This window comes from Humulus lupulus, chromosome 5, assembly GCF_963169125.1.
Source record: "Humulus lupulus chromosome 5, drHumLupu1.1, whole genome shotgun sequence".
Taxonomy (NCBI): domain Eukaryota; kingdom Viridiplantae; phylum Streptophyta; class Magnoliopsida; order Rosales; family Cannabaceae; genus Humulus; species Humulus lupulus.
Genome location: NC_084797.1, coordinates 221,187,386 through 221,259,474, shown reverse-complemented (window position 1 = coordinate 221,259,474; position 72,089 = coordinate 221,187,386). Strand labels below are relative to the sequence as shown.

Genomic DNA, 72,089 nt, shown 5'->3' with positions numbered 1-72,089 from the left:
GCCTAAATTTTCTCAGGGTTGGCCTTCACTCCGCGGGAGCTGACAATGAAACCGAGGAACTTCCCCGACGAGACCCCGAAAGTACATTTCTTCGGATTCAGTTTCATTCCGTACTTTCGGATCACGGCGAAAGCTTCCTCAAGGTCGTCGCTGTGGTCCCCGGAGGTCTTGGATTTTACCAACATGTCGTCTACATACACCTCCATATTCCTCCCCAGCTGGTCCTTGAACATCCTGTTTACTAGGCGCTGGTATGTTGCCCCAGCATTCTTCAACCCGAAAGGCATGACCACGTAACAGTAGACACCCTTGTCCGTGAGGAAGCTGGTGTGTTCCCGGTCCGCGACATGCATCTTGATCTGGTTGTACCCGAAGTATGCATCCATGAAGGATAAGAGTTCATACCCGGAAGTAGCGTCTACCATTTGATCGATTCGCGGAAGAGGGAAACAGTCTTTTGGGCAGGCTTTTTTTAGGTCCGTGAAGTCAATACACATTCTCCAGGACCCATTGGGTTTCGGGACCAGAGCCGGGTTGGCCAACCACACGGGATAGTGTGACTCCTGGAGAAAGCCTATGGACATCAGCTTGTCCACTTCGGCTTTGACTGCTTCGGCCCTCACTGGGTCTAACGGCCTCCTCTTTTGGCGAACGGGAGTTGCAGATGGGTCGATGTTGAGTGCGTGGCATGCAACATTAGGATTAATCCCCGTCATATCAGCGTGGCACCATGCCAGGATATCCTGATTTTTCTTCACAGTGGCCACGATCTTTTCTCGAATGGCCGATGGAAGGTTTTTCCCCACCTGAATGACTTTGGTGGGATCTCCCGGGTTGAGGATCACCTCCTCGACTTCCTCCATCAGCTCTATCACCCTCTCGACCCCCAATCTAGGGTCGAGTTCGTCAACATATGCCCCTTGGGCACCCCCATTTTCTGGCAGATTCTCCGCCAAAGGAGCGGCAACAGTCGCCTCCTGGACCGTGTAGACGGATCGGACGGAGACGTTATAACAGCTTCGTGCACTTCGTTGGTCCCCTCTGAGGGTGCCGATACGCCCGTTGTCACATGGAAACTTCAAACATAAGTGGCGTATCGAGGTTACTGCCCCAAAATCATTAGGACCGGTCGGCCTAGGATGGCATTATACGCCGTGGGGCAGTCGACCACCACGAATGTGCAGTGCCTGAAGGCACAAGCGTCGCTGTCTCCTCTGAGGGTGACTGGAAGTTCAATTTTGCCTAAGGGCATGAGTGCATCCCCATTGAACCCCTGAAGCTGGATGGGGCATGGGGTCAGATCAGTCTCGGTTAATCCGATCGCGTGGAAGGCAGCTTTGAAGAGGATGTTTACGGAGCTTCCATTATCGACGAGGATCCGTGACACCTTCTTATTGGCAATCTGGGCTTCCACGACGAGGGGATCGTTGTGGGGGAACTGCACATGTCGGGCGTCATCTTCCGTGAAGGTGATGGGAAGATCCATCATTCGGGGACACTGAGCAGGTGACTGAACCAAGGCGCACATCTCCCCGGTGTGTTCTAACTCCCTCAAGTACCTTTTATGGGAGTTGCGGGTGCTTCCGGCAAGGTGTGGTCCTCCGGAAATGGTGGCTACGTGTCCGTCAATGGATGGCGGAGCAAGGCCAGGCGGATATGGATTTCCGGGTCCGGGAGCCAACATGGCAATGGGTGCCGGAGAGGTCGGAGCAGGGAGCGCTGTGAACTGGGATCCAGGAGCTTGGGGGTGACTAGCTCCAGGAGCGCTAGCGGTCCCCCTCTGTCCCGGAGAGAACACAGCTCCGTGAACTACTCCCTGTCCGGGATAGATTATGGGTATCCTCACCCATTGACCGAGGTGTCCCGCTCTTTCCAGGGACTCGATCTCATCCTTCAGTTGAAGGCACTCGTTTGTGGTGTGCCCCACGTCTCCGTGGAACTCACACCTTTTATTGGAGTCTCGCGGAAACCTTCCTCCGTGAGACACTTTAGGGGGCTTCCTGTAGTTGACCATATTACAGGTCGCTCGATAGACATTCTCTCGTGAGTCTATCAAACTGGTGTACTCCGTGAACTTGGGCTCATAGTCCTTCCGGGGTTTCTTTGAATGGTCCCCCCGGTTGGAGTTTCTTCCTCCTCGTTTATTCCGCGATTGGCTCAGATTTTGTTCTGGGCCTTCCGCTTGCGGTTGCGACCGGCCGGGAGCGATACTACATCCGGTTTGTACAGCTCCGTACCCAGAAAAATGGGTTTGACTCGGCGTCTGAGCTGACGCGGAAGGCCCATACACGCTTGGAGTGAACTGGGCTCCTGGAAACGTGAGGGCTGGTGCGGGAGCTTGCGAAGCAAAGCTCGGCGCAGTCACGGAGGGCGTCGGAGCTGGGGGAACTCCAAAGGCCTGTTGGTAGGCATCTTCAAGGTTGATGATTCCCTGAGCTTTCGACATGAATTCGGACAGAGTTTCTGCCCGTCTCCTTTGCATTTCCCCCCATAGCAGGGAACCGACGGTAAGCCCCGATTGAAGGGCGATCAGCTTCATATCATCGCTGACCTTGGTCTTAGCAGCAGCTTCCATCATTCTTTGAATGAAAGCTTTGAGGCTCTTATTGGGTAGTTGCTTGATGTTGGTTAAGGAACCAACCTCCATGTCGTGGTCCCGGGCAGCAATGAACTGCCTCTTGAACGCGGACTGTAGCTCCTTCCAACTGTGGATGGATCCGGGAGCTAATCTTTTCCACCAGTCCTCTGCGGACTTGGTAAGGGTGAGTGAGAAGCACATGCATTTGGCATCCTCACTGACGCGCGCCACCTGCATCATCTTGTTGTATTTAGCTAGATGGGTGCGCGGGTCTGTCCTCCCCTCATATAATTCTATATGAGGCATTTTGAAGTTCTCCGAGAGGGGCGTTTCCGCGATCCTCCGAATACATGGTTCCGGGTCTTCCTCCTCAGAGTCTGACAGGGCCCCACTTTGCTTCCGGACCAGCTTGGTCAAGGCGGCTATCTGTTCCTCGAGCCTCTTTGTATCACTCTCCGGGAGGTCACATCCCCGGATCTTGTCGTTGAGATGATTTCGCAGGTCATCTCCGCGAGGCCGGGCCTTTTCTCCTTTGGCCTTTTCATACTTGGCCTCCAACCTTCTTCTTAGGTCCACCGTGGACCAGCTATCCTCGGAGTGCGTGTCCGCAGCTCGACCGTCCTGGTTGACGGAATCACTAGGGTGGTTGTTCCTTCCCTTAGGCCTGGGTGCCTTAGCACCGGGCCCTTCAGGCACAGAGTGCCCCCTTGGGGCTGAAGGACGTCTGGGCTTAGGAGCGCCAGAGACCTTCTGCGCGCGCGGGGGGGGGGGGGGGCAGTTGGCCTGGTGATTCGCGCCTTTAGGAGGTGCAGGGGCGTTAGTGCGCACAGGCTCCCCAACTTTTTCTTTGCCCTTGTTAGGGGTGGCTTTGGATGGCCCAGCAACGGCTGGATCCGGCATGGTGGCATCAGCACCACCTAAAACAGAGGCGTCCTCGTCCGAGTCGCCTAGATCTCCAAGCTTGCCTCGGAGGCGCTCCATCATGCGCTGCATTTTTTTGGAGACGCGCTCCTGCTCAGCAAGCTTGGCCTTAGTGGCCACCAGTTCCTCGGCTACTTGGACCAGTTCTGGATCCTTCTCGTAGTAGTAGCCGTCTTTGTAGTAACCATCTCGGACATACTCTTCTTCGCTTTCTAAGTATGTCGTATCTTCAGTACTGACCTGATCCTGGCGGGACGTCGGGTCTTCACCTTGGTAGTCCGAGGGTTCGTTTTGTACCGCATCTTCCATTATAGTATCGGGGTTGACCCTAGCATTTTTGTCAACCACGGATTTTCTCGTAGTCACCATCTTTTCAGTACGGAGCGAATACAAAAAACGTACACAGAAAAAGAGCTGACTAACAACTCCCTACAGCTCTCAATGAAAGCACCAAAATGTTTACCGAGTTTTTCGAAAACGAATACAAGCAAAATAATAAAAAGATAAGAACTGTGGAAGTGCGGAAATATAAATAAACAAACAGGTTTTTTACGTGGTTCAGGCGTTAACGAGCCCTAGTCCACGAGTCGATGTTATTATACTTGTAGTGGATTACAGTGAAATGGCTGGTGTATAAGACCCTCACAAACTCACAATGTTTCTCTCGGGTTCTCTTGAAGAAGATGAAGCTCGAGAGATTTCAGCAGAGTTCTTGCTATGTAATCTTTTTTGACCCTCCTTCTATCGTAAAATGAAGGGGTCTTTATAGCTAGGGTTTTGGATTAGGGTTTCACTCTGCCCCCCTGAGCCTTAATTACACCAGCCATAAATAGGGGATACAATTACCGTAGTCGCCTGGCTACCAGGCTCTATGTGGGTATATTTACATGAAAGTATGGGGAATGCACAAAGGCAGCTGTCTTTTCCAGGCTGTCAGCGGAACAGTAGGCGAAGTGGTACTTTTAGGCGTGCTGGGATGTGTGCGGCCTCGACCTGTCAGGCGTGTCAGGCGGGATCCTGTGTCAGGTGGAGATCATTCCAACTATGCCTCCTCCATGACTCGGCCGCTTGGTCTTCTTTCGTGCGAGGCACGGGACTGTATCCGCGAAGGTAGCCTGAAGAGCTTCTCCTAGAAAAACCTTCCCCGAAGGATATCCCTTCGGGAGTCCGGGAGAATTGACGAGCCTCCGTGACCTTCGGTTGCTTGAAAGAGTAGGCTTGACACTAAACGGGAGAGGCGAAGCCTTTCTGTCCATCCGCGAGCTCTGGTCACCTTTCGTGAAAGACTTTGATAATTCTGCTTCCCCGAGGCTATCCATCTAAACGCTATCCGGAAATCTGGATAACACCAATAAACGTCAAAAGACCGATAACAATAATTTGACATATTTATGGCACTTGAGACTAGGTCACATTAGCTATGATAGGATTCAAAGACTTACAAAGGACGGGCCTTTGAGGGAACTCAGCTTAGGTGAATTACCTGTCTGTGAATCTTGTCTAGAAGGCAAACTGACCAAGCGTCCATTCTCTGCAAATGGTGATAGGGCCAAAGAACCACTTGGAATTGTGCATTCAGATGTTTGTGGACCTTTGAATGTATAAGCCAAGGGTGGTTTTGATTATTTCGTCACTTTCATTGATGATTACTCTAGATACTCGTGTCTTTACCTAATGCATAGGAAATCATAAACATTTTCAAAGTTTCAGGAATTCCTAGCGATGGCTCAGAAAAAATTATGTAAAACGTTAAAGATCTTGCGATCTGATAAGGGTGGAGAATATTTGGATATGCAGTTCCAAGATCATTTAACTGAACTTGGGATTTTATCATAGCTTACTGCCCCAGGTACTCCACAACAAAATGGTGTAGCAGAACGCCGGAACAGAACTTTATTGGAAATGGTTAGATGCATGCTTAGTTACTCAACTCTACCAACTTCGTTCTGGGGAGATGCAATTGAAACTGCGAACAACATTCTCAATGTCGTGCCGTCTAAATCAATCCCCAAAACACTTTTAGAACGCTGGAATGGTCGTGAACCTAGTTTACGCCATTATAGAATCTGGGGGGTGGCCCGCCCACGTCATGAGGAAAAAGGAAGGAAAGCTAGAACCGCAAATTGAAGTTTGCATGTTTGTTGGCTATCCTAAAGGTACTCAGGGTGGACTTTTCTATATTCATTTAGAAAAGAAAGTGTTTACTTCTACGAATGCTACTTTTCTGGAAAATGACTATGTCCAAAACTTCAAACCACGTAGCAAATTAGTTTTAGAGGAGATGGTTAAAGAATTGACTCCAACCAATGTTCCATCGTCATCAATGTGAGTTAATGATGAAATTCCTACTCTTCATGTCCAACCAACGCAAGTCGATTTAGATGAAGATAGTGTCACTGTTCCTGAGCAAACAGTCACAGAGCCTCGTCGTAGTGGGAGGGTTTCTAAGAACCCAGTTTGCTATGGTATGGATGGTGAAACCAATATGGTTGTTGGTGACACTAATGATGATGATCCGTTGTCTTTCAAACAGACAATGGATAGCCCTGAAAAGGAACTATGACTCGAAGCAATGAAACAAGAAATGGAGTCTATGTACTCAAATTCCGTCTGGGATCTTGTGGAAGCACCTAATGACTTTATGGCCATTGGGTGCAAGTGGATCTATAAGAAGAAACGAGGTATTGATGGAAATATCGAGACTTATAAAGCTCAATGAGGAAGCTTTTAGTCTGGTAGCCATGCTCAAATCCATACGCACCCTCCTATCCATAGCAGTCGCTCTCGACTATGAGATCTAGCAAATGGACGTCAAGATAGATTTTCTTAATGGGAAGCTTGATGAAGTCATTAATATGGATTAGCCAGAAGGTTTTAAAGTAGATGGACAAGAAGGAAAAGCTTGCAAGTTGAATAGGTCCATCTATGGACTTAAGCAAGCTTCTCGTTCCTGGAATCTTAGATTTGATGAAATAATCAAAACCTATGGCTTTGAAGAAAATATTGATGAGCCTTGTGTTTACTAACTGAAGGCCAATCAAATAGTGGTATTCCTGGTTCTTTATGTAGATGATATCTTACACATTGGAAACAATGTTAAGAAATTGTCAGATGTGAAGAATTAGCTGAGCACTCAACTCCAGATGAAGGATTTGGGTGAAGCAAGTTATGTTCTAGGTGAGCACTCAACTCCAGATGAAGGATTTGGGTGAAGCAAGTTATGTTCTAGGTTTCCAGATCGTTAGGGATAGAAAGAACAAACTCTTAGCTCTATCTCAAGCAGCTTACACAAATAAAGTGCTTGAACGTTTCTCAATGACAAACTCCAAGAAAGAACGTTTACCGTCCCGCCATGGAATTCATCTTTCAAAGAAGCAGTCTCCCCAAACTCCTGAAAAGGAAGATGCAATGAGAAAAGTTCCTTGCACATCTGCAGTTGGAAGTCTGATGTATGATATGTTGTGTACTAGACCAGATATTTGCTATGCAATGGGAGTAGTGAGCAAGTATCAGTCAAACCCAGGACTGGAACATTGAACATTGGATAGCAGTTAAGCATATCCCGGAGTATTTAAGGCGGACTAGGGATTATATGTTAGTCTACAAGGGTGGTGTTCTAAACCCTTTAGGCTACACCGATTCAGATTTTCAGACTGATGTCGATGACAAGAAGTCTACTTCTAGAATGGTGTTTACTCTTGGGGTGGAGCTGTGATATGGAGAAGCATAAAGCAGTCTGCAATCTCATATTCCACCATGGAGGCTGAGTACATAGCCGCGTCAGAAGCAGCTAAGGAAATAGTCTGGCTAAAGAAGTTCTATTTGGATCTTGGTGTTATTCCAGAAATGGATAAACCGCTTGTGTTGTTTTGTGACAATACAAGAGCGATAGCCAACTCGAAAGAACCTCGTAGTCACAAGAGGAGTAAGCATATAGAAAGGAAGTATCACATTATTCGAGAATATGTGGCTAAGGAGATGTAAAGGTTATGAAGATTGCATCTGAAAACAATCTTGCATATCCATTTACAAAGACACTACCAAAAGCTATATTTGATAAGCATATCAAAGAGATGGGATTAGTAGAATTAAGGCATTAGTTTCAATTAGTGCAAGTGGGAGTTTGTTGGGGTTTTATGCCCTAATTAAAACTCAATTTCTTTGTAATCTCATTTATTATCAATAAAAGAATAGAAATCATTTTTTGACTTGGTCAATCACTTTACTCACATATTTTATTTTCATGATTATTTGTTTAATATAAACTTCTATTAAATCCTGAGCATATAGTTAATCATATTTATAGTGGCGTAATCACAGTGGAATATAAATATTATTATATGTTCAAAATAAGTTAGTCCTAAGATTAGTCAGTGCACATGATTTACACTGACTTGCCAATCTACGATATGATTTACTTACACATTGCAGTGTTATGTTTTTTCCAAAACATAAGATCAGATGTATTTGTTACATCGGACAAGACCGATATTGACAGTTGATAAGATAAGTAAACATACTGTTATTCTCTATTCTAGTCATATCATATAGTTGACCATAAGTCAATTCAATCTCAATTCTGAGTGGTTAGTATTCTAACTAATTGTATTATTTGAGTTATTTGACTTGTTCGTTACCAACTTACCTTACGGACTAGCCCATACTTACATCTTGGGAACTCGGTAGTATAATTGAGTGGGAGTGTTAATCATAGATATGAACATCTATAGCCTCTAATGAAGAAGTGAAATGATGGTTTCCTTTTAGTTTGGTTCAAGGTCCTAAATGATAGAGATCTCATTTCAGTAATTAATATTAGTTTACTGAAATATCATTTACAAGGAACTAAGTGTTTTAAGAATAAAATACAATGAGGGGTAAAACAGTATTTTAGTCCCAACTCATTGTAGACCGTCTATAGAGGATTGAGTGACAATTATGGTTATAACAATGGATAATTAATAGCGTATCTATATTTGCTATAGAGTGTTCTATGAACTCAAGAGTGCAATTCCAAGTATTTATTGGAGTCACGAGGAATTAATAAGTTAATAAATTTATTTGTTAAATTTATGATAACTTATTGGAACTTGATTTCATAGGCCCATGGTCCCCACTGTACCTTGGATAAAATCATCTAGATAATCTCAATTAATTGATTTAATTATCAATTAGAATTACCAAAGTTGACCAAGTCAATTTTGGATAGTTTCACAGAGTTATGTAATTTAGAGAAGAAAAGATAAATTAGAGCAGATTTATTAATTAAGATAAATTAGTATCTAAATTAATAAATAAGTTTAAATCAATGCTTAAATTATAAATAATTAATTTTTTAAAGGATTTAAATAATTATTTAATTAATTAAATCAATAGAAAATAATACAGGTCTTGTTTTTAAGTCTAACGGGCTTATAATCAAATGAAAAATTTCACGGGCGTAAGGCCTATGATAATTTCGACCTAGGATTGTTAATTGACTATTATTTTATTGATTTTTTAATTAAATAAATTACCTAAATGAGTCTATAAAATGAATGTTAGGCGAGAGTTGAAATCAGATGACAAACACTGGTTTTCTGATAGGTTTTAGATTCTCTCTAAACATAAGTCTTTTTGTAAGCCTTATTGTTCTTTTCTTTTCTTCTCTCTGTATGTATCTCATGTGTTGAGAATTTCCCACTCTAGTCTAGGTGATTCCAAGGATACTTTGGAAGGTTGTGAAGAAAATTGAAGATCGGTTCAGTTTCTTGGTAATACTCTGCGACAGAAATGATACAAGGGTTAGAGAAACTGAAGGAATGACTCATTCATTCTGTTGCGTATAATGTAAGTATTCTTATCATTATTTCCCTTTGAATTCAATTTTAGAAACATGTTCTATGTTGTCTCATATTAATTTGTTTAATATAAGATCTACATGAAAATAAATAAAGATCATATATAAGTTTCCTAACACAATTACCTTAATGTATTCAATTCTATTCTATTATCATCTTTTTCCATTTCAAAACTATTAATTTCCTAAATGTTCTACATAAATCTATTTTGTTTGCATAAAAATTTGAAATTATTTTTTAACTATTATCTTGAATATAATGATAATAGTGATGATCCTGATGTGATTTCTAAAAACGCAAAGAATTTATAAACTAAAAAATTAAAAAAAAAATTATTTAAACCTACTGATATATGAACATTGGTTGATCAAAAATAGACAAAAAACAAGAACTATGAAAATTTTAGATTCTAATTTATCTTTTCAATAAAAAAATTATTTGATATTGGTGTGAATTCTAACTACCAAAACATTCAGTAACAACAAGGTAACCAGTTACCTTCAATTAAGTGTTTCAGTAAGGTACGTAATTACAAACTAAGGTAACCAGTTACACTCCCCAGTTACAACCAACTAACTCCTTAAAAATTTGCCAAATTTTGCAGGTATGGACAATACTACTTCTTTGGTTCAATTGGAGGCAAGTGGAATGAAAAAAACGAGTACAAAGGGTACACAATGACTGGGATATTGATTCCACCAAATTGTTCTCTTGACAACTTGGTGAATTTGACAAAAGATGAGATAAAGGAAACAAGAGCAACTATTGAAGTTTATTATCAAGTAGCCAAAGGAACACCACCAATGAAGGTTGAACACAGACAATTCAGTGTTGTTCTACATGGAAATAAAGAAAAAAATTGCTGCAAAAATAACAGACTTACCATTGTGTGTCACTATAGTTCAAGAATCAAGCAATGAAAATAACCTTCTTCAACCTAGCAAATCAGAAAGCTACAACAGAAGAAATGGAGGTGGGGACATTATTAATGCAAGCAAACAAAGCTTCCATCAATGAAAAAATGTTACTTGAAGAAGGAATGTCAAGCACAACAAATGAGGGCATCAATGTGGCATACATACCTCACCTTGGTGAAGAAGTAGTTGATTTCATAATTGAAGACAATACAAAAAGAAAAAAGAAGTTGGAGGAAATCCAAATAGTAATATCTGATTACAAAGTCAACACAATAGAGGAAGGACAAATTTACAAGGACAAGAACACAATCAAATCAACTCTTAGTTATTATGCCATGCTACATAACTTCCAGTTCAAAACCAAAAGATCAGAACCAAGAGAGTACTTGGTTACCTACGCAGATGACACATGCAGCTAGTTTGTGAGAGCATCTAAGTACAGAAATCAAGATTTATTCAAGGTACGAAAATGCATTCCAAATCACACTTGCTATATTGAAATTGTTATGGAGGACCATAGGCAAGCAAAAAGCATCGTAATTAGTGAATTAATAAAGAATAAGTACAAGTCAATCAAAAGAAATTATACTCCAAATGCATCATGAATGATGACTTTGGAGTAACCATGGGATACACACAAGCATATCAAAAGTTGAAAATGTATCTTTACATGTTGAAGCAAGCAAATTCAGGACCAATAACACCTACTCACAGACAAGGAAGATAGATTCAAATACCTATACATAACTTTCTCTAACTTAATCAAGGGTTGGAGATACTTGAGGCCTATAATTTTTGTTGATGGAACTTTCTTGAAAAATGCACATGGAGGTACCCTATTTTCAGCATCAATGTTAGATTCAAACAACAAAATTTTGTCTTGGCTTTTGGAATAGCAGACTCTGAAAATGATAACTCGTGGCTTTGGTTCTTCTCCAAACTGGGAGACACGTATGGAGAACCCGAAGGTATGATAGCTTCAATTATATATTATTGTTTACATAAAAAAAGGAACTGGTTACCCAAACCCAATACACACATACATGCTATTTCTTTTAGTATCTTATTAAGTAACTGGTTACCTTCATAGGATTGGCTATTGTTTTCGACAAACACAAGAGCATAGACAATGCAGTACATATGGTGTACCAAAATGCTTTCCATGGAGCTTGCATGTTTCACTTGCTCAATAATTTGAAAAGCAAGTATGGAAGACATGGAGAAGAGCTACAAATGAATTTCATTGCAGCAACAAAAGCATACACAAAAACAGAATGTGAACACTACACGAGAGGCCTTGATAGACCTGACAGACGCATTAAACCCTATTTAGAGAAAGCCAAGTATGAAACTTGAGCAAGATCATACTCACCAACAAAAAGATACACCATGATGACATCCAACATCGCGGAATCGCTCAACGCTACACTAAAATCTGCAAGAAATCTCCCTATTGATATCTTGGTTGAATGCCTTAGAAGTTTGGTTCAAAAGTGGGTTTGGAACAACTTAAATAATGCAAACGGAACATTCACAAATGTCTCTACAACAACAAAAAATGAGTTGAGACATGACATTGTTTCGAAAATGAAGTATGGGGTATGAACTAAACTTATTCTTACTATTCTTTATTTTGTCAGTGGATGGTAACCAGTTACCTTACGTAACAGCAAAAAAAAAACAATAAGCTACACAGAGGGGGAACACGTTACCTTCAATGTTAATTGTACATAAAATGTTTATTATTTTATTCTAATCCATGACAAAAATATTTGCAGGTCTTGCCTTTCAACCCAATCGAATATCAAGTTCGTGATGAAAAGGGACCAATTTTACAGTAAATATACACAATAGAACATGTACTTGTAATAGGTTTTCAAGAAGATGAAATGCCTTGTGGGCATGCAGTAGCTGTAATTGCAAAGAGGAACTTGGGAGTGTATGATTAGTGTGCAAAGTTTTACAAAATAGAAACATTGAAAGCATTGTATCAAGAAAATGTTCATCCTTTGCCCCATAAAGATGAATGGAATCTCCCACGACACTTGGACATAGTGGTGCTCCCTCCAAAGGCAACAATCCCTGTAGGAAGACCAAGAAAGAAAATAATAAGATCAAGAAGGGAACCAAAAGTAATAATCACATGTGGGAAATGTGGCCAACCAGGACATAACAAGAAGACTTGCAGGAATCCTCAAATTGACAAGGCAAACAAGCAGAAAAAAGCAAAATACATAGTTTGATATTTTACAACAAAACAACCCTATCATGGCTTTATTCATTAAATGAGTGACTTTCATATTCATAAATTGTTATCGAGTATTATATAAGTCTGTTACAAATTCAAATACATTAAATGATTACACAAACATATAAAATTCATTTTAGAATAAATTGTTGGTTTTTTTGTTGCCTGTTATATATTTATGCCACCAACACACGAAAAACATGTTTTTTAAAAATTAAACACAACATTCTGGGTAATTGGTTACCAAAGGTAACCATTACCACTTTGTATATAACACGAGGACCCAGCTAGGTACCTGGTTACATTTAATATATCCCAGTTGCTTTAAAAAGTGGAATATATATTATATATAATTATTAAACATGAAATACATAAAATATAAACAAGAAACTAGGTATTTTGTTCTAACAACTGCCACACACAAAAAAAAAAGAATAGCAAAAACATCAAGCACCAAAGATAACAAGTTACCCTTTGTATAAAAAATAAAGACCAAACTAAGTACCTGATTACCATTAAAATATCTCAATTGCTTTAAAAAGTAGAATATTATAATATATAATTATTAAATGTGAAATACAAAAAAATAAACAAGAAACTGGGTACTTTGCTCTAACAATGCCACAAAAAAAAAAAAAAACATCAAGCACCAAAGGTAACCAGCTACCCCTTTTTGTATATAAGATGAAGACCAAACAAAGTACCTGGTTACCATTAAAATATCCTTGAAAACTAAGTAAATATATACAGATAAAGAACACAAGAAAGATCAAAAGACATATAAAATAGTCTTAAGTAACTAAGGTCTTACAATAGTAGCAATTTAACATATACATGTATTCAATTAACTATTGGTCATCATTTCCAAAAGTCAAATATCTTTTCCAAAAGCTAATCTGGTCTAGAGTATAGACAAAATAAAAAAAGTCTAATATACTTTCCTAAAGCTTCATAAATAACCTATGAAGCAGTCTTAAGTAAACCTATGCAGCAGTCTTCCTCCTTTTTTGCCTCCTATCCAAAAGTTTTTTACTAAACTCATCGTTAGTCAAATATTCATTTTCTTGTTTTTTCTTCCCATTAAAATACAAGCTAACAACAATGTCTTGACAAAGCAACTGACCATCAAGTTTTTTTGGCATCTCGTTTTCCTTTCCAAGAATTAATTGCTCAGCAAAATAAGTTGTAAAAACCCCACAGTCGTTGCAATATTGCAAACACAAACAAAAACTAAGAACATAAAAACAAAACTAGAAACAAACAACATAAAGAAACTTTAAAAAAAAAAACTCACCACTCAACTTGTTGAGGAACGCCTCTAGCAATAGTCAATTGCAAAACATCATTCTTAGCGACATCATAAGGACTAAGATCAATATTTATATCAGGACGATCATAAAAACCAATCTTTTCCAATAGAAGAGGAATCATTACAGCAAACGCTTTAATTACAGGTTAACTCAAATTTTCATGACTCGCCCCGACATAGAGACATAAACAGTGAGCAACCTCATCTTTATGTCAAAATACAGCAAAAGCCAGTGGGCAAGATCCTTCACATTAATAGGAATAAGAACATGATTAAGTAGATTCCAGCGAGTGCTGCAAAACAGTGACTTGCCCCTCATAATCTTCAAAGGAACACAACTATCATCAATGTTAAATGTACCACTGCCTGATTTCATAAACTTCTCAAACATGAACACAATATTTTGGCCAAAACAACTATCAGTAGTAGAGACTCTCCACTTCAAAAAACTTTACTTTTCTCCTCAAATAATACATCATGACATCAATATGCTGCATTTTAAAAAATAAATGCATATAAGACATACTATGAAGAAACTTGTTACCACTTACATAATAACATATTTGAAAATCAAAGGGTAATCAGTTACCATTAGCTACACAGCAAATTATAAAGTTTGGGTAACAAGTTACCATCAGCTAAACATCAAAATTATACATTTGGGTAACCAGTTACACAAAGCATTGCAACACAAAAAATGACTGTGGTAACTAGTTACCCCAGCTAAACAACTACATTATACATTTCGGTAATTAGTTACACATATCATTGCAACACAAAAAATGACTTGGAAATTAGTTACTCCATCACAACATAATATAGAATTGAACTACATCAATGTAATTTTTTTTAAATATTGAAAAATGATAAACACAACATAAAAAGAAAGAAAATCACTGACGAATCAACAAACTGCTCAGGATAATACAAACGGTAGTACCAAGTCTTCTCATCAATAAAAATGAAAGTGAAATCGATTGATGGCTCAACCTTGTTATCATCATATTTCTTAAACCTAAAAAACAAATAAATAAAATATTTTTTAGAAAATCAAACAAACAATTTCCACAAAGCAAAAATTAAAAAAGAAAAAATAAATTGTACATACATGTTATTGTGCTTGACTTTAGTTTCAATCCAACTATGAAACTAAGAATCTTGTTCTTCAGTGTGATTATAACCAAGATCATTAGAAAAATGACATATATTATCCAATACAGTCTTCTTTCTTTTTTGTTTACCTTCATCTTCAAAAGACCCAAACTTTGTCATGAAAGGAGACTTGACCACAGCACTCGGCTTCGCCTCTCTTTTCTTAGGCAAAATAGCCACAAGATCAACTACCCTTAAAGAATCATAAACAACAATCGACCAATTACTTTTATCCTCCACATAATTGCTCTCTTTTAATGGTCTCTCAGCAAACTCATTTATAACCTTCCACATTTCATTTGACACATGAAATGTATAAGTTGAAGGAGTCGAGCATAGCAATGAGGCTTCTTTAGATTGACTCTACAAAAACAAAAGAGAAAAAACATATAATTTATAACAAATATAAAAAATAAACTACTTTCTTATACAATATATGATTAAAACAATATACCTTAACAGGAGTAACAAAACCTGAAGCAATCTTCACAAAATGCTCCAAATCAACCCCCAACTTTTCACCAACTTCAACATCTTGGTACCCTCCCACACAAACATCATCAAAATAATCCTAAAGAAAAGAATAAAATATTTAAACAAGATAGACACCATATATTATATGAAAAAACAATTACACACGAAATTGGTTACCTCAAAAATATGGTCCACGTCCATTTGATTTTGAGAATCTAAATCTCCACCATCAATTTTGACAGACACAGTAGACTTAATGTCTACAAGCAAATTGATCGCTATAGAAAAATCAGCTTCAAAACTTTTCTTCAAAGAACCAACTTCACCAATAATCAACTTTTGGGAAGCTTGGACTTCAGTCAGCTTTACATGTAACTCATTGATTTGATCTTGGAACTCCTTGTTATAATGATCCTACATACAAGTGAAAAAGAAGACAAAAATAGTAAAACAGAATCACATATACAAAGTGTTTTAAAAAAAATAAAAAAAAACAAAAACAAACCTCCAAACGCTTCTTTGGCAGCAAAAGTCCAACCTCAACAAAGGCATCTCTGATAGTGGAATGTCCTCATCTATAGGTGGTGGTGTTAGGCAGAATACACTTTCAAATGATAAAATTTTCAAAATACCTAATTTCTTTTCCACTGCATTAGGAATGAAAATATTGACATCAAACTGCATTAAATTAAAAAAAAAAAACAAAGAGAATCAAATAAAAAGAACATGAACAACAACATGCTTCAATAATTAAATATGAAATTAAAAAAAACTATACAAATTACAAGTAACCAGTTACTTACAAATATAACATATACAAAAATACAACACAAAACAAAAGAGGAAAAAACTACCTTCTCATCTATAAAGACTTTCTCAATAACTTTTTGATAACTCACACTATCCTTGGTATGCAAATTCAATATCCTTGGAAATGAAGAACCGATCCTCCGACATAAAAGCGATGAACAAATTGGAAGTGTCTCGTAAATCCATATAAGAAATGCAAAAGGAAAACCAAAATACTTGTAACTCCAATTATCAAGGGATCAATCTGCTTTACTAGGAATCTTCATATAAAGAGCATTCATCTCTTTTAACGCTGAGCGCATATAGCACCTAGTTCTTTGCCACAAAAGTTTGCCAAATGCAAACTTTTTCAACATGGAAAGCTCACAATCAACCATACCAAAAAACTTGTTGTCAACCCTTGTCTCATTCTGAGTCCCAAACAAAAAACCAGCCAAAAAGTGAACAATCCCCAACTTCACAACAAGGTCATCCTCGATAGCATTAAAATTCTCTGAATTAAAAATATTACTAACTTCATTTTTGCTAACTTTGTCATTCACTTTAACACTAGGGAAATTTTTTTTCCTAAGACCTTTCTAACCATTAGGAAACATACTTAAATCAACACTACTAGCACAATCTAGCCCAATAATTAATCCAAGCTTACTAATAGAAACCTCACTTCCTTATCACTAAGCTTAAACCAAAACTCAAATTCTTATTTTTCCTGATGAACTTCTCTCATTAAAACACCATGTACAAGTTGTGCTTGCCATGCATTACTTGGCAAATCCAAAAAACGACCAAAATGAGTTATTCTAAACATAACCTTTTGCTTCTTGGTGAATACTTTTTTCAAATCAGCTATAACATCTTGTTTATTCCATTGCTGAACTTCCAAACTGAAACTCTGGTTTGATCATATAATGCACAACCTAAATAAAAGAGAACACAATTACCACAAAAAAGAAAATTAAAATAAATAATAACTACAACATTAAAAAACCATACACATCTAAGGAAACCAGCTACTTTAAAAGTTAACTAGCTACATTACAACATATACAATACAAAAACAAATCAAAATTAAAACAAGAAGACTTAAAAATCCCAAATAAAAATGATTATATAGCAGAATTAGAAACAGACAATCACAAAAAAAAAAAGCCAGTTACATCCAAAAAGTAACCAGTTACCCTGAACATTAAACAACACATGAAAATACATACACTACTAGGGTAACCAGTTACATGTAGACTTATCAAGTTACATTACAACCTACACAAGGCAAAAAAAAAAAAACTAAAAAACAGCAACACCTAAATATCAAACTTAAAAATGATTACTTACAATCATTATATAAAAAAACTCACAAAAGAAACCAATTACATACCAAAAGTAACTAGTTGCCTATAAAATTACACATCACATGAGAAAAGCATACATAACTACGGAAACCAATTACTTGTAAACTTAACAAACTACATTACAACCTATACAAAGAAACAAAATCACAAATAAATGATCACTTAGCATCATTAAAAACAAACACTCTAAAAAAGGAACCAATTACTTACCAAAGTAACTGGTTACCTTAACAAGTAAACAACTCATTTAAAATATGAATAATGTCAAAGTAACTAGTTACCTAGAACCAAAAGAGATATAAATAAACCACAATAAACAAAAATATAGAAACCAGTTACAAAGCATATAATAATTTGTTAACTAAACAACCTACTAAGAAAAAAAATAACATTAAAACATGAAAATAAGAAACTAAAATACCTGATTGTTACTCTCATCGATAATCACAGGTCCACATGGCTTCAGCCCTCCCCTAGGACTTCGAGGAGAACGTCGCAATTTTACTGACGGTCCAACCTCATCAGTGGACTTAGAAGAGCCAACGTCCCCTCCCTTTTGAACCATTTCCACAAAAACACAAAACACAAAAAAAAAAACAACAACATTGAAACAACATACACGATATAACTTCTAGCTTTATAGATTTTGAAGCATTGAGTTCTTAACTCAATGAAAATATGTGTATAAATTCAGTGTAACTGCATTACCCGAATAATGTAGATAGTTTAAGAAACACAACTATATATATTTACTAAAGTATGATCAACATTATTTATGCTTGACAAACTAAATAAATTTACCAAAAAAAAAATCTATTTGGCTAAACCTCAACCACAACAACCATAACAATCTAGTACTAGAATTTGTCAAAAAAACATGAAATGTTCTTCTCTCCTCCCTTAACTGTGAAAATTCAAACCCACTATTCAAATAAACAAACCTCTTACCGCGGCCCGCCGTTCGCCATTCGCCACTCGAAACCTCTGTTCTCTGAAGCTGCAGCACTCTGTATGCCAAAGTAAGTCGGCTTCGATCGACGACTATGAAGACCACAGCTCACCTCCGTTCACCGACCTCTGTTCACCTGCATTCAACTCCAATGGTCGTCCGCCTTCAAGCCCGTTGCCGGATTTCCTCAATGTTGCAGAAAACCCCAAATCACCACATATGGGTGTGAAGCTTTTGTAAAAAGTAAATGAAAAGAAGAAGTGAAACAATTGGTTTTGTAAAAAGTAAATAGAAACAAAAAGTAAATGTTTTAATATATAAAATAATATAAAATAAATTAAAAAGTTTAAAAAAATGTAAAATACTGAACACTGAACACTGGTTTTTTTTTTTTTTAACTAAATAGCCAATTTAAAATACTTAAAATAACATGGATATTACATGATTACCCTTCTACTTTTATAAAATATCATTAGTAATCAAAATATGGCATAATGATAACTTAATACAAATATGGGGAAAAAAATCCATAATAGTGAATAAAATGTATCAAAAGCCATAAAATAATACTTGTAAAAAAAGCCATATTTTTTTAAAAACTTTCTTTAAAAAGCCATATTTTTGAAAACTTTCTTTTAAAAGCCATATAAAATGTAATTTCCACTTAACTTTATACATAAGTGAGCCAAGTGGATTGAATTGTGTTTTCATATTTTCTCATCTTTAGGTCCATTGAATCCATTTTTATTCAACATTTTTTTAAAAAAAGAAAACGACTTATTTTATTTAAGGTAATTTTTCAAAAATATGGTTTTTATGTCATTAATGTGCAAAAATATGGATATTATACTTTTCTTAATTTGTATGGAAAAATTTATTAAAGAAAAAATTAAAGTATGAGAAGCACATAGTTAGCTAAAATTTGGAAGCTAAATTTAAAACCAAAGCACATCAGCCAAACATGGGTACTATTGTAAATTAGCATTCCATTCTTCTCTCTCTCAAACCCTAGTCACACAGTTCTCTCTCTCCCATCTCTCTTCTCCTTCATTTTGCCCTAGCCGCCACCTCCCTTGTCCTCACTCGTCTGCCTCACCATCTCTACCATCATCTCCGGCCACCCACCCTCACCACTTGAGATTCACCTTTGGCGCGTACCTCCATGAAACCCAGCCCAGAACACCCAACCGCGCCAGCAAAGAACCCAGCCCGAATTTGCAAATCTCTGCGCAATCCATTCGTCAGCCCCCAAATCCAAAACAACGAGGCTAGGCTTAGGTGAGGATGTGCTAGTGGTGCTCGAAGGCGAGGGAGAAGGGTGGTGCATTGACTGAGTGTGTTCCGTGGTGCTCGGAGCTGCGAAAACGGCGGGGATGGGTGGGGTTGCAACGGTGTTCTGCGCGCAGGGGATGGGGGGTTCTGGTGGTGGTCGGAGGCAAGGGAAGAGGCTGGTTAGTGGTCAGATTTGTTTTTTTTTTTCTTTCTTTAGGTCTGTGGTAACTGATCACCTTCACGTTCTTTGTGAGTATATTTCTGGGGGTAACTGGCCACCTTCACGTTTTGATGTGTGTGTATATTCCTGGGTTCTTTACGGTAATTGGTTACCTATATTACTAAAATCATACTTATGTATTCTTCCTTTTTTAATGAAGTGTTCTTCCACTTTTTCCTTCAAATTTGATGTTTCTTTTCATTTCTAATATGAGTGACCTGTCACCCATCTTATGGTAACTGGTTACCCCTTTTATGGCAGAAGGTTACTCCTCTCAGGGTAACTGGTTACCCCTTCTGATACATGTTATTTAACCTAGCCCTAGGACATTTTTTTACATAACTGTGAAAAATCAAACAAGTAACTAGTTACCCCGCCTAATACATGTTATTTAACCTAGCTCTAGGATTTTTTCTTACATACCTCTGAAAAATTAATCAAGTAACTGGTTACTTTACCCACGCTATTAAAAAAACGTACAATCTAAAAAAAATGTTTATAATAAATAAAAAATAATATTAAACTCAATTCATATAAAAAATACAAAATTTGCAAAACAACCAAAGAAAAATTTAATATAAAAATAGTTATATAATATTAATATAAAAAAAATCAAATAAGTTAAAAAAATAATCAAATTACAAACATACCCTTCCAAATTAATAAAACTTGATTAAAAGTAATACTATGGCATAAACAAACTTTTATACAAAAATATGGGAAACTAAACCCATAATAGTGAAAATTCTTAAAAAAAAAGCAATAGATTAACTTTTTTTGAAAAATAAACCATATTTTTGCAAACTCTATTAAAAATCCCATATAAAAATGTAATTTCATTTAATCATATAAGTAATAGGTCAATCCATTAAATATTGCAAACTTTTGAACTATTTTCATTTTAAAAATATTATATTTATTAATTTTCATTCAAAGTTTTTAAAATATATATATTTTTAGAAAATATTAATCAAACAATTCTTACTTTTTTTAAAAGAAAAAACAAAAACTTTTTGTTATTCTTATTTATGAAAACACAACTCTAAAAATAAAAATAGAAAGCCTAACTTGGGCCTAATTTGACACATGATTGAGCCAACTCTATGTTTCAGCATATACATACCTCAATCTAATGTCAAATTTGATAATTAAAAACAAAAATTTGATTGATTGATGTATGGTAGAAGTTCTTGGCCAACTTGGTGAAGTAACTATAGGTGTTTGATACTATGAAATGGACTTGTCGTATTTTGTCAAATAATTCAATTTCGTTAATGTCAATTATATATTTTTAATTTTTCAATTTATTTTGTCATTTTTAGTTTATTGGCCCCCCAGCCCTAGCTAGGACAGCCGCCATTGCCCTGGTTGTTTCTGATCCATCAATGTCATTGGACTTAGTTTTATTTCTAAATTGGCTCATTTAGTCACTAAAATCATACATAAGCTCTATTTTTTTCTTTTTGTACTGAAATGGTTTTATGGTGTCTATGGTCACCAATTAGGTTCATTGTTGGTAACCCCTCGTTTTTTCTTTCCTATTTTACATATAAATTAAACTAAAAAAAATATATTATTTGAACAAGTTTGAACAATTAATTAAACCAATTAGGTTCATTATTTGAATATTGTTTGAACAAGTTTCTAAAGACTTTTTCCGAAAGAAGCTATTTTAACACTCACTAGAACTCTTTGGATATCACTTAAGGAAATGTTCTTTAAGATTTATCAAACCAAGCCATCCTTAGAGTTGAAAAAGATGAAATGTAAAGTATGATGGAAAGAAATAAATGGTCATTATTTGTAGAGTTTTAGCTCTCTTTTGAATTTGAAATCATTTACCATTCAAAATCAAATCAAATGTGTAACTTCTATATAAGCATTAGAAGAGTAAGTTACAAATCTTGTAATCTTAATTTACTAGTTGTAACTCCTCAAAGTAAATTACAAAACCATTTGTAACTCTTCTAATAAGTTACAAAGAATTTTGTAACTCGTAATCTCTTTGATTTTGTAACTCCTAACTTTTTTTTACTTGATTTATTTAATCAAAATATTATATTACTTCAAATAATATAAAATATTATATTTATTTTTATATTATTTTATTAAATCATAATAATTATTATATTCTACTAATAAGAATTATGTTTTTTTTTTTTTTTTTTATAAAACATAGATTCTTTTTAATGTTTGAATGTTAATTTATTAAATTTTATTTTATCAATTTTTGTGTCGTATATAATTTAATTTATTTTTATAAGTATACATAAAAAATAAATATTATATTAAAAAAAATGCCATCTCTACAAATATGGTGTGGCAATGTAGAGGACTGCATATATAACATTATATGTAGTCAGGTTGAAATTCTATTTATTTTGAATTTTGAATTTTTAACACAAAAATGGTAAAAAAAAAATAAAAAAATTCAGTTGAAGTTGCTCTAACAAACAAAAATAGCTAACCCCCATAAGTAAGTTTTTATGGCTCTATCATTGGTCGTTAGATTATTTGATTATTTAGTAGGGTTTGATAAAATTTTGCCTTTTCAAAAGAAGTGGCATTAGGCCATTTAGACCGAAACCTTCAAGTGCAAGTAGTTTGTAATCGAGGTCGAGGAGCTGGTCGGCTTTCACTTTTGGTGGTCTGCGAGTAGCAGTAGATATCTATTTGGAAAATGGACAGCCGTGTGACGAGCCACTCACTTAGGCGCAAATCATTTTTTTAGAATGACATGTTCTACAAAACGACCGTGTGCCCCGAAAACACTTCTTTAGGGAGGTTTTGGAAAAAGAGTGTTGTTATTTGATATTCTATAATTAGTTAATGATATCTCATAATATTTATTAAATTTAATCATGTCGGAACTGATATTAAATTGCACCAATAATAATGCGTCACCTCCTTTTGGTATTGGACAACAATGATGCCTCTTAGCAATTCCCTTAAAAAAAATATGAGCAACAAAATATATAATAAATTTTTAAAAAATTATTTAGACAAATTACGTAAGTATGGCCATGTGGCTGCTGTTATATAGGTCATAATTAGATTTAACGGCAGACGATGACGGCTGCACCAAAATCAACTTAGGTTGTATCGTTGTAAATTTTTTTTACATAAATATTTAAGTGTTACAAAATCAACTACTTAAAGTGTTTCATAGTAAATTTTTCTTATTAATATTAACATAGCTAGTCTTGTGTTTAAGGTGAAATTTTATAAGATAAACAAATATGTCCAATAGAATGAATTTTTTTATTTAAAAAATATCGAATTGGTTTTGTTTTTTTTATGTTAGAGAGTTATTTGATTAAGAAAAATGTTACAATTTAATTACTAAAAATATAAATAATTAGAAAGATGTAAAATAAGAATATTACAAACTCAAAACAATAAGAACAAAAGAATGAAATAAGAACAATAGAAAGAACACAAACTCTCACACAATCAAAGTGTAGAGTAGTGGGGATCACCAACTTGAAGAAGGTCCAAGACCTTTGTCCAAAAACTTATTTCCCCTATTTTCTAAGCACTAAGGGATTTCACAAGAAAATAGCTCTCTGGAATTATCAAGCCTCTCTTTAGTGTATTTTCTAACCAAGTGCTTTATGGATAGAAAATGTTATATCTTACAAGTGAACATAAACTCATATGTATAGAGTTTTGAGATATTCTTTGAATTTTAAATTCCACCAACCCGTATGACTATTCCCAATTTTTAATTGGATATTTATGAAATTAAAATGAAAATTTGAGATTTACTTGGGATGTTAAAATCGTTCCATTTGGAGAAAACTGAAAATTGGAATTGGTTGTCAGCACCCCAAGCTACGGCCTGGGACATGCCTGGCCACGGCCGCTGGCTTTTGACTCCAAGGTCGCGGCTTGGGAAGCATGTGGCCGCGGCCACCAGGCTGTTTCAACCTCTAAATTTCAGTTTTTTAAAAAATGTCTCAATCTTTTTCACAAGATTTTGTAACCTCCATACACATAATGAGAGTTAAAAATATGTGTTCAACAACCATATTACATAATGACTCTAAAAAATTCAAACACAAATGTGTAAGTCTCAATTTACACATTGTTGGGTAATATTTGGGAGTTACAAATTTGTAACTAATCTTGTAACTCCAAAATATGTTACATTTGAACACACACATGTGTCCAATTTTGTAACTCTCAATAATAATATGTTACATGGTCAGACAATTAAATCACATTTGTCACGTTATTTAATCTAATATTATATTATATAAAATTCCCATTATACTTAAATTAAATAATTATTTTTTGTAACAATTATTTAATCAATCAAACATTATATTAAAATATAATATTTTATATAAATTAATGAAACATGTTAAATGTATATGATCCAATTTTTACAAAATGAAATGTATATGATCCAATTTTTTTCCCGGTTTATATATATATTTTAAATGTTATAAACTTCCAAAAAGAGAATAGTGTGATTCTGAAGGGATCAGAACTGTAAGAACATAAACACATGTACAATTTATATATATTAATGACAGTTCAGGATGACATGATATACATGCATACAAATATATCTATGTATATATATCAAGAAAATGAATTGTAATGGTGCAAAAAATAAATATTTTCAGAAAATGACTGGCTTAATCAATTAAGGCATTGAGACTGAGAGAGTCATGCGCAAATATTACATGTGCTCCATTGTTAAGTAATTTTTTATATCAAAGTCACATATACATGATCCATATTCCTTCAGTTTTTTTTTATATATTTATATAATAATAATAATAATAATACAACTAGTGAAAATGGGTCCATAATTAGGGATTGGAAAAATTAAATCAATAATATTCGTATACACTCATATATACAATATAATTACTTTGATTTATAATAAAATTAATTTACAAAATACATCTCTAAATAAATTGATACTGTGTACTATGTATACACAAAGTAACTCCTCCCTAAATATATATAGAAATTTTTTTTATAGAGAATATTTGAACATAATTTTTTGTACTGTAAATTATTTAAAATTTTCTAAAAATTTATAGGATACTCTAAATAGTTACAATATATATAATTATAAAAAAAATTACACCAAAAACTATTCACGAATCAAGAAATACTAAAAGCTCCACCAATAAAGTTTAAAGTAAAGCTCATATAAAAAAAATTATCGATCAATACAATTTTTCATATTATTACTATATTGATAGAAAAGTTAATTTTATTCTAATAATCTCATAGTAATGTTTTTTTTAAAAAAGATAATATTATTAAACAAATATATATATATATATATATAAATTATTTGTAGACGTAGGTACGAATAAGACTATAGAGAACAAATGAATTAATTAAGAGGGTTATGGCACAGATATGATGATGAGAGAGCAGGAGCAGGTATGTATATGATGGTCTGGTCCATAGACAATGATATATGATCTGCGTTTTGTAAATATTGATCATGAAAGTTCACAAGCAACACATACTAAAATTCACAACCTCTCTAGCTAGAGCTACTACCTCACCCCTCACGGGTTAATATATATAAATATATATATATATAAATATATACTTCACATGCTGTTCTTATATTTATACTCCTCATTATAACGGAAACAATCCAACGTTTTTATGTCCAAAGTATCACTCTTGGGACTTTACTAGTTCCAAACAAACAACAAATTTGAGGACCACTTTTTGTATACATAATTATTATTGGATCTATTCATATATATATATATATGTATATGTTCAGAAAAATAATGTATTTTGTATAATAATTGCACTTTTCAATATGTCTTTCTTATTTTTATTTTATCACATTATAGTATGAATGTTTTTCATATCCACATCTATTAATCTCATTTGCTAGGGGTTTTTAATCTTCACGACTAGTCAATTCCAATAATTGCTTCGCTTTCATATAAATATATATATATTATTTGGTCAAGATTGTATCTTATATATTTATGTAATAATATAAGATTTGGTGTGGTGATATGGTGTCGTATAGGGCTATAGGAAAATGGTCATGATATATAAATGGGTTGTACAGGCGCCTCTGCATACAATAATACTTATTTGATATTTGATATTTTAAAATAGTACGTATTTAGTATCTAGTATTTTAAAATCGTATATATTTAGAATCTTAAATTCAAATTAAATTATTAAAATTTCACTAATTTAATCAAATTTCTCTCAATTATATAAGTTTTAAATTCAAATTTAATTACTTAATCACACATAATTTATGACAGTTTTGTTATATTGACAAAATTTTATTTATTAAATCTGAGTCTAGGATATAAATATGTGACAAAGAGTGTCACATATTGTAACATATAAAAGAGAGTTACAATATTTTGATATATGTGAATATTCAAATATGTAATATATTTGGTGTTACAGATTTGTAACTCTCAAATATTGCCCATCATTGTGTAGATTTGTTGTTACACAATTTTGAGTTGAATTTCTTAAAGTCATAAGTGAAATGGATGTTGGAGACTTGGTTTTAACCCCCAATAATGTGTTTTGGGGTTACAAAATCAATTGAGAGTGATTTGGAACCGTTTGGAAAAACAACACAAAATTGTGTGCTGAAAATGGCCAGTGGCCGCAGCCAGAGGTATTGGTGGTCGCGGCCGACAGAGACCAGTGGCCGCGATCACTGATGCTCCTGGCTGCGACTAGTGAGGCTAACAACCAAAATGGATTTTCATTTTTTTTTTCCAATTTGAACAGTTCTAACACCCTAAGTAACTCCAAAATCTCAATTTTAATTCCATAAACATCCAATTAAACATTTGTTACATCCATGGGGGTTGGTGGAATTTGAAATTCAAAAGGTGTCTCTAAACCCTATGAATAGGAGTCTATTGCTCACTTGTAAGACACACTTTTTCTATCCAATAGAGCACTTAGCTAGAAAACACCTAGAGGCTTGATAATTCCAGAAAGCTATTTCCAAATTTGTGAGAGTTCCCTTAGTGTTTGAGTTAGGGGGAAATAAGCTTTTGGACAAAGGTTTCAAACTTTGTTCAAATTGGTGATCCCCAACACTCTTCACTTTGGTTGTGTGAGTGAGAGTTCTTTGTTCATTGTTCTTGTTCTTTTCTTCTTATACTATTGCTTTCATCTTCTTCTTATATTATCTATTTACTCTTTTACTTGTATCTTTTGTTTTAGAGTTGTAATCTTATCTATATCTTCCATTCTACTACTTCTAGTTTATTTGTATCATTTTGTCTTAGAGTTGTATTTTTCATTACTATCTTTTTCTACCATTTTCATATTTACATGTATATTTTGTTATAGAGTTGTAACTTTATTTAATCAATATTTGTTCATTTGTATATTTTGCTTAGAGTTGTAAGAATCTTTTTACTATTTTCATTGATGCAACTTATGTTTTCCTAACATATGTATAATTTTAAAGTACAGGAAATCATACGAGAATTATTGAAAAAATAATATACTAAAATGATACTGTGCAAAAATATATATAGGATACCAAATGAGTAAATTTCATGTATAAATATGCATTAATGTGAGACTAACATTATAATTTAATCAGGATATATAGTTTAAAATATTGGTTTGAGTGGGATAGGGATTAATTAATACATTGCTTACAATATAATCAAGAGGTTGTAATCATGATTAAATATGTTTGAAAGTTTTGGCTATTCTAGTCTTAGATTAGTAAAATTTTGAATTTCTTCAACCACATATTGTTTTTTTGTGTATACCATTTAGTATTATATATTAAACTCTTTAATGGTTTTTTTATTAATTATTTACAAAATGTAAATAATTTATTAATATTTTTTATTGGGTCAGTCAATGTTAATGTAAATACAAAAATAGGGAGTTACTAGAGTAGACTGCATTAAATGGTAGCTTTAAATGATAAAACAGATGAAGGTGTATAAGAAATCGTGCATTTATTGAATAAAGGAGGGAGAGTTAATTTTTATGACTAAGGACAATGTTCAATGCCTTTCTCTCTCTATATATGTTTATGTTTTTATGACTCAAACTTGGTCAAAACCTATAGTATATATAGTTATATATACATATATATAAATCCCCTTAATTAAGGGGTAATTAACAAGTATAAGTGAGAGGCATATAATATCATCATCTTTTCAAAAGCATATATAACACACACTAACTTAATTTTTCATTTTTATGATTAAATACATAGTTTGAGATAATAGAGGATAAGATGATATGAATAGTATGTAAAAATAGACCATTTTTTTAATATCAATTTGCAAAATGACATTTTTTTAAATAATTTTTTTCAAAATAAAATACACTTAAAAGATGTTGAATGTGTCAACAAAAAAAAATAGAGACTCAGCTACTGGAATGCGCTTATTATTCTTGCTATAATATTCGTTGGTGACGAAAATAGATAATCAGATATGCTTTCTCAATCATAGATCATAACAATTTTATAACAAGACTTGCCCTTCAATATAAGTTATACATATAATATAATATAATATAATAAAAGTTCTAATATTATCATCAGTTCACATATAATATATTAGGTACGTATATGGTAGGACTCAGCTTGATATATAATTTTTTTTGACAAATGATTGAATCAAATTAAAATAAATATTTATATATACATTACACAATTTTTATTTTTAGGTATAAATAATATACAATGCATATTTGTTTAATTTTATTTAAAAAAAATATTAAATATATTTATTAAGTTTTTATGATTGTCATATAAATCTTAAATAAATAAATAATATTATATATATATATATAAAAAAGAATGGGGAACGATTACGGTGTTGAAAAAAATTAGTTTCAACATGTAGATAATTATAAATTCTATTTTTTTTTCATTATGATTGTATATATTGTAGTTATTTAGAATATCCCACAAAATTTCAAGAATTTCTGAATAATTTACAGTGTAAAAAACAATGTCCAAACAACTTGTTACATGTGTGCACTCAAAAACAGGCACGCGTGGAAAATTCAATTATTTGAACTTTATTTTCTGCACCGTAAATTATTCATAATTTCTTGAAAATTTGTGAGATTTTTTAAATGACTACAATATACAATGTAATAGTGAAAAATTGGAATTTAAGACTATCAATATACTAAAACCAACTTTTATTGTCAACATCGTAGTTGTTTCCTAAAATAATGACATAAACATATTAAAAGAAAAATTAAACCTAAACATTGTTTATAGTTTTTTCAACTATATATATAATAATATTTTAGATCATAAACTACACTATTATAAGACATTCATGATATTATTCAAATCACACATTTATAATTGGAGAAAAAACTTGTTTATTTTTAATAGAAGATAAATGCTATTCTAACTTCTTATGTGGTTACACAGTTATAATATTTGTACACACACGACACCCTATATATATAATATATTTATAATATTTGTTGTTATTTAATATGAATATGTATTTAGTTAAGTTACATTAACTAATAAAAAACATGCTTTCTTAATAAATATTAATAATAAATTTTGTCAATAAGAATTAAGATTATATATTTTTATAATAAGGGTATTTTATAATATTTAAATTTAAAGTAATATAATTATTAAATATTAATTTTGTATTAAATATTATTATAATAATGATATTTTATAATATTTGAATTTATATTAATATAATTAATAAATATCTATTTTTAATAACTTTTTTAAATGTATATTACATTAAATATTTATAATATTTTTTATATAGATAGAAGAGATATAATTAATTTTAACGGGTATATATCATAATGTAAAATTTTGTTTAAAAATGTCTGTTTATCAAATCTATCTTTCATAACTGAAAACTACGTATACGAGGATTAAAAGAATATTTATTGTGATGAGTATATATTTAGGATAATTTTTTTTATAGGTATTCACTTTAAGCTTTACTGGTGGGGTTCTCAGTGTTCTCGACTCATGAATAGTTTTCAACGCGATTTTTTTATGACCGTGTATATTGTAGCTATTTAAAGCATCATGTAAATTTTCAAAAAATTCTGAATAGTTTACAGTACTGAAAATTAGGTTCAAACATGTTGTTTTCATGCGTATAAAAAAAAGTAGTCAAACGTGCAACAATATGTTTGAACATAATTTTCGGTACTGTAAATTATTCAAAATTTTCTAAAAATTTGCAGGATGCTCTAAATAGCTACAATATATACGATCATAAAAAAAAATCGCGTCGAAAATTATTCATGGGTCAAGAACACTGAAAGCTCCACCAGAGATTAAAATGATTAGAATTCCCCATTTATTTATATAGAAATCAAGAGAAAATTAAGGCTTGACTTAATTTGTAAGTTAAAAAAAAAAGTTCGTATTTGTATTGTATTATACGTACATATAGTACTAGCTACTTTTGACAAAGAAAGCCACGTAACCTTATCATTATTTTTTACGGTTTTTGTCATAATTATTAATGAACATAACACATTAAAATCCTTGTCTTATGTGTAAAAAATTATTCATAATAATGAATTAAATATATATACATCACACGTTATGAACAATAGTATATATATATATATATATTATATAGATTAAAGCTGATCAACAGAATGTGTTCAAATATTTTTAATTCTACGGACTATATATATACATAAATATAAAACACTACAAAAGATCATTTTAAAGAAACTTGCCACCACCTATATATATATATATATATATATATATATATGAGTGCGCATGCATGTAATGGTGAAATTTGAAACACTACAAAAAAGAAAGAGAAGGAGCAAATCAAAAAGCAAAAGTGACCCAAAAAAAAATAAAGAAAAAGGAAAAGGAAATGAGAGGGTGTAGAAAGGTAAAAAAAATATGGGTGTGTTGTAGTTGTAGTTGTAGAGTAAATAAAACCAAGAATAGGCAGATACGCATGGGGTTGAATAATATAACGCAGTTCCCGGGAATATTCAAATATATATATATATATATACAAAGACATTGAATTCATAAAAATGTCTATGTATATATATACAGTCAGTGCAGGCGTGAGTAGTACTAGTAGTGATATATATATATACACAGTACGTACTGCAAAGGCTGAGAAAGTTTAAATCACACAACTAAGTCCACCACCAGCCACCACCACCACCGCCACCACCACCACCGCTATTTCTCACTCCTCTTTGCTTTTCTCTCTCTCTCTCTCTCTATATATATATATATATGCACTTCTTTTCATTATTCATACCATGCAGTATCTCATTATTAATCATTAATAATATGTATAATAAGTATAAGATGTTTTGATTACATTTGAAATTTTACTTGACCAGAGCAGAGAGATATCTTTCATAGGGTTTTGTCCAATGTTCATAAATAGTTATATATATATTATTGTATTATATGTTTGATTAATTAATTAATTAAGCTGTTAATAATGGTTATTATCTCAATGCATATGTCTCCTTGTTTAGTAACCATTAGCCATTATCCCAAAATTAAGCTTGTTGAGTTGTGAATGCCGACTTTTTCTTTAGTGCCCTATATGAATGCCTAGCTATAATATATATATATATATATATGCCAAAATGCCAATGGCTTACCACTAACCAAACATTTTTATAAAAAATGAATTAATGGAGAGATAGAGCTTGTCGTTTTACTATACACCAAAGTTTAAATTTCAGTGCTTTTTTTAGATGTATATGTACATTACCTGCGTGCAGTTTCTTCTATTCTTCTATTCTATTCTCTCTAGCTATTATAAATTACTTATATTTATATATATATACCTATCCTTCCACACTTCAAACTCCCATGAAAGATTCTTCCTTTAATAAAATTACACATCTATCTAATCACATTCTCTCTCACACACACTTAAAATATATAAAAAATGGATTTTTGAATTGGGATTTTTGAGAGAGAGAGAAACGGAAAAATATGAAAAATAAAATCATTAAATGACAAGAGTGCTCTGAATAAGTACTACAGAAAGTGCATTCAAAGTATTCCCCAAAATAAAAAAAGTTGCCACCTTACAAAATGATAATAATGAATGAGTTGGTTGGTATATATTTACATGTAATAATAAGTAAGTTAGCTGAAATAATGTTATTAGCATATTAACAAGAAAAAATAATCATAATTAATTAAAAAAATTGTTGAGAGAGAGAGTGAAGGTGAAGATCAGAAGAGAAGAGAAGAGAAGAGAGTGTATGTGGATGTGAATGTGAGAGTGAGTAATGGGTTATCTTTGATTTTAAGATGCAATACAAAAGTCATAATAAATTATTCAGTGTTAGATGGCAGAACAACAAGTAGTCTTTATTAGAAAATGACCTGACCACAATACAACATGATTATTACCTTCTTACTTCTCACCAACTCAACTTCTCAATCACCATATCAATATATGCATATATATATGTATATATATATATGTATATATGGTTCATGGGTCAATTGGGAGCATCAACACTATATATCAATATATATATATATAAATATAATATATATTTTTCAAATTTATGCCTTCAATTAAGAAAAGAAAAAAAAAGTGCCCAACTAACTGATCAACATGATCATGATGATATAACATATAATTAACACCAAACAAAGATATACATTTAGAATTGAGATCATGACTTTATTGTATATATGGTCACTTTCTAAGGCACAATTTAAGTGAAAAATGTAATCTTTGAGCAGAAAAACTATATATTTCTTATAATGGTTATTATGGTTGCAAAGATAGCATTGGCCAAAACTGTACCCCATTTCAAAGACAAGCTGCATAAAATGGGTCTCAATCCTCTCAAGTTTTCTTCTCTATTTATCATTACAGTCAAGCCTTTGAGTAGACTATTGCATTACATTGTATATATATATAATAAAGTTCATATATATATATATATATATATATATGCACAACGGAAGTGGAAAACCATATAAGGGATAAAGGGTTATGCCTCTAAAATATATTGCTTTTGTTGTTTTATTATATTCTACATATTTTCATATAAAATTTGATGAGAGGTGATCTGGAAGTGTACCTTTCTTAACGGATTTTTAAAATAATTATATAGATTCTTGACCCATCTTCGAAATTTATTCTCTTTTTTTCTCTTCTTTTCCTTTTGAGGTTGTAAAAACACAAGGTAAGTATGAATGTGAAGATCAAACTTAAGATTCCATAAACCACGCAATCAATAAGTCGATAAGGGCAAGATTTCTAACCAAAAAAAGAAAATATAAATGAATTATGTTTACTTGCATATTAAACATTTTACTAACTTACCCTTTTGAAAACAAACAAAAATACAACTAAGAACAAAAATGTACATGTAACAAGGTCAAGAAAGAGGCCGCCACACAGCACTGGGCAAAAATGACATAAAAAAAAAAGACCATCAATGAAATTTTGTTTTCTTAGCTTTAATGCAATCTTTTTTGCTCTTTTGTTTTTAGGAATAGGGAACAAAGATAGAGACAAAATGTTTATGTTTATGTTTAGGTTTAGGTTTCTCTCTCTCTCACTTACAAATATATATTTATATATGTCATTAGACTATAGTCCCCATGACCATGAAGAATGAGACAGAAATCCACGTGGGTAATTCCAAAATTTTCAGAAGGGCAATATCGTCATTTCAGGACTAGCCATAATAATGCCTAAAGAAAAAAAATAAAAGAGATAAAAGGAAGCCATATTTAATAACCCGCCATGTCGTTCCCATTCTATTCTTTCTTCTATTCTTCTCAATCCCAAACTCATACCACACGCAGTAGACACATTAAGACAGAGATGAAACCTCACAGATAGATTTACAAAGAGAGAAGCTTTTAGAGAGAGAGAGAGAGAAGAACTGGGGTTTTCAAAAGACTTTTTTTTTTTCCTTCTTCTCTTCTTCTTCTTCTTCTGGGGTTGTGTGTTAATGGCGAGTAGTTGGGTCAAGTCTTTGCAATGCAAATCGAAAGCTTTCGAAGACGTTTACCAACCCAAACCCAGAAACCACCTCATGCCCAGTACGAGTTGCAGACATAGTGTTCAAAACATTAAAGATGTGATCGATACCACCGCCAAGTACAAACCCAGAAAGTCCAAAACGATGTCGCCGCCGCACAAAAAGCCCACTTCTAATCCTTCGAGACCGGCCGGAACCGAACCGGGCGATGCCCCCACAGTGAGAACAAGAATGAGCTCTTCGACTTCGACCCGACAGAGTACTCGTACCCGCCACGACCAGTTCCTCCCGGCGTTGACTGAGCTTCCGGAGGGTCACCCGTCTCGCAACGTGGTGGAGATCATATTCCACACCAGCTGGAGCCACAAGTCTTTCACGGGTCGGATCGAGATGATTTTCAAGGTTCAAAACGGGTCCAAGGCCGTGGCGAGGTTCGAGGAGTATCGAGAGCTCGTTAAGTGCCGGGCCGGGTCGGGTAGCCCGGCCGGCGAGACATGCAAGGAGGAGAATGCACGGTGCGTCGCGGACGGGAATGAGGTCATGGGGTTCCACTGTCTCGGACCCACGTCGGGTGGCGGGGCGTACGACGCGTGCAGCGGCGCGTGGGCTTTTCCGGGAGGTAATAAGGGGTCGGTGATATGCACGTATTCTGGCAGCGGTGGGGCCCATGAGAGCGCCGGCGGAGGAAGAGGAATGAGAGCCATGTTGGTCTGCCGAGTCATCGCGGGCCGAGTCTCAAAGTCACTCGGGATCGAATCGTTGTTGAATGGCCGAGTTGGGTTGGACTCAGTGAGTGGGGAAAGTGGCGAGTTGCTCGTGTTTGACTCACGTGCCGTTTTGCCTTGTTTTCTTATTATCTACAAATTGTAAAAACACAACAAGGTTGCTCTTTTTTTTCTTTTTCTTTTTTTACTGTCTTATATTTTTATTTTATTTTATTTTTCCTTGCAAGGGTTGGTGAATCTTTTTTCTACTTTCTCGCATTTATCAACATTATTTTTGGGGGGTCATTAATACTTTTCTTTTCTTTTTTGGGTGTGATTAGGGGAAAAAAAATCTTGTTGATAAATGTTGATTAACTAATTTGCCGTTTCTTTTTCTTATATGTAATTCCACTCTTATACAATTTGAGAAGCTTTCTCTTTTTACTCTTCTATTAGTAAAAAAAAAGACTTATTTCTTTTTTGAGACTTTATATGTGTTTTTATTATTATTTTCAATATTATACTTGGAAATAATTATTTAGGGTTTGATACACCGAAGATTGTGTCTGTAATAATCTTTGGCATTATTATGTGTACTGGAGTAAGTTTTAGGTCAAAGCAAAGCTAAAGTTTGTTAATAGATACTTAGTGTTGAGGCTTGAATTTGAAGAAGAAGAAGAAGAAACATCATGGCCACATATCACCTAAAGTCATTGATACTTAAGTTATTTTTTAGTGGCAAAAGACTATAATTTTGAATTATATTATGATATATGGCATTACTGAAAATCCACTAACAAAATTCAAATGTGAGCTAAAGAAAAAAATTCAAAAGTGTTTCTTCAACCAATACATTTGATGTAATGAGAAGTTTCTATATTTTGAAAAAAAAGAATGTTGGGGTTAAAAGGCTTGGGTATTTGCAGCTTTTTTCATGGAAATAAGGCTAAAATATACTCGGTATATTCAAATAGGCTCTAAAATCTATACTATACCATAAGTTACCCTATTACGTAAATTAACCCTAAAAGTAACCTACTTTATAAGTAAATATGTATATATAGACACACAGAAACACACATATGTTTCAAAGCACTTGAGATGTTAGAATTTATTGATCTTCTTTTACTTTTTGACCCTATTCAAATTAAAATTAGTTTGAGTACCTTTTGGCTTTTTTGCTACTTAATTGATGCATTCCATGTCTCATGAAGTATTTTTAATAGTAGACTATGCTCTCATTTAAAAAGCATACTAGTAAAAACAAAAGGATTCCATTTAAAAAAAAAATTAAATGTCTAATAATTCCCTTTCTGTAAAAAGATTTACATTAGGAAATGATATTAATACTCAATAACACACCCTCTCTGTTTTGTAAACACAATAAAATGATATACCCCAACACCTTCTTATGCTGTTATTACTAGATAAATATGTTACTAAATCATTAGTTGATATAAAAGCGAGCAGAAAAAAGAGTGATAAAAGAGTAGTATTGGTAGCTGAGCCAGTAGAGAATTAGGTTAAAAAGATTGAATTAAAGAGTAGCATAGAATAGATTGAGTAGCAAATTAATGTTAAATGGAGTAAGAGTAGCAGTTGACATGGTTTGTTCTTGGGTTGTTGAAGAATATATAATAATGGGATGAATTTGGGTAACAAAAAAGGTGTAATGTTTAACCTTTTCAGGTTGAATATTAAAAAAAAAAAAAAAACTACAAAGCCAAATCCAAATCCAAATCCAAAGCCAAAGCCAAAGTTAGGAACTTGGACCAGAAACTTTGCTTAGCAGAAAATGAAAATGACATTTGGTATAAAGTCACAATCTTTGATAGACACATTACGCCCTCTATAACACGAGATGACTAATTTGACTACTACTATTATTCTCAATTTCATAATTTTTATTATTAATATTTTTCAAATTAACTGACCAAAACAGAAAAAATTACTTACAAGACAAGTTACTCATTCGCCACCTATATAGCTAGGTCTTTTTCTTTCATATGATACAAAATATTTATTTGAAAACGACACTGTCCTCCTCTACTTATAATAAGTTGTGTATTTATGTGAAGAAGTTGTGTCATAAAATAATAGTATGTCCCAACTTATAATTTACCATTAAATTGAATTATTTACAATTGTTATCTTTCGAGATCATTAATATCATACGAGTAATTATTTTCTCTTCTCATATTTTTCATTTCTCTAGTCAGTTTCTTGTAGTTAGAGTCGATTGATTCTCTCTCTCTCTCTCAATTTAATGTCGTTTATTAACTTTTTTGGTTAGTTGTCGTTTTTCCAAATCATGTCGTTGGGTATTCAATGTTTATGTTCGTTTCTTTCTAGGTCTGATATTCTTTTAAAGGACATTCTAACGAATATCGTTTTTGCAATTAATTGGTATTCCAAATTTCCTGTCTAACAATGGTCTTTTCTTAATATCATTGTCGTTTTTGGATTTGACATGTGTTGTTGTCGTTTTTACTTATTTATGTCGTTTCACATTTGAGATTTCCAAACCGTACTCATGACTTGTGTGAAAATGTGTAATCTCCTCCTGGGATTGAGTTGAGATGAGAATAAAACAAATACTCTCATTTGGATTAGTTGTTCTGAAAAAAACAATCACTTTAATACCTACCTTGACTTAATCACCCTAGGCTACAGTATCTGAAAGTGAAACCTTTTTCTATTTCTTCTTTGATTAATTAGTTCACATAATCTTTAACTTCATATTAATTTGACACGAAGATGAGGGTGCCAGAATTCAAACTAAACAACAGAAAAAGTCCACAATATATCATCATCTTATTTTAATCATGTCAAATGTGGCTATAACCATAATTTAGAGGGAATTTAGTGACGTTTTATTTAGAATATAGACCATAGGCCACTCCCTACCCTTTACCCTATCATCTAATCTAACCAAGCCCATTGAGCTTTCTCTTTTTTTTTTTTTAATGGCTAACACAGTAATGATATATATATATATAGTACTAGTGACAACTATAGCCATAGAAAAATTAAAAAGGCACTCAGGATAAATGCTGCACCATCATCAGATTCAATGTCTTGAATAAATTCTTTTGAAGAGGAAAAAAAAAGTCCACAAAATCAAACCCCCTTTCCCATGATTTTGCACAGCATGCTTCTAGATGACCAAATCGTCATGACACCAACAACACTTGTTTTTTTAATTTTTTTTTCTTTCTTTCAAATAAATGGAAATTCAGTAATCGTCAAATAAGAACTCGGCAAGCTGGATGGCGAATACAATCAGATAGATCCCAGAAGAGTAGTAGCAGCAGCAGCCAATAATGTTGCCTCTGAATGTACATTTTCGTTATGCTCTGCAGCATTACAGGTGAAGGTTTTTTTGTTTTGGTTTAGCTAATACTCTTGAGGAGAGTTTAGTGAGATTCCACCAGCACATACAGTGGTTTCCCATGCAATCTCTCTCGACCCTGAAACCAGAATTAGACCGAAATGAGACTCGTTTTCTAGTTGCATAGTATAAACTATACTACCAAATCATAACACTATGGTACTTCTAACAACTGACCTGTAAATCTGGTAACTCAATAACACATGCACACTCCACAACTTCAGCTCCGACGCGTTCTGTGAAACATCATTATCAGTTCAGTACAAAGTTCAGAAGATTTTTTCGGCCAAACATACCAGCTATGAAAGTTGCAGGAGGTGCAATTGTTAAACAAGACACTTACAAATTGGAAAGAAACAAAAACTAATATATACTCAACAGGCAATTGAGGTTAACAGTGAGCCACACCACATATATGCAGAGTGGCTTTGGCAATTAAGTGGAATTTCACACACCCTTATAGGTAAGGTAATAATTTGAGGCATACTAGAATGTTTGTGCAGGTTATACTATGCATAAACATCACACAAAGCCTGTGTTTAATCATGAGTTCTCCTAGTCCAAAAATATTAACAATGCATATAAAAAACAAAAAAGTAGCACTGAAACATTCATATGAAATTACACAAAGTGTGACAAGTGATATTGCCCTTCACTTCAAGAATTATATTCCGAGTAGTGATGAGTTTAAAAGAATACTGATGTAAAATCACTACATACTTTTCACATATTTAATCAGCGAATTGTTTTGTATAAATTCTATATGAAATTACCCAATAAATTCATTGCAGCACGCAGTGTGCCACCGGTGGCAATTAGATCATCAACTACCAAAGCATGTTCACCAGGTTTAACCGCTCCAACATGCATCTCAAGCCGATCCCTTCCATATTCCAAAGTATATTCTTCAAAGATGACATCACCTGCCACAACAACAGTTTTTGCAACAACAAATCTAGCATCAGCTGCAACTGTTGGTTTTTTTTATTCTAAGAAAACAACTGCATGCAAGTACAATCATAAAGCAATGATATTTTACAAAGAGTTTTCTGAAGGCAAACAACTTGGTGCAGATAGATCTTCCGTTCATGAACAAACAAACCACGGAAACAGCTATAGAAGCAGGAAAATTTCAATGACATGTTGCAAAAAGATGCAGAAATAGCCACAAAGGGTACACAGATTATTACCAGGCAACTTCCTTGGTTTCCTCAGTGGAACAAACTTTGCTCCAATTGCCAATGCAATGGGGGGACCAAAAATGAAACCCCGAGCTTCTATTCCTGGGAAAACAAAACAGAATGCCATATTTCAGAACACCATATGGGTAATTCTGTAGAATTCAATAATACAGTACACAATTTCAAAAATCCTGTTGTGTTCAACAATACACCAACAACATAACGACAATTCTACAAAAAGTTGTCATGGAGAAAAAAAGAAAAAATTAGTTGAAGTTTGGGACCTTGGGGTCAAATCCTTCGAACAGTTGGGGTTGAATTTTGTATTTTAGAATAAATGTCCTAGTATGTCATATTCAACTCCACAAGTCCATACAACTGACAGAAACATCTAATGATAGATAAATTGTTTTTGAAAAGTCAGATGTGAATATACAGAGGAGATGTATTAATTTCAAAGAAATAGGTAAGTTTAAATGTTATATTTCTTGCCAAACTTTGAATAAGTTGCATTTGATAGATAGTAATAAATCAGACAAAAAGAAATTTATGAAAGTCCAGACATGAAGCCAACAATACATATAAATTGAGAGAGAGAGAGAGAGAGAGAGAGAGAGAGAGAATAGGCTTCAAGCATATGAACTAAAGATTCAAACTATACACATGTGACATGACCATATGTATAAATATCCAAATTATATATAACACACCATTAACTACATATGTAACATCAAATATAATGCATAAGTGTGTAACAGAGTGAGAAGAGAAACTCTAATCCGTATCTTATACATTCAAGGATATAATTTTCAAGAGAAACATCCAAAATTGTTGTAAAAGTTCTCACATACAGGACAGCATATATCCACCTAAGCACACATACAGACATCTCATAAATATAGTACACACACATGTTAAGACAAAGCATATAGGAAATATGAGCCAAATCATTTCAAATACAAAATATAAAAGCAAAATAAAGCAAGGCCCAGCAATAATGATATCGCAATGCAATTTTAGTTCCCCTCAGTGTCTACGAGCAACTGTACTAAGTCCAAATAATTGCAATGAGTTAACATTTTGACAACAAAACATTTCATCAGCTTCCCAACTATGTCCTACCTTCGATCTTAATTGAAGATACCTAAAGAGGAAGGATGTGTGACCACTGCAAGCACTATTTCTCTGAATGAAATTTTAAATTATGCATTGTCTTCCACATTGTAATGAATGAATCATATATGAAGTTTTAGTCTTTTAGAATAGTTCTAGTTGCTAAGTTGTCAACCTTTGAGGGATTAAAATCTTGGAGTAAAATGAAGCCAATCCACAAAAACAGGCAAAGAATAGCTTGACAGCAAAGGATAATGCAGTGAACTCAACAAGTCATCAAGAACTCCAATGCACACAAACTAAAAGATGATAAAACAAGAGTACGAAAATAATATGAAGCCTAAACAATTCGGCCAAAATAAAAATGGCATCCAAAGGGGTCCACATTTTACAAGGTGGGCCTCTCCATCACCAACCACCATCTTTGCGAATTGGATCCAAGCACATGCTTAAGATAGAGAGAGAACAGGGCATCAAATATGAGCCGCTAAAAATGAAAAACTTCAAAGGGAGCCATTAGTGGCATAACCCACTAATAAAACTCATAGTCAAACAAAAAATCACTCCCAAAACCCAGTCACTTCCATTCCATTATGTCTCTCAAAAGCATTCAAAAAGACAACCAGAAACTTATGCAATATAAGGCCTTTTTTTTTTTTTTTACATCATTAAGGCCTACTTTACTCGTAAGCAAAGGACCCCACCACCTTCAATGCTAATCACTCAGATAAAAGCTTCTTCTAAAGCTATAGATCACACATTTAACCTCAAGTTTAACTCTTTTTCCTTCTCCTTTTGTTCCTTCTCTTTCACAGGGATAAAAAAAAATGAGGGAACTTTCTTTTACCTGCAACCACAGATATGTTTTTGCCTTTGTATCTCTCAACAAATAAATCGATTGTGTCCTTAAAGGCCTTTGGGTCAAGTAGTAAAGTTGTTATGTCTTGAAACATAATACCTGCACATTACACAGCCGTTAAGACAAAAAAGATGAGAACTTGATTCGAAAAAGAACATAACAAAGAAAAAATCTTTAAAAGCAAACATACCCTTTATCCAGTGGGAAATGAAAATGAAGAAAAGAAACAAAACAAACCAAAAAAGGAGAGATTTTTAACCATCAAGCTAACTGCTTTTTCTTACGAAACTTAAAACCCACTTCAATCTAAGTCAAATGCTTCGGTTTTCTACAATTACAAGTCCCAACTTCTTTTCTCTCAAATTTTTCTTCAGCAAGAAACATAAGAAAACCCACAAAATAAAAAGACAGAAACAAACCAGGTTTAGGGAAATTTGGGACGACACGAATCTTAGTTTTGATGCCATGGATTCGAGGATCTTCATCTTTGTAAGCCGACATTGTGTGTTTGTGTTATATCCAGAGAGAGAAAAAAAAAGAGAGATACCCGAAGAAAAACAAGAACTCCCTCACTACTCTCACTGCCTCTTCCCCTCTATCTTTCTTCCTTTATATTAATTTTTTTGAAAAACATAAAAATGAAAAATCTTTTTGAAACTCCCTCTGTCTCTCTCTCTCTCTCTCTGCTTGTTCACGTTTCTCCCACCAGTATCACCAGTACAGACGTTATAGCTATTTGTACTCACAGCAGAATGACAAAACAGAGATAGAGAGAGAAAGAGAGAGTAATGGATGAGAGAGATAGGGGAAGAGAAGGTACAGAGACAAGAGAGAGAAGGTATTTATAGATAGAGATAAAGGAAGAGTATGTCTCGTTGTGAAATGAAAGACTGAAGAAGAGGGCTCTCTGCACAAGACAATGAGAAAAGATTTTCGAGATATAAGAAACAGAGGGTTGGTCGTAAAAGGTTAAAAACGGCAAAAACAAATAAATGAGAGTTCTTGGGAGACAATCTCTTACCTATCTTTAAACGACACGTGTTACATATATATATATTTTAAAATTTTAATAATAACAAAATTATTAATGTTAAAAAAAACATATGATCATGTGTTATTTAAAAAAAACATAGAATGAGTGAAAGATGTTGATTTTTATTTCACTTTGATATATGGTGTTAGACATCATATTAATACTACATTTCCAATTGATGAGGTATAATTTGTGTCAAATTTAGTTCAAAATATGTGTAAATGATACATTTAATCTACTTTTTATATTTGTATTCCAATGCACAAGATACAAACTAGCTAAAATAAGTCAATATAGCTATTAATATTGATTGAAAATATACAAAAACGATTAATTTTTTTATTAAAAGATAAATTAAAAATGAAAAAATTAATAATTTGTATTAATAAGTGGTAAAGAAATAATTAAAAATGTGATATTTATTGTGAACCAAATTTGACACATGCTATATTTTGTGTCAAATTTGGCACAACTTATAGCATATGCTAAATTTGACACATATTTTATACCATTATTGGAGTTCAGTTTTATGAAGATGGGCCAAAAAATTATTATACACTACTTTTATAGCACTCCATTGGAGATGCTTTTATATTGTTCAAAGATAAGTAAATAAAAATTACCTAACCTATGGTCGATCCTGAAGTGTTTAAGGCTTAATACATAAGGTGGTATTTTTTTCTATATAAAATTATTAAGAAAATTAATTTGGGAGATTCTTAGGGTCAGTTTGGTATAGTTGCGCTATTAGGAAAAACAGATGTGGTTGTGTTGTGAAGAAACGTAGCTGCAGTTGTGCTGTGGAAGAAAATTATTGAGTGTTTGGTAAATTTTCGATTTTAAAGTGTTGTGAGTTAGAAAAATTGTAGAAGAGTACTTGGCAAAGTATATGATTAAAGTACTGTTAAATATGAAAAGATCAAAATAGATGTCATATTTATTATATTTTATTAAAATAAATTCACACGTACTAAATAAATTTCAATATAAATATTGTATTGATAAGACACTAATAAAGTAACCATCAACAAAAATGTTATTTTATATAATATATCCATATAATTGTATATATATTATAATTAGTGGGTGTAGCAAAAATTCTAATTATAAGGATGATAGTATAATGATCTCGTCATTATATAATCACAAATATATAAAATTTAAGTTATGCAAAGCTCTCATTTTTTTATTTTTTTTATTATTTCCCTTCCTAAAACATGAAACTAATATGTGTTTGATAAAAATGTAAAAATTACGTAGGGTACCCATTTTAAGTGACCCTCTCTTATTTGTAGCCATATTTTGAAACTTTTTCCTTTTGTACCGAGTATTTTAGTTACTATTCTTGTTATACTTTTTTTTTTCTCAAACACACACTGTGTACTTTTCAAATGGTATTATGTGAAATGCGATTATAAAAATGGGTAATGTTAAACTAAATATATTTAGCAGCTAATTTTGGTTGATTAATTTTAAAAGTTGGCACTTTTCAAGTTATCCCTGATAAATTGTAAATTAAAAATAATATGAGATGCAAAAATAATATTATAGTATATAATAAAATCTATATTAATTTTTTTAAATATCTATATTAATGTGATTTGTTAATATAAAAAAAAATATTTTAATATATATAATAAAGATAAAATTATAAAAATATTTTTAGAACAAAATAAAAATATTGTTTATGTTATTATCATATTAATTTATTTTAAATATTTTAATTTGGATTAATATATAATAAATAAGTAAATATATTTAGATAAAAAAATCACATTTATTGTAGAGTTTTTTCATTAAAGTAGTTTTTAGAAAAAACTAAAAGTTGGGTTGTGCTAGCTTTAACTTTTAGTTTTAGCTTCTGCATAAATTCTTCCATAAGTTGTTTTTTGACAGTTTACCAAACACATTTATTGCATAGTTTTTTCATAAAGTAGTTTCTAGCTTTTCTAAAAACTATACCAAACTCACTCTGTGTTTTGTAATAGAGAAATATGTTAAAATAGGTCTCCATCAAATGCTTTAAAATCTCATCTCCATTTTATAGGTCCCTTGGCAAAATTGCCTATTTTTTTAAAGTTATTTTGCACTTTGACCTAGTTTTGATATTTTTTTGCAAAATGGAATCTGAAAAATTAGACAGCTGATCGAAAATTTTAGACAATTGGTCGAATTTTAGACAGAGATCATTTTGCAAAAAATTATCAAAAGTAGGCTAGAGTGCAAAATCACTTTTAAAAAAAAATGTCATTCTCCCAAATTTCTCCCATTTTTATAAATTCTCTAAAATTTACTATTCTTTCTCTACATCTATAGAAATAATAGAGCTCCTTCAAATAATATTTTATTATTTTTACTGTTGACTGTCTTTTTCGCTATCAACTTAATAAACAGAACTTTAAAGGAATACAGTAAAAAACACAAGATTTTTACATGGTTCATGTTATAAAACAACCCTAGTCCACGAGGCTTTTAGTATTATGATCTGTGAAGCCTGGTTGGACAAGCTTCAATGGAGTTTCAGGGAGCGTTTATGCAATGCTCTAAAAACTAGGAACCCTTTTACAATGGTGCCCTAGCCCTATTTATAGAGGTTGAGAGTAATTAACTCTCTTGATGAGGAGTTATTACAAGAATATTCCCCCATAAGTGGGATTAAAAGCCTAATTAAAACACATTTTTATGATATAGGTGGTGGCGGGCCCATGTAGATCGCACTGGCCCAATTCGCAGGTTACAACCCACTCTTTTATGGGGAACATGTCCCTAACACTGTCAGAGTGCAGCCGCATGTCTCCCATGTCAGACGAAGCCTTGGGACATACCAATTGTCGTGTGTATGACCTCGACTCCACTTCTCGAAGTACAAAAGCTGTCAGGTGGCCGCTTGTGGTCCAAAGTCGTTGGGACCGACACCTGGCACTTCCTCCATGTCCCAAGGAGAAATTCCTTAGGCCTGGAGGACTAACTGACCCATCAAACGAGAGAACCCCCATATAGGTCCTCGGAACGTGACCTAACTTGAAGACATTTTCTCTAAACGAAGGATTAAATCGCACCCGGAGGAGCTTACACTTCGAGGAGCTCTAGGCAAGCTCCACAGGACTTCATTAGCCTCTGAGAAGCTTAATTACTTTTCTAATAATTGCCACGTGTCCACTGATGAAATCATTGACAAAATTTTCCCCCAAGTCTTCATTTATCCTCGGACAGTGGAGACTTAGAATGAGGGGGGTAATTTTGAAGGATCTTGGGGGATGATGCTTTGGATTCTCATGATGTCACGCCCCAAGAAGATAACGCCACATGCTGACTCCCCATTGCTGGGCCTGTTAATCAGTACAATTAATGAGGAGTCCATTCAATGCCTAAAATGTCCAATTCGTACTGAAGTGTCCTTTCACCCCGTACCTGAGGCTCTCTTTTCCCATGTTAATGATCGCGATCCATGCCTTGGTAACCGTGACTATTAGATCATACTCGAGTACCTACCCTGTAAATGAACAATAGTCGGGGTGAAGTTCTTTACTCCTCAAGTCCTCCGTGTATAAAATGCGAGAATAGCCTTTTTCCTTGTTCACTTTACCATTTGAAATTTTCAGAAAAAATAAAGCCCTCTCAACTCTCGAAACCCTTCGACTACTCACATTTCCGATCTTCCCCAGCTCTTACCTTTCGGCGACTTGGACGACTAAAGGGAATCTTCATATTGATGGGTGAACGACACGAAATACTTCTGTGTTTGTATGCGACACAACACATACAAACGCTTCATTTCGAGTAAGAGTGCCATTCCCTTCTCTGCCTTGAATCCCATGGTTTTTAGAGCAGTTGCATGTTTAGGCGTTGGTGATTTATGGTCTATAGAGGTCATTTTGTCCTTCTCTTGGTCTTATTTTGGTCCTTTTTTTTTTGTCTTTTCGAGTCCATTTTGGTGTCGAAAAATGGTCCAAATGGGCCATTCTATGCCCCCTTCGCATTTTTTTGAATTTTTGGACCTCCTGCCGGAATCTGGAAATTTCCCAAAATTCGGCGAGGTTCATGAACTCCGGTGTTGTTTTCCGGCATCAATTTTTTTGTTCCGAAGACACCCCTATCTTTTAGGATTTCTCTTCTCCTCCACCCCTTGAGCAGGTGTCTTAGAAATCCTCAATTTAGCCTACTTTTCTTCTGGTCAGGACGCTAACTGCTTGATTTTGTTTGTTTCAAATGTCTGAAGAGCTACACCACCTCCATTAGCAGGGCTTCTTGGGGCGTCGTGACCCTCATGAAATCAGAGAGGTAGGGAGGTACCATGAACCGCCTTGGCACCTTGGCGCTAGGCAGGTTACGCCGCGGCGCGTGCCTTGTGGTTTTAAGCTCAGGGCTCTCTGACTTGTTGAGCACCGCGACCCTTAGCGGGGGGCGTCGTGGCTCAAATTGGAGAAAATTCATAAATTAGGTTTTGGGTTATGGGAACCCAAACCTAAGGGCTCGGGAATGATTCTACTACCTGGTGTAATATAATTAAAGGTCTCGGAGGCTAGGGCTTGGCCCGGAAGCCTTTATAGACTCGTTTCTTGATAGTTGTACCTTATTTTGGTTATGACTAGGGTAAACCGTTAGGCTCGGGAGGAAAGGAACGCACTCAAGGTCGCTATACGTGTCTCGTTAAGGACTTGAGGTAAGAAAATTGCACCCAGTTTGTATGTTAAGGACTTGTGCTTAGGGCTTGGACCGATTATCGAACATGGTTATCACCATGCTTAGTATGTTTTATTAAACATGTTTGTCTACGTTGTGCATATCTATACTAAATGATGAATGTATATATGTTATATCTAATTGAAAAGTTCGGCTTATAAGCAAAGGGTTTATTGATTATAGTTAATTGAAAAGCTCGGCTTATCAGTCGAGGATTTGTCTATTGTATCTGATTAGCTAGCTTGACTTATCAGCCAAGGTTTTATCTGTTATATGTACGATTGAAAGGCTCGGCTTATGAGTTGAGGGTGGCAATAGCGTGTTGAATGCAAACCGATGAGGTTAGGTCTACTCGGAAGCGTGATATACGCTTGAATGGCCCTATGGCCGCTTAAAATATAAAGCGCCAAGTACGCTTGGCTAGCCCTAAGGCTGGTTATATAGGGAATAGGGAAATGGGCCCAGGTGTGACTCTATAGTCACTTATCTAGATTGAATGCATGCATGAGTAGGGTTATTACTGCTAGGCATGTTGAATATGATTCTATACTATGTTGATTTACTGCTTATAAGCATGTTTATGTTTTCTTGCTAAGCCTTGGCTCACGGGTGCTATGTGGTGCAGGTAAAGGAAAGGAAAAGCTAAACCAACCATGAGTTGGAGAGCTTTAAGGGCGGGGTGTACATATGCGACCTGCTCGACCGCCGTGGCAGAGGATACTTGTTGAAACTAGGGTTGGACCCTAATTTTTCTGCTTAGGTCGGCTTTTGTATTCATTTTGAATCTGTAACATTTTTAAACTCTTTTGGGATCTCATGTATCGAACTCAAACTCTTTTAATGGAATGGTTGACTTTTGACCAAAAGTTCTAGTACCTAAGCCCTATTTTAGTTTCAATTACATGTTTTTAGTCCAAATAACTCGTTTAGCGAGTTAAGCACAAATTTTAATACACAGTGTAACGATCTTGAATTAGTAGGACGTTACAAGGGCCAAGCCCTTGTGGTTAGAGAGGAACCTCACCCAGCGTAGCGCCCATTCCGAGGTGGTGCCTCAGAGGAGGAGGTAAACATGGGGCCCAGTCAAGGGGGGGGGGGCGCTCGGCTAGATCGTCTCCCACTATGGGATTGGCGAGGACATCCTAATGCGCCTACCCAGAGAGACAGAAAGGGCGCATCGAAGCGTGAATGGCCTCGCGACCTGGAGTGCTTCACATCTGCAAGCAGGAGGAGCCCTGCCACTACACCAATACTATGTTGACTTCCTCAAGTTCGTTGGCATAACCCTCTTCCAGCTGACCCCGAACGAGTACCGGGTGTTGGCTGGACTATATGTCCTATATCAGAGACAAAATTGGCTTATGCCTTCTTTGGCGAAAGTCCTTCATGTGTACAGCTTTGGGCTTGTCCTCGAAAGACGAAGTTTGATGGGTCCTACACTCTCATGAAGCACACCTACCCCGGGTTGGTGTATAAGGCTCCTTGCAACAATGATAGCCATGTGAAGGACCACAAAGATAACTTATTCTTCACGAGTGGTTTCCCCATGCAGACCAACCCTACTCTTCTCCTGGACTTCGCCAGGGTTGGTAAGTATTTTAATCTTTGCCTTGGGTTAGTCCTTCAATGTTTGTCCTTCACTACTTAGACATTCTTCTATTGATAGGTCCCTTCTGTCGCACTCCATTTGTCGTAGCCTACGACGATAAGCTTTAGAAGATGAAGAGTCTTCAGGACTCAGAGATGGAGCTCAGCTTCCTTGTCATGGAGGCTCGACCTCCTCCAGGAGAACCAACACATTGGCTACGTGGACCTCTCCTCCTATCAGAATTCGAAGAAGTCCAGACATGAAGTTGTCATCAAGACGGAGTACGTGGACAAAATGACACTTGCCCAATTCACCCAACGGATGCGAGAAGAACAGGTCGAAATGTTCTCACCATCTGAGCTGTCGTGGAGGCTTGAGAGGACCAGAAGCTTGAAGAAGAGCAACTAAGAGGGGGTGGAGTCCTCGTCCTTTGATTAAGGTAAAACTTCCATTATCTTGTACCATGCTAAGCATGTAGGGGAAGGTGTAAGTCATGAGCATGTGTGGGTCTCGCCCTTGCTCCTCTGGAGTGGATAGGCCTCGAGGCATCATTGGACTACGGAGGAGTTCCAAGACTTAATCGATGTGTTTCTCCACCACTAGAAGAGAAACCTACACCCTCGACGGTTTGTTCCACTAGATGAGGTGACGTTCATGCATGAGATGTGAATCTGTCAATACAAAACGAATACCACACAGGAGATGGGCAGGATAATCAGAAAATTTGCCCGTTCAACCCATTACTTGAAGGAACATATAGTGGTGGGCCTCCAGAGGAGCTTGCGTGCTCTGGATCTAGATTCATCATGATTTTTACTCGTTATTTCTCTTTTTTTTTTCTTTTTCATCCTCATACTGAGGACTAACACCTTTGTTACTTTCCTTTGCAAATCACATGGGGTTGCCCGACTCCATCCAGACCAAGCGTCAAAGGGTTGAGGAGCCCTCTAAATTCAAACCCAAGGTTCCACCTGCCCTACTTGATGCTCCGGCGGATGCTCCTGCAGAGGAGGTCAATGACCTCTGTGGTGGGTCTTCACCCCTCGTCGAGGGGACCTCAGGCATAGGAAAATAACACTTGTCTCTCGAGGCATCTAGCAGACCTCTTTCTCGGGGTCCTCAATTAGTGATATTTCCCAAGCACTACGAAATCGAGAGGCACAGACGCGTCGTGGAGTACTTTAAAGCCCATATGAAAGAAGGGGATGAAGACATCAAGATCTTGGCGGAATTTCTTTGTGAAGAAAGCCTCGGAGTAGGACCCCAGTGCCACCCCTCGACCGCAGAGACCTGGAGGCTCTCTTTGCCGGGAGACTTGGAAGAAGAACAACTTCGCTGGCAGTAGAGATGCCATCTCAGAGTTATGCTCATGTAGGAGGGGATAATGAGATATCCATCCTCGTAGCCTGTCGCTACGCCTCGATACAGGTAAGCCTTTGACCATAATTTGAATTTATAGCCAGGTGCTTTTGTCCTCGCATGCTAACTTTGTCTTTTTTTTTTGCATACTGCTGCCTTGTGCCAGTGGCTTGGGGATGTCGTAACCACGAGATTCTTCAAGCTGAAGGAATTCAGGGATGCAACAATCCCCCTCGAGGAGCACTCCAAGATCCAGAAGGCTCTAGAGGACGAGAAGACTCGTGCCTCCGCAGTGGAGAATCGTTTGGCGACAGAGCAATCCAAGTTGCAGGCTCTTGAAGGCATTTCCACGAAGCTGGTGGAAGATACCATGAGGCGTTCCAAGGTCATGGAGGAGGCTGCCCAAAATGCTCGCGAGGAGGCCGCCAAAGCTCGAGAGGAAACCTTATAGGTGACTTTGAGGGCTAAGGCAACTGAGGCAGAGGCGAAGGACTTGAAGCGCCAAGCCCAGGAGCTAAGGGATGAGATTGCCGCTCTCAACAAAGAGGTTGATCAGCTGGTGGAGGACACCCTCTATGTTGCATGGAAAAGCAACAAAGAAATGACTTGGCCTTCAACGACAAGCCCAACATAAGGATGATCTTCGAGGAACGCTTTCGGGTGAACGTCACCAAGGCGGCTCAAACTCGAGTGGTCGTGGAAACGGGTCGAGCCCCTGAGACTGATCCTATGATCAAGATCACAATGGAGGTTCCTCCAGACGAGACGTACGTTGTAACTTTTGCCCTGTTACCTTTGTTTTTTCTTTAAATAGACATGTGTTCTATTGCTCTTTTAGGGGTACAAACAAGTTAATGCTCGAGCCCCCGAGCACAATTATAAATGATTTTATTTTGCTAGATGGCCTTTGCCTGCACTATTTTTCTACCTTCATTGCTTTATCACTTGTCACATTTTTAGCGTTTAGTAATTGTGAAATTTTGTCTCAAATTTGGTAAGGTTTTAATTTTAACTCAACGTAATCTGATTTCACGAGAATTTTAGACCTTATCTTGTCCACCACGCGTGGTCTTTAGTCTTCGAGACTTAGGTCTTAAATGCCCTAGCCAGCTCGTCTAGGGACTTGTGCTTGAGTCCTGACGACTCGAGTCTCGTCGACTCACCTAGTATTTTGATACTTTTAAGCACTTAGTGTTGCTTCATGGGCTCACAGTCCTCGGAAGTAACTTTAGTGCACTATCAAGTGGGGGCACTCGACGTGTCCTTACGTCCCTGAGTCCTAACAACTCGGGTCTTAGGAGGTCAAATTTACTTAGGGTTTGAAGATGAGGTGTTACACCATAGGCACATAGTCATCAGGAGGTTTCACTAGGTCATTTTTGTTAGTCACAATTATAGCTTTTCCCCCCGAGCACAGAGTACTCGTGTTTTGGGAATTGGAAACTTGCTGCTAGTCCTCGGGCTCTAAGTCCTCAGGACGTGGGTCGAGTTCTCCGCCCTTTTAGGCTAGGCCCTGTGATCCAAGTTTTTGGTAACTTGAGGTTTGCGCTCGAGTACGGGAGACTCGGGGCTTGAGAACTGGTTACTGTTCCTCGAGCGCGTAGTCCTCAAGAGGTAACTCAAGTTCACCCATTAACTGGGTTTTTTAGGTTTTTCCAACACTAGGTTTTACTAGATTTCCTAGGTCATGACACTAGGCTTACTTCGATCATGACAAACATAGTTTCCTAGGTTGCTTTCAGTGCTACTTCTGGGGCACGCAGTCCTCGAGAGGTTACACTAAATAATTACGAAAATAAAGCTGCCCCTCGAGTACGGATGACCCAAGGGTCTATTCGCCTATTGGAAGCCGGGATCAGGTTGCTGGTCCTCGAGCACACATTCCTCGGGACATAACACAAGTCCCCTCCCATAGGTTAGCCTACTCGTGGAAGGCTTGACAGTAGGCTTGCTCCACTAATGATAAGCTTAGCTTCCGAGGTTACTTTCAGTGTTACTGTAACGTCTCGAATTCCCTAATTAGACTTACTGTCTTGATTAGGGGGCGGGGAGGGCAATAATTAGATTAATTATGTGTTTATGTGATTAGATGCATGATTATGTGAATTAGGTGAGTTATATTATAATATGACTATGTTTGCATGTTTAAGTGTATTAAATATGCATGTGGGCTCGTTTCTTATTAGAAGAGCATTTTCGTAATTTTGACCTGTTGAGGGTATAATTGTAAATATATGTGTGTTTGTGTTTGAGACCACATTATTATGTGGATATATTTGAGTTATTCAACACGAAGTGATCCTAGTGAGCAAGATAGTGGTTTAGTCACAACGGACTCCAATACCCGGCTCGGGGTGAGCCTAGGGGTATTTTGGTACTACAGTACATTACCAGGATTTATCAGGTAATGGGAAGTTATTTAGTGATAAGTTGGGAAATTATGAGGTGTTAATTGAGGTTAGCGAGAAATGGTGGCAAAAAGACCATTTTACCCTTTAGGGCATTAAAGAACTAAGCAAAGGAATAAGTAGAGGCGTTTTGGTCAGTTTGGCCCTTGGGAATAGCCTAGTCTACTAGAGACTTTCAGAAACTAAGGAAAAACCAACAAAAACACTCAGCTCCCCCTCTCCCTCATGTTCTCTCTCTCTCTCTCCTTTAGTTGTTTGAATTCTAAGAATTTTTGGAGGATTTTAGCCTTGAATTGAAGACTTGGAGTTGAGATTGGATTAGGAGCATGTAATGCCTCGAATTCTCTGATATGGTTTAGTGGCGGTTTAGTAGGCCGGGAGGGCCATACCTGTTTAATTACGCCATTAAATGAATATATGCATGTTTATGAGAATTATATTATAATATGATGTTAAATGCATGCTTGTGGGTCCACATTTGTTTACAGGGGTATTTTGGTAATTTGGCCCGTTGAGGGCATAATTGTATATTTGTTTGCATGTCAATGATTTATTGTTAAGGCCACATTATAATGTGGATTTGTTCGAGCTATTCGGCATGAGACGATCTTTGAATATTAAGTAGCGATTTAGTCATAACGGGATTAAGTTCGAGGCTCGGGTTGAGTCTCGGGGTGTTTTTAATGATTAGAGCGTTACCGGGAGTTAAAGGGTAACGGGAAATGAATTATTGGTGTTTGGGATTATCGAGAATAGCGGGAATTGGAGAGCGTTAATTATGATTAACGAGATAGGTTGGAAAGGTCAAATTTGCCCTTGGGAGCCTTTAGAAATCTTTAATTGACCTAGGGGTATAATGGTCTTTTTACCCCTAGGATAGATATATACTGAGTTGAGCTGTAAAACTGAAGAGAAAACAGAGTACGTTTGGAGCTTACCCGTACCTTCTCCTTCCTCCATCTCCTTTGTGAATTTTTGTGATCTTGTTGAGGATTTGAGCTTGGGAAGTAGGCCTTGGGAGTTTGGGAGAGTGTTCCACCATCGAAGAGCACCACAACCTAAATTTGAGGTAAGTTTTTAGCCACTAGTTTCCATGTATGCTCTGTTTTGGTTGTTAGTTTCAGCTCTTGATTTTGATGTGGATAGTTGGAATCAATGGGAGTTTTTGTGTAAGATTGATTGGGTTTTGGTGAGGGGGTGATGTAGGTGAAGTTTAGGGGTTGAATTTGATGTTTTGGTAAGGTTTGGGATTGGTTTGGAAAGTTGGTTTCAAGGGGAATCGCAAGGAGGGAAAACTAGTGTAGCTGCTGGTCTGAAGCTGGCGCCCCAGCGCCAGTCCTAGCGCCCCAACGCTATGCAGGGCAGAGAGCAGCCTTCTCTGTTTCTGGGGCAGCGCTGGTGGACAGCGCCTAGGCGCTAGGTCAGTTTCAGGGAAAGTTATTTTTGAGGCTCGGGATGGTTTTTAAGGCTCGGGGATTGGTTCCTTTGCCCTTTTTGAGTAGTTTGAGAGTCCCGAGAGTGAGGGATTGATCCCGGGAGTATGGTTTAGATTGTGAACCATTCATTGATTTGCCTTATTAATGGTTTCTAATTGGTTATGATTAGGTAACCGCTAAGGAATCTAAAGGTCGATCGTTCTCAAGGGTCGTTCTTATATTATTTCTTGCTCGAACCAGAGGTAAGAAAATTGCACCACATATGTGACATGCATGGTTGTTCATGAAGCATGTTGATTGAGTAAATGTGGACATGGATTGATTATTGAATTCTTAGCAAATCTTGCTCACTTGTGCGTGGTACTGACTCATTAGTCAGATTTGGCAACGGTGTCGGTATCAATTGTGAAGTTGTACACATTAGTCAGGTTCGGCAGTGGTACTGGGCACTGGTCACATAGAGCTGACTCATTAGTCAGGACAGCTTTAGTGTGTTCAACGCAAGCCAATAAAGATTAGATCTAATCGATAACTGCATTGGATGACTCAAAGAGTATTAATGCCGGACCGACCTCAAGTTCGATGAATACTATAAGTGCTTGTGTGACTTACCCATCAGTCACTCATTTGGTAAGTTAGAGACTTACCCATCAGTCTCTCATCTGTTTAAGGCTAGTGGCTTACCCAGCAGCCACTCTTTTGATTAAATTAGTGACTTGCTTGTCAGTTACTCAGTATGGTTTTCTAGAACCTCAAGTAATATTCACTCATCTGTTTAAGAGCTATGAGCTCTGTGTGATTATAATGATAATCATTTGATAATGTTTACATATAATGCTATGTTTTCTTGCTGGGCTTTGGCTCATGGGTGCTATGAGGTGCAGGTAAAGGGAAAGAAAAGCTCACCCAGCCTTGAGTGGAGAGCTTAGGTGGTGATGTGTACATATGCGGCTGCTTGACCACCACGGCCAAGGAGTTCTCAGAGGAACTAGGGGGTTTACCCTATTTTTGCCGCTTAGGTCGCCGGTTTGTAATTTTGGAACAATAGTGACCTTTTTGAGTTGTAAATAACATGTAAATGTTCTTGTGGGCCCATGAACAGTTTTATGTATTAAATAAAACATATCCTTTCCTTTTTGCTGGTTTTCACCTTAGCCTGTTAATAACACTTAGAACACATTTTTAACCAAAGGACTCGGGTAGCGGGTCAAATTTCCGGTTCACCGTAATGGTTCTTGGGTAACCAGGGCGTTACAGAGTAGCTTAGGGGTCGAATTACACAGCTGAGGTAAGGTTTAACCTATGTTTTGCTGTGATTTTTCTAGTTGGTTTTAAGTGTTCTTGAGTTTTGGAACTCAAGGATTGATTTTTGAGTTGTGGTGAGGTTTTGGTTTGGTTTCTGGGTTTTATATGTTGTCTATGTTGTGTTATTGAGAGTCCTAGGCTTAATTGGGACTTTGGTACAACTTTGGGATGAATTTGGAGAGATTTGACTCAGGGGACATTGTTGGAAAACTTGGTTCGTGGGGTTTCCTGTAGCGCTATTCTTGGAACACCGCGACCTACATGAATTCAAAGGCTAAGGTAGAATCGTCTTGGTGCCGTGGTGCGTGTCCAGGGAGAAAGCTTGGGGGGTTCTCTAACTTGAGGTGTGTCGCAACCTTTCAGGGGTGCGCCGAGGTGCTAGTTGGGAAAGTTGTCCAAGTGAGGTTTCGAGTTGCGGGGGCTCGAACCTAAGGGCTTGGGAAGGATTCTACTACTCAGTTTAGTAGAATTTGAGGTCCCGAAGGCTAGGACCCGGTCCGAAAGCATTTATTTATTCGAAATTGATGGATATCTTTTATTATGATTGTGACTAGGGTACCGCTAGGGCTCAGAAGGGGATCGCGCTCGAGGGTTGTTTTTATTTATTCAGTGCTTGGAACAGAGGTAAGCAAAACTGAACTCAATATGTGATTTATGTGATTAGGGCTTCGCCCGATTATTGAACATTTATACCTATGCTTGGACTGTTTTATTAGACATATTAATTGTGTTATGCATACTTGTGATATATGATGTATGCTTATCTATATTATTTGATTGAAAGACTTGACTTATAAGTTAAGGGCGGAAGTAGCGCACTGAGCGTTGGTCGAATGGTTTGACTTATAAGTCAAGGGCAGCAATAGGGCACTGAGCGGAGTCTGATATGGTTAGGCTTATCCATGAGCGTGGTATACGCTTGATCGACCTTATGGTCATTTTGAAAATAAAGTGCCAGGTATGCTTGGCCAGCCCTCAGGCTGGTTACATATAGGATGAGGCAATGGGCCCCAGGGTGACTCTACAGTCACTTATCCTAGGTCGATGGGCCCTGGGGTGACTCTACAATCACTTATATAGGGCAACGGGCCCCAGTGTGACTTTATAGTCACTTATCCGGATTGAATGCATGCATGAGTAGTGTAACACTGTACTTCCTTAGAGTCGTTACCATGTGATTTATAAATGTGTCATTAGCTCACTAATCGAGGTTTTAGGTTAAAAAGTGTGATTTAATCAAAATAAAGACTCATTTAATGAACATTAGATAGAAAAAAAGTTGGTTATTCATTAAATTTTGTAAAAATATTACATTGGGATCCCAAAATACTATTATAAAATACATTTACAATCCAAAGATTTGGTACAATCAACCTAGGCGACAAAAGCGAACATTTACCACGTATTCCTTAAAACAACCCCAGTCGTGGCAGCCAGGTAGGCCAAACATGTACACACCGCTTCATGCCCTCCAACTCATGGTTGTTTGACCTTCATCCTTGCTCTTACTTGCACCACAGAGCAACCATGAGCCGAGGCCCAACAAGAGAACTTCAAGCACATCATACAATAATATACTTCAACAAATACATACTTAATAATAGACAGCAGGCAATTACACATTTCCATTGGAATGCACAACATAACCGCAGTATAAGAGCATAGAAACATACTAACATAACAACCTAATAGTACAACAACACATCAATACAATAACATAGCAGTACAATAACACATCACTATAATAACACCATAGCACAGTAATACAACAACAATACAATATAATAGCTGCACAATAACACAACATCACAGTAGCATAGCTGCGACCTTCGCCGATCGAGGTGCATTATCAGGCACCAAGTCTGCGGCCTTGTCGAGCGGGTGTGTACAACACCCTTGAGGGTCTTGCCCTGGCAGCCTGCATTCAACATGCTTAACACCGATCTCGGCCCATTGCTGCTCTCGGCTCTTGCCACTTTCGGCTCTTGCCACTTCTGGCTCTTGCCACTTTTGGCTCTCGCCGCTTCCGGCTCTTGTCGATTAGTCATAATCACATGTATGGCATAACAACTATAAACAATACATACAATGCTATACAACACATAGCTCTACGAGCACAAACAATTCTCTTACCTGGTGTCCTGAGCTGACAACCCCAAATGATCCCGAGCAACTCCTAATCCCGAGTCTGAGCGGTAAAACCTACTCACAACGCCATAAAGAATAGATATTCATTTATCTCTAATTAGTTTAGAGCTTCAGATACAAATACTAGACTTTGGAACCTCGAATCCTACTAATTTGGGTAGTAGAATCCTTCTCAAGCCTTAACATTTGGGTTCTTGAGCCTAAAACTCTCATTTGGCCGAAATTGCCTATTTGAGCCGCGGCACAACCCATAAGGGTCGCAGCACGCTCAAGTCAGAGAGCACTCTCTCTGTCATTTGGGGAACACAAGCCATGGCGCAAGCTGAGGTGCGCCGCGACTCTTGGCAAAAATTCCGAGGCCCCAGGCCTCTGTGTTCAAGCAGGCCGAGCTCGAGCCCCAAAACCCAGAAACCTCACCATTTTCTATGTTTTCCCTGAACTCAATTCATCAAAAATCCACCGTAGACATAAACTAAAGCCATAATTAAGTCTCTCAAGCATTCCCAAATACCATAGGCAACACAACCACACTAATAGCTAAGCCAAAACTCCATCACACCCCAAAATTCAAACCTTGAGTTTGAAAATCAAGAACACCAATACCAAACTTACAATTCAATAAACAAACATGGGAATTCACTTACCCCTTCTACAAATGATGACCATGAGTTAATCCTCAAGTGATTCTAGCTTGTTTCCTAAGTCCCCAAGCTTTCAAATCTTCAATTCTTGCACCGATTCTCCAAGAACCCCCACTAGCTTTTATGCACACCAAAGGGAAATGAGGGAATTGAGTAGGGAGAGAGAGACCAGACTGAGAGCATCCTCTCTGTTCTAAGTGTTTCCCCTAGGTTCTACACAACTCAGAATGGTTGAGTCACTCTATGGTTGGGTCTATCCTCTGGCCAAAGGACCAAAATGCCCCCAAGTCTATTTTTAATGTCTTAATGCCACCAAGGGCAATCCCGTCATTTGCCACATCCTGCTAATCCTCAAATTGTCCTATAAATCCAAATTTAATCCCGACATACCCAAATAATTAGTAATAATTACCTGTTACCCAGTAAACCCCAGGCACATGCCAAGTTCTCAAAATACCCCTAGGCTTAACCCGAGCTGGGTATCTGATTCCGTTGTGACTATTATGCTAATATGCTCCCTAGGATCGTCTCGGACCACACATCTCAAATATATCCCGATAACACTGGGGTCTTACTCATAGCACATACATAATTATATTTATGCCCTCAACGAGCCAAAATTACAAACATGCTTCTATTCACAGAAATGGGCCCACATGCATATTTAATACACACAAACATGCATGTCTAGTCACATTACCACATAATTCATTTCTAACACATCACCACGCATATGATCCATTACTCGCTCATAAAATCCCAATTAGGCCCTCCATGCACAGTAGTCAAGGAACTCAGCCTTAATATCAAATTTGAGATGTTACAACTATCCCCTCCTTATTAGAATTTCATCCTCGAAATTTATTCAAATACCTCGGGTACCAATCTCACAAACATGACTATAACCCCAGAATCAGGTCCTTTACTTTGTCACCTCTTGCAACACTTTCACAAGTATGATAGTCTTAATCTGTAAGACTTCCTCTCCTTTATCCAGAATTTCTACTGGCCTTTCTTTACATAATAATTTTCACTGAATTTCCAGGGTCTCCTCACCCAATCAGGGGTTGTACTCGTCACCCCTTTCTTCAACATTGGCACCAGTAACACCTCGTGAGCCTCTACCCATACTGGGGTAAGGCCAATTTGTAGGCTCCTGACCTAATCCCTATTAGGATCTCTCAAATATATATCACATCTAAATTCAAACTCTTCTTTCCTTTTCGAACCATCCTATCCTTGATAGTTCATACTACTCGGAGAATACAAAGTCCTCAATCTTGGAACTCCACATTCCCATATCTAAACTTGTGAACTCTGATGTCCTTGTAATAACACAGACATTCCTACTCTCAACATTTCCTAACAATTTCATTGGTCCTCTGAGCCATTTCTGAACCAGGGTACTTCTTGTCCCTAGGTTCATTTTTTTTCCGGAGTAAGCACTTCTCGTTCCGTATCTCACAATATCCTACTCAGAGTCTCTCTATGACCCTTTTTTTTTTCTTTTCGAGAACCTGGGAGTCCATGTGTAATGTCCCAAATTACCTAATAAGGCTTGGGGCCTTGATTAGGGGGCCAGGATGGCAATATATGGAATTATATGCTTATATGATATATTTGTGTATGATTATGTTATTATGCGAGTTATATGATAATATGACTAGTTATGCATGTTTAGGGGTATTAAATATGCACGTGGGCCCGTTTCTTATTAGAAGGGCAATTTTTCGTAATTTGGCCCGTTATGGGCATAATTGTATATATGTGCATATATGTGAGAGACCACATTATTACGTGGGTGTATTTGGGTTATTCGACACGCGACGATCCTAAGGAGCAAGTTAGCGGGAAAGTCACAACGGGACCCAATACTCGACTCAGAGCGAGTCAAGGGGTATTTTAGGTATTTAACTCAGTATCGGGTAACGAGAATGAATAATTGAGGATATATTTGGAGATAGTGAGATTAGGAGGGACTACCGGGGATTTTAACCATTTTTCCATCGGGGATGTTTTTGGTACCCCGAGCCTCGGGATTAGCTTAAGTAACCTAAGCCTTAAGAAAGCAAGGAACAAGATACAAACACTCAGCTTTCTCTCTCACTCTCAACCGACTCTCCCTCATACTCTTCCATTTTCTAAGAGGATTTCTTGAGAATTGTTGGTTGAAGGCTTGGGAATTAATGGCCTAAACTTGGGGGATTAGATTTGTTGCAGCTAGAGAAATTAACTTATAGTTGAGGTAAGCTTTAGATATTGTTTTCCATTGAAATTTTGTTTAGTTTGGTTGTTCTTGTGGAGTTCTTGAGCTTTGTAGCTCAATTGTTGAATTGGGAGTTTTGATGAGTTTTTCATCCAGTTTTTAGTTGGGTTTTGTTGCTGGGAGGATATTAAATATGTTACGAGGATTGAATTGTTGTTTAAGAGTGGATTTGGGATGGTTTTGATTGAGTTTGGCTGGGGAAAATGGAGGAATTCTGGGTTTGTAGGGTCAGGTTGTGACCTTGTTCTTGGGGTGTCGCGACCCAACTAAACCCAGGGCCCTTGGGGGCTTCTGTCTAGGAGGCGCGCCGCGACCCTCAAGGGCAGGTCGCGGCCCGTGTCCCATTTACAGGGGAAGGGGGCCTCTGACTTGAGAGGCGCAGCATGACCCTCAAGGGCAGGTCACGGCCCGCCTGGGCTGTTTTGGCGACCGTGGGTTTTAAGAGAAGGGGATTTATTCCTAAGGGCTCGTGATCGATTCTACTACTCGGTTTAGTAGAATTTGAGGTCCTCGAGGCTAGGTCTTGGTCCAGAAGCCTTTATTTGCTCGTTATTGATGGAATCCTATATTATAGTTGTGACTAGGTTATCGTTAGGGGGCTCAGAACTGGGATCGTACTCGAGGGTTGTCCTTATTTTACGCTATACTCGGACGTGAGGTAAGAAAGCTTCACCCAATATGTGATATATGTGATTATGGCTTGGTACGACTGTTAATCATAATTATGAATAGGGCTTGGGCCCCAGAGAATGAACATGTTTAAGTTATTGTTTTGCTTTTTGATTAAACATACTTGAATACTCTATACCTAATTAAGTGTTATATGATTGTTCGCATGGTTTGTGTAGCTAGGGCTTGGCCTCGTTAAAGAGCATGGTTATTACTATGTTTGCAATTATTTGATGATGTTATATAAGTAGTACGTATCCATACTTGTGTTGTTTGAAGTATGCTTATCTATATCTGTTTTTGTTTTTGTATTCGAATACCTGGTTCAGGGCTTGACTTATTAGTCAAGGACGGAAATAGCGCGCTGCGCGTTGGTCGAAGGGCTTAGGCCCAAATTAGCAACGTACTATTATGTTGGCCGACCCAATGGCTGTTGGGAAACAAAAGTATTTGGCTAGCTCTATGGCTAGTTACCCAGAGCTAACGACGAGGGCCCCAGGTGACTCTATGGTCACATAGCTAGGGCATAGGGCCCCAGGGTTCACTCTATGGTCAACTATTTAGGGCAGCAGCCCCCGAATGGTCCAATGACCATCTATTTGTAATTATATGCATGCAAGAGTAGATTATTACTGCTGGGCATGCTTGATAAGTATCTGGAAATCTGTATTTAATGTTCATGCACGTGTTTAAGTTTTCTTGTTGAGCCTTGGCTCACGGGTGCTATGTGGTGCAGGTAAGGGAAAAGGAAAGTTTGACCAGCCATGAGTTGGAGAACTTCGGTGGCGGCGTGCACATATGCGGCTGCTCGTCCACCACAAACGAGGATATCTTAGAGGAACTAGGGTTGTAGCCCTAATTTTGCCGCTTAGGTCGTTCGGTTGTAACTTTTGATGTATATACACCCTTTTAAACGTTTGTTTGTAATATTTTTGGGATCTCATGTATGTATGAAACTTTTGAAATAAAAAGTCAATGGTTCCTTTGACCAAAACTTTTAACCCTAACCCTTGACGTTAACCTTAGTTACACGTTTATAACCAAATGACTTGATTAGCAAGCCTGACACAATTTAAAGTAAATAGTGTAACGGTCCTGGATTAGGAGGACGTTACACCATGGGTCCCAATTTGACACTATCAACGTCGGTGTCCAATGGAGACGTACGGTCTCCTTTCGTACCCACTCCCTCTTTTGATATCTCCTTCACACCAACCCTGGTGTGTCAGCCAAAAATGTCAAATCACAACTTTTGCATTCACTCACCTCATCTGTAACCTAAGGTGGTCCACCCCTAGGGTTCATAATCACACATCTCCATACAAATTCCAGGATACACTAATTGTAAGGGGTAACCAAAGGTTCATCCCACATCTTCCCCTCAATGCTAGTATCCTTTGGATCACTTATCTGGTTCGCATATCTTAACTTATCTGTAACGCCCTACTTCCTTAGAGTTGTTACTAAGTGAGTTAAAAATGTGCCATTAGGTCACTAATTGAGGTTTTAGATTAAAAGTGTGACTAAACTATAACAAAACTCGTTTAAAGACATTAAATATAAAACATTTGGATTCATTGAAACCTTAGAAAGTTTTACAGTTGGGATCCCAAAATACTGTTTAGAAAATACATTACAGATCAAAATATACACATGGTCGACTTAAGTAACAAAACAACTATTAAGTAAATTTTCCCAAAAATAACCCTAGCCGTGGCGGCCAAGCAGACCGAACATGTACTCGTCGCTCCACGCTCTCCGTACTCATGGTTGGTCGACCTTTCCTTTGCCCTTACCTGCACCATAGAGCACTCATGAGCCAAAGCCCAGCTTGAAAACTCAACACAAAACATATAACATATATATGACAATCCACAATATATAACAAACAACCAATAGGCTAAGCATATAGCAGCTAGCGCCGTCCCAGGCATTTACCAGGCCCTGGGTTCGCAATCTTCACCGAGAGGGTGACTTTGGCACCCTAGGAGGGTCTCGCCATAGCGGTCTGTACACAGCATGCTCAACACCGATCCTGAACCCTCGCCATACCTGGCTTCCTGCCATTCTTGACCTTCGTCGTTCACTCACAAACATGCATCACATAGCACGATATCAACATATATTTGAACACATACTGAACATAAACATTAGGGCTACGCCCTACAATACAATCATTAGGGCTATGCCCTGCAATACAAATAATAGGGTCATGCCCTGCTTTATGGGTACAATAGTTTCCTTACCTGTGTCCTGAGCTATCTGAGCACCGCGATCCCGAGCACAGTCCCCTAACTAGAGCCTCGTTGAAAACCTAGTCAAAACGCATTCAAAATAACCATCCATCAAGTTCTAAACCAATAAATAACTTCGGAATATAAATCTAGCCTCCAAGACCTTAGATTCTACCAATCTGGGTAGTAAAATCCTTCTCGATCCTTAACATTTGAGTTCCCGAGCTAAAAACCTTCAAACAACCATTATTTTGCATTTGAGCCGCAACCCAGCCCCTTAAGGGCCGCGACGTGCTCAAGTCACAGGCCGCGGCGCGCTACTCCTTACGTCACGGTGCGCTAGGCTAACAGGGACTTTCCAACCTCTTTGACACACACGGATCGCAATGCCTGAAGAACAGGGCCGCGGCCCAAGCCCCCAAACCCAGAAAATCAAACTATTACCTGCTTTTTCCTCGAGCCTAAACCTCAATTTCACACCCCAATTATAAACCCAACTTAGATTTAAGCCTAGAATTCCCTTTTACATAACCTAAACATCACAACAGAACCACAAACAATTCCTCACACTCATCAAACATCCAAAATCAAACTTAAATTTGAACTCTCATGCAAACCTCTAATCCCAGTAGAATTTAACATGAAGATCAAGTCCAAGAGCTTACCTTTGAATTGTACTCGACCCTAAGCTAATTTCCCAAGTCTTCAAGCTTCCAATCCACCAATTCTTCAGCCTAAATCCTCAAGGTTTCTCCAAAATTCTCAAACACCAAAGAGAGGGAGTGAGAACCAACTCAGAGAGAGAGAGCTTGAGAGATTTTGTTGTTTCTTTCCTTCTGTTCCTTCTGAGTCCTTCAAGAATCTCAGTTTCCCATACCTTGTATATCCCTTTGCCAAAAGTCTAAAATGCCCCTTAAGTCTATCCAAACCCTCAAGTGCCACCAAGGGAAATTTCATCATTTACCATGTCCCGCTAATTCCTCGAGTGTTCCTATAAATTTCTGTTTAATCCCGACATGTCCAAATTATTGTTAAATTACTACCCATTACCCAGTAATTCCCGAACACATATAACATTCCCAAAATACCCCAAGACTCCTCCCGAGCCGGGTATTCGACCCCATTGTGACTATTTAACTAAATTGCTCCCTAGGACTGTCTTAGATCGTGCATCACAAATATATCATCACTCACTCGTGGTATCAAACACAATAGACATAAATATTACATTTATGCCCTCAATGGGCTAAAATTACTAATATGCCCCTAATATCCAAATGGGGCTTGCATGCATATTTAATTCACCTAAACATTCATATTTAATCACATAATCATCAAACTCATATATTAACATAATTAAGTCAATTATTGCCCTCCCGACACGCTAATCAAGGCCCTAAGCTTTATTAGAAATTTTGGGATGCTACAACTATCCCCTCCTTACAGAAATTTCATCCTCAAAATTACCTGAATAACTTGGGATATCGATCTCGCATATCTGTCTCAAGTTCCCAAGTCGCCTCTTCCACTTTATTGTTCCTCCACAACACTTTCACGAGGGCGATGGTTTGGCTCCGCGAGACTTTACCTTTCGATCGAGAATCTGAACCGGCTTCTCTTCATACGATAAATCCTAATCCAGCTCCAAGTTCTCATAACTCAGCACGTGCGTAGAATCTGATACATACTTCCGGAGCATGGATACATGAAACACATTGTGAACCCCTGATAGAGCTATAGGCATCGCCAACCTGTAAGCTACCTCTCCAACCCGTTCCAGAATCTCAAAGGGGCCAACAAACCTAGGGCTCAGCTTGTCCTGTACACCAAACCATTTTACCCCTCTTAAGGGAAAAACTCTGAGAAATACATGGTCACCGACTTGAAACTCTATGCTCCTGCGTCTTAAGTCTGAGTAGCTCTTCTGCCGACTCTCGAAGGCGAGCATTTGAGCTCTAATCTTCTCAATCGCCTCATTGGTCCTCTGAACAACCTTAGGACCTAGATATCTCCTTTCACCCATCTCATCCCAATGGATAGGTGATCTGCACTTCCTCCCATATAACATCTCATACGGAGCCACTCCGATAGTCGTCTGATAACTGTTATTGTACGAAAACTCAATCAAAGGGAGATACTTACTCCAAGATCTCCCAAAATCTAGCACATAGGCTCGTAACATATCCTCTAATATCTTTATAGTCCTCTTAGACTGTCCATCCGTCTGAGGATGATAAGCGGTACTAAACCGCAACTTTGTACCCATAGCCTTCTGTAGGCTCTCCCAAAACTTGGAGGTGAAGGTGGGGTCCCTGTCGGATACTATCAACCTCGGAGCCCCATGCAGTCGTACGATTTCCTTCACATATAATTCAGCACACTGCTCTACAATATAAGTTGTCCATACAGGTAAAAAGTGGGTGGACTTGGTGTACCTGTCCACAATCGCCCACACTGAATCATGTTGTCCCACGGTCTTCGGCAATCCAACCACGAAGTCCATGGTGATATCCTCCCATTTCCACTCCAGAATCCTTAAAGGCTACAACAACCATGCTCGCCTCTGATGTTCGGCCTTTACCTGCTGACAAGTCAAACACTTGGCCACATAATCCACCACATCCCTCTTCATTCCCAACCACCAATACTGAGTTCTCAAATCTTGGTACGTCTTCATCGTACCCAGATGTAAAGAATAGGGAGTGGTATGAGACTTATCTAAATCTCTCGTTGGATACCAGAATCCATCGAAACACAAAACTGACCTTTGTACTTCAGTAATCCCATCTATGAAATAGAAAAGTCTTTAGCTGCTCTGGCTAAGACGCCCTCTTTGTGCTCTCTCAACTAGGGATCCTCCCATTGTGCCTCCTTGATCCTCTCAAGGAGTCTCTTCAGCTAACTTATCTGATATCTGCCTCGAACTGAACAACTGTCTTGGGCCCTTCTAACTCAGCGCGTTGGTGACCACATTGGCCTTCCCAAGGTGGTATAGAATATCACAATCGTAATCCTTTACCAATTCTAGCCAACGTCTCTGGTGCATATTCAAATCCTTCTGAGTAAATAAGTACTTCAAACTCTTATGATCGGTGTATATTTCACACTTCTCGCCATATAAATAATGCCTCCAAACCATAAGTACAAGTACCACCGCCGCCAATTCCAAATCATGTGTGGGATACCTCTGCTTGTATTCCTTCAACTGTCTCAACGCGTAGGCTATTACCTTTCCAGCTTGCATCAATACACATCCCAAACCCTGTTTGGAAGCATCACAATAAACTACAAACTTCTCATTGTCTGACGGCAAACACAATACTGGAGCGGTGATTAGCCACTGCTTCAACTCTTTGAAATTGTTCTCACACTTGTCTGTCCATACATACTTAGTCTTCTTACGTGTCAATTCTGTCAATGGTGTGGCTATTATGGAGAATCCCTCAATGAACCGCCGATAGTACCCTGCCAATCCCAAAAAGCTCTTAACCTCTGGTACACTACTCGGCTTGGGCCAATCCCTCACTGCCTCAATCTTACTTGGGTCAACCAGAATCCCTTCCTTACTAACAACATGGCCTAGAAATGTTATTTGCGGTAGCCAAAACTCACACTTTCTGAACTTAGCATATAACTCATGCTCCCTCAACTGTTGTAATACCAGGCATAGATGCTTCTCGAGCTTTGTCTCTGACTAAAAGTATACCAGTATGTCGTCAATGAATACGATCACAAACTTGTCAAGATAATCCTTGAAGACCCTATTCATCAAGTCCATAAAGGTTGCTGGGGCGTTGGTTAATCCAAAGGATATAACCAGGAATTCATAGTGTCCATACCTCATGCAGAAAGCGATCTTTGGTATGTCCTCCTCTTTAATCCTTAACTGGTGGTAGCCTGGCCGAAGGTCAATCTTAGAGAACACTATCTTCCCTTGTAGTTGGTCAAACAAATCGTCGATCCTAGGTAGTGAGTATTTGTTCTTAATGGTCAACTTGTTCAACTCCATGTTGTCAATACACATTCTTAAAGATCCATCCTTTTTCTTGACGAACAACACTGGAGCACCCCACGGAGAAAAACTCGGTCTGATAAATCCCAAATCCAGTAATTCTTGCAACTGAATCTTCAGTTCTTTCAACTCTGCTGGAGCCATTCAATAAGGTGTCCTAGATACTGGCTCCACCCCTGGCGCCAAATCTTTGAAAAAATCGATCTCTCGGTGTGGTGGCAACCCAAGCAAATCTGCGGGGAACAAATCAGGAAACTCACATACCAGTCCGGTCTCAGTCGGTCCAATCGACACAACTCTAGAGGTATCCACAATGTTTGCTAGGAATCCTATGCAACCTTCTTGCATCAGGTCTATAGCTTTCAGTGCCGAAATAATAGGTACTCACGGTCCACTCACTGTCCCCACGAACACAAAGGGTACCTCCCCTTCCGATTCAAAGGTCACCATTATGCACTTGCAGTCAATTGTTGCCCCGTACTTCGATAACCAATCCATCCCTAGGATAATATCAAAGTCATCCATTGCCAACTCAATCAGGTCCACAGATAACTACTGTCTATCTCTACTGTCAATGCTTTAACCCATCTCCTAGAGACCACTAGTTTCCCAGTCGGCAACAAGGTCCGAAATCCCCTAGCATACAAATCACTAGATCTACACAACTGATCTATCACTCTAGCAGAAACAAATGAATGAGTAGCCCCTGAGTCAAACAATGCAATAAAAGAAGAGCCATCACTAGAAATCTGACCTGTCACGACCGAGGGGCTAGCCTCAGCCTCAGTCTGGGTCAAGGTAAATACTCTGGCAGGAGTGAGACTATCGCTCTATTTCGGCTCTTCCTTCCTGGCTTGTGGGCAATCCTTCCTCAAATGACTGATGCTCCCACAAGTAAAGCAGATCTCGATCCTGCATTCTCCCTAATGTTGTTGTCTGCACTGAGGACACATTGGGAAACTCCTCCAGTTGTCTCCCTCGCCCTGACGGCCACTGAAAGCACCCCGTACCCTCCTATCTAAGCCAGGAGGAACAAAAGAGTCTAGGGCCTTTCTCTTCTACTCATTGAGGCCACTACTCCGGCTAGATCCAGTAAAAGGAGGCACCATCCTTCGAGCATCGCACTTAGCAACGCCCTCTCTCCATACTTATCCTCGGCCCCCTCAGCTATAAGGGCCTTGTCCACTACCTGTGCATAAGTGGTAGTCTCTGAATCAAAAGTTATCTTAACGTCACAGGCGATCATAACATTCAATCCCCGCACAAACTTATCTCTTTGTGCCATGTTAGTTTGCTCCAAATCTAGCGCAAACTTCGCTAGCCGGTCAAACTTCAAAGCATACTCAGTAACTGTCATTCGGTTCTAAGTCAGGTTGGTAAACTCATCTACCTTCGCAGCTCAAACTGTGACACTGTAATACTTCTCATTGAAAATGTTTTTGAACTCTTCCTAGGTCATAACTGCAATGTTCCTTCTCTGAGACACAATATCCCACTAGATGCGGGCATCTTATCTCAACATGTAGCTGGCGCAAGCTACTCTTTCATTCCCTTCCACCTTCATGAAATCCAGGATGGATGAAATCATGTTCATCCACTGCTCTGCACGCAGTGGGTCTGGACCACCCTCGAAGGTGGAAGGATGCTACTTCCTAAACCTTTCATATAAAGGTTCCCACCTATTCTCCACAGCAGGTTGGGCTGGCACTGGTGCCACAACCTGTGGAACCTGTAACCCGCTGCTCTGAGGAGAGGTCTATTGCCTCAACTGTCGAAGCTCTTCTTCTGTTCGGTGAAGTCTAGCTTCCATCTCGGCAAATAACTGTTGCCAATTCGGTGGGGCAGGTGGAGGGTCCTGACCCTGGTTGTCATCCTCGGCCCTATTGCAGCAGAGTCTGATTGATCACCGAGGCATTACCACAATATGCCTATAATCAATGACCCTGCTTATCAGGCATGATAACAACATCCAAAACCACCTCCCAGATTCATCAACCAATCACAACCAGAAAATCCACATATCATAGATAGCCTACAACAATCAAGGGGGCCATGCCATAGCATCATGCATATGTCAACTTATTCATCATGCTCCATTTAAATATTTTCAGGCAAACAGGGCACTCAAGCAAGTAATCAAGCATATAATTCATTAAATACAAACCAACCCTGAGTTGAGCTTGTCACTGGCAGCGAGTGTACATATTCAGTCGATCAACATAAACCATAAACCTTGGCTCACTCTGATACCAAGTTGTATGTCCCTACTTCCTTAGAGCTGTTACTAAGTGAGTTAAAAATGTGCCATTAGCTCGCTAATCGAGGTTTTAGGTTAAAAGTGTGACTAAACTATAACAAAACTCATTTAAAGACATTAAATATAAAACATTTGGTTATTCATTGAAACATTAGAAAGTTTTACAGTTGGGATCCCAAAATACTGTTTAGAAAATACATTACAATAAAAATATACATATGGTCGAATTAGGCGACAAAACAACTATTACATTACATTTTCCCAAAAATAACCCTAGCCGTGGTGGCCAGGCAGGCCGAACATGTACTCGTCACTCCATACTCTTCGTACTGATGGTTGGTTGACCTTTCCTTTGCCCTTACCTGCACCATAGAGCACCCGTGAGCCGAAGCCCAGTAAGAAAACTCAACACAAAACATATAACATATATATGACAGTCCACAATATATAACGAACAGCCAACGGGCTAAGCATATAGCGGCCAGTGCCATCCCGACGCTTTCCAGGCCCTGGGTTCGCAGTCTTCATCGAGAGGGTGACTTCAGCACCCTAGGAGGGTCTCGCTCTAATGACATGTACTCAGCGTGCTCTATGCTGATCTTGGCCCCTTATCGTACTCGACTTCCTGCCATTCTCGGTCTTTGCCGTTCACTCACAAATATGCATCACATAGCACGATATCAACATATATTTAAACACATACTGAACATAAACATTAGGGACAAGCCCTGCAATACAATCATTAGGGCTACGCCCTGCAATACAAACAATAGGGCCACGCCCTGCTCTATGGGTACAACAGTTTCCTTACCTGTATCTTGAGCTATTTGAGCACCGCCATGCTCAGCACAGTCCCCTAACCCAAGCCTCATTGAAAACCTAGTCACAATGCATTCATAATAACCATCCATCAAGTTCTAAACCAACAAATAACTCGAAATATAAATCTAGCCTTTGGGACCTTGGATTCTACCAATCCGGGTAGTAAAATCCCTCCCCAGCCTTAACATTTGAGTTCCCGAGCTAAAATCCTTCAAACAACCATTATTTTATATTTGAGCAGTGGCCCAGCCCCTTAATGGTCGCGACACACTTAAGTCAGAGGCAAAAATACCTCTCTGCTGAGGGACACGGGCCATGGCGTGCTACCCCTTGCGTCACGGTGCGCCAGGCTAACAGGGACTTTCCAACCTCTTTGACACACACGGGTCGCAATGCCTGAAGAACAGGGCCGCGGCCCAAGCCCCCAAACCCAGAAAATCAAACTATTACCTGCTTTTTCCTCGAGCCTAAACCTCAATTTCACACCCCAATTATAAACCCAACTTAGATTTAAGCCTAGAATTCCCTTTCACATAACCTAAACATCACAACAGAACCACAAACAATTCCTCACACTCATCAAACATCCAAAATCAAACTTAAAATTGAACTCTCATGCAAACCTCTAATCCCAGCAGAATTCAACATGAAGATCAAGTCCAAGAGCTTACCTTTGAATTGTACTCGACCCTGAGCTAATTTCCCAAGTCTTCAAGCTTCCAATCCACCAGTTCTCCAGCCTAAATCCTCAAGGTTTCTCCAAAATTCTCAAGCACCAAAGAGAGGGAGTGAGAACCGACTCAGAGAGAGAGAGCTTGAGAGCTTTTGTTGTTTCTTTCCTTCTATTCCTTTTGAGTCCTTTTAGAATCTTTGCTTTTGATTCCTTGTATATCCCTTTGCCAAAAGTCTAAAATGTCCCTTAAGTCTATCCAAACCCTCAAGTGCCACCAAGGGAAATTTCATCATTTACCATGTCCCGCTAATTCCTCGAGTGTTCATATAAATTTCTGTTTAATTCCGACATGTCCAAATCATTGCTAAATTACTACCCATTACTCGGTAATTCCCGAACACATATAACATTCCCAAAATGCCCCTAGGCTCCTCCCGAGCCGGATATTCGGCCCTGTTGTGAGTATTTAACTAAACTGCTCCCTAAGATTGTCTCGGATCGTGCATCACAAATATATTACCACTCACTCGTGGTATCAAATACAATATACACATTTATGCCCTCAACGGGCTAAAATTACAGGTATGCCCCTAATAGCCAAATGGGGCCCACATGCATATTTAATTCAGGTAAACATGCATATTTAATCACATAATCATCAAACTCATATGTTAATGTAATTAAATCAATTATTGCGCTCCCGGCACGCTAATCAAGGCCATATTTCAAATTTGGGACGCTACATTATCTATTTCAAAGTGGTAGGATTCTTAACCTCTCCTACAGGATCCTCTTCACGTGTTTCACTATTCATTCATAGGAATATATTTACCAATTATCAATCGCTAGTTCCAAATCAATCTTGGTCATTATTTCAGTCTAACCGTGGCTAACCGGCATTACTGTCAACTTGATATCCTAGGTAAAACATCCAAGTCCTTATCCCTTCATCCACTGTGAGGTGCAAATGATCACCTTTTCCGTTTTACACGTGCGCACCCTAACTTATAACATATTGCACCGTAATTCCATACCCTAAGCAAGGATGATGTCTTTCGCATCGTTCTCCTGTGTCAGTCCATACATACAAACTCTAATACCGTGACGTGTGAATCAATCTTCATTATAACTTCTAAAGATCTGGTACGCAACCATCAATCCAGACAAACCTTATGTTCTCATGTTACTTCAGTTAAAGTATGGCTGTCCTCAAAGATGTCTCAAGTAGTAGCCGATGTGTCCCTCTGGTTTCACTGTGTTTTTGCCCCTAAGGTGTTCCTTT

General features: G+C 37.1%; 2 protein-coding genes across 2 annotated transcripts; one reads left to right on the top strand and one right to left on the bottom strand.

Annotated features, from left to right (window-relative positions):
* Nucleotides 1–33,779: 33,779 nt before the first annotated feature.
* LOC133778215 (uncharacterized) lies at nt 33,780–35,108 on the top strand. The gene has a single exon (XM_062218086.1). The coding sequence runs from the start codon at nt 33,996–33,998 to the stop codon at nt 34,893–34,895; it is 900 nt and encodes a 299-aa protein (XP_062074070.1). The 5' UTR covers nt 33,780–33,995; the 3' UTR covers nt 34,896–35,108.
* A 2,642-nt stretch (nt 35,109–37,750) lies between these two features.
* LOC133778214 (adenine phosphoribosyltransferase 3) lies at nt 37,751–42,191 on the bottom strand. Its single transcript, XM_062218085.1, has 6 exons — nt 41,693–42,191; nt 41,262–41,372; nt 39,311–39,403; nt 38,894–39,043; nt 38,298–38,356; nt 37,751–38,199 (listed from the first exon to the last, which is right to left on the bottom strand). Exons 1-6 carry the CDS (start codon nt 41,772–41,774, stop codon nt 38,146–38,148), a joined length of 549 nt encoding a protein of 182 aa, XP_062074069.1. The 5' UTR covers nt 41,775–42,191; the 3' UTR covers nt 37,751–38,145.
* Between the last annotated feature and the right edge of the window lie 29,898 nt (nt 42,192–72,089).

What these genes read in the sequence shown, in the direction of transcription:
- LOC133778215 (XM_062218086.1), top strand. Translation starts at nt 33,996, where the DNA reads ATGGCGAGTAGTTGGGTCAAGTCTTTGCAATGCAAATCGAAAGCTTTC.
- LOC133778214 (XM_062218085.1), bottom strand. Translation starts at nt 41,774, where the DNA reads ATGTCGGCTTACAAAGATGAAGATCCTCGAATCCATGGCATCAAAACT. An exon ending in CCCAAATTTCCCTAAACCTG is followed by an intron (nt 41,373 to 41,692) that starts GTTTGTTTCTGT and finishes TGTAATGTGCAG; the next exon opens with GTATTATGTTTCAAGACATA. An exon ending in GAAACCAAGGAAGTTGCCTG is followed by an intron (nt 39,044 to 39,310) that starts GTAATAATCTGT and finishes TTGTTGTGGCAG; the next exon opens with GTGATGTCATCTTTGAAGAA.